We start from the raw sequence: 52,695 nt of genomic DNA, 5'->3' as shown, positions 1-52,695 counted from the left end.
ACCTTGGGGTTTAATTTTTGGTTCTGAGGCTGAGGAAATGAATCAAACCTCCCCACCCCCTACCCCTTGTTCCCCCAAAGAAGCATCTATGTGAGCTGAGCCAAGGGAGATTTTTAACTGATCAGGACAAGCTTGATTAAAGTGAGACTGAAGTTTTCTAACCCCTATTTCTCCAATCTTCTGTCACCCCAATTTCTCCAAGGAAGAGACACCTTGCAAATCTGGGGACTGAAGCAATAAGGTGGAAGCACTTAACCTGAGAGGTTAAGTCAAACTGCACTGTGGGGAGTGCTGGAAGAAAATTATGTCAGTTCATGGGAAAGAGTCAGGAGCAGTCACAGAACCGCAAGAGAATTTAGGATTGGAGGGATGGGCATATAAACAGTGTTGCTATGGCTTATGAATAGAGTCTCCTTGAATGTGATATTTTGTACTTTATTTTGAATTATTTGTTGCTTTTTGTTGTATATTTGTTTACTTCATCTCTCTGCAGAGAAGGAACCATGTAGGGCCATAGGATTTTAAATTAGACAATATAGTGTGAAGTATGCCAGATTTGCACATGGTTTTGCCTCCTTTCTTCATTCACTTCTTTTTGATAGTTCAGAATTCACAGAGCATCCTGGTTAGGTAAGTATTATTTCTCCCACTTTCCCTCTGATCCTAGATGTAAGGGCACTGATCTAAAGTCCAGGCCTCTTCCTACTTTTTCACTACATGGAAACATCACCCTACCAGACCTGACACCAATAAAGCCCTACATTCAGCTGTGTTAATAATGGATTAAGTCATATACATATATTCTAGGTAATGCTGTAGCTAATGATCTGTACCCTTTCTGGATAAAACATATATTCAGGGCAGCCCCGGTGGCTCAGCAGTTTAGCGCTGCCTTCAGCCCAGGACGTGATCCTGGGGACCCAGGATTGAGTCCCACATCGGGCTCCTTGCATGGAGCCTGCTTCTCCCTCTGCCTGTGTCTCTGCCTCTCTCTCTCTCTCTCTCTCTGCATTTCTCATGAATGGATAGGTGAAATCTTAGAAAAAAAACCCAAAAGATTGAAAAAATATATTCAATTTAGGTAAATACAGGTCTTCAGTCTCTCATTTGCTCAATCATTTAAATAAGCATGTATTGGGCACCTGGGTGGTTCGGTCAGTTACGCAACTGATACTTGGTTTCCGCTCAGGTCATGATCTCAGGGAGATTGAGGTCCATGTCAGATTTGCTGCAGAGCAGGAGTCCGTTTGAGATTCTTTCCATCCCCCTCTGCTTGTGTACAAGCTCAGGCTCAGGATCCTGTACTCGGGCTAGCTCATATACTTGGGCTTGCTCTCTCTTTAAATAAATAAATAAATAAATAAATAAATAAATAAATAAATATTTTAAAAAGCATTTATTGAGAAACTTGAGGTAGCCCTGAAGGAGCAGCTGGAAGATTGTCAGCGGACAAAATTTGGAGCAGTGAGGAATTTATTTTTTAAAAGATTTCATTTATTTTAGAGATAGCACAAGTAGGGGGAGGAGCAGAGGGAGAGGGAAAAGCAGATCTTGGCTGACTTGGGGCTTGATCTCAAGATCTAACGATCATGACCTGAGCTGAAATCTAGAGTCTGATGCTAAGCCAACTGAGGTGCTCCACAAGCAGTGAGGAATTTAAATGCCTAACAAATAATATTATATAAGTGATAAGCTCTATTGTCTATGCTTAGTGCTCACCTTAAGCACTACTACTGTACCTCAGTTTCTCTGTTAAATCAGAGTATGTGATATTTGTCATCATTTTTATAATTCTTACAGAAAACACAAAATTATTCATCAGTATAGGCTCTGTTGCCTTCTCAGAAATATAACTCAAATCACAGTCACAATGTTGACTCAGCCATCTTAACTGTCATACTTTGAAGTGAGAGGCTATAAAAATGTATATCCAAAAAACAAGGCATCTCCACCACCCATGCTAGTCCTTTAGGACTGGATGTTTTTATTATCTAAGAAAGTTATATTATCCTACAACATCTGGTATATCATCACTTAACTCATGCAAGTATATAGGAGCATTCTTATCAAAATTACCAGTCTTGAGAGCTTTAGCACTAAGGTTAGGTTTTAGAACTGTGGCCACACTTAAGGGCTATGGGTTTAGAAAGATTGGTTACTTCATGAATCTTTGGTTTCATAATTAACATCTAGTATCTAAGCTGATTCACTCAAAAAAAAAAACAAAACCTTATAAGGTTTAGAAGAGCATGATTCCAGACCCATTTTACAGGTGAGCAAATTGAGGCTCAGAAAGGTTAAGAGATTTGCATAAGGTCAAAACTTTGTAAGAGTACAAATGCCCCAGCTTGAACCAGATGTCTGTAACAATTGATGATATTAACTACCTCGTTCTTGAAATCTCCTCCTGTGGTTTCTGTGGATGTTTGGTTCTCGTGGATCCTCTCCAACTTTGAGGCTTGTGTGCCTTAGCCTTACACACCTTAAGTTGGAGTCCTTAGCCCTCCGCTGGTTTTCTGTCTGTCCCAGAGACTCTCAAAGTGTAGTGTGCACACAATCCCAAGGACACTATCAAAACACAGATTGCTGGGCCCCCTCCCCAGTTTCTGATTCAATAGCTCTGGGATGGCTTGGATGGCTTGAAAATAGGCTTTTCCTTCTTCCTTTTTTTTTTCTTTTTTTAAGATTTTATTTATTTATTTATTTATTTATTTATTTATTTATTTATTTATTCATTCATTCATTCATGAGAGAGAGAGAGAGGCAGAGACACAGGCAGAGGGAGAAGCAGGCTCCATGCAGGGAGCCTGATGTGGGACTCGATCCCAGGACTCCAGGATCACGCCCTGGGCCAGAGGCAGGCACTAAACCGCCGAGCCACCCAGGGATCCCAAAAATAGGCTTTTCTAACAAGTTTTCATCTGCTGCTGCTGGTCTGGGGACTACACTGTGAGAAATACTGCTCTGTCCTTGTTCCTCAGGCTCTATCCTCTTTCCCTAGGTAAACTCAACTCTTGCTTTGGCATCAAATTTTATCATGGTGTGGATTACTTCTGGTACATTTCCAACAGCATAAATGGTTTCTTACACCTCAAAGTCAACATGCCACAGAGATTTCTTTTTCACTTTCTTTTCTTTCTTTCCATTCCTTTCTTCCTTTTCCTCTTCTTGTTTTGGGTCCTTCCCTCCATTCTATCTAATTTCTATGGCTAGAACTAGAGTGGCTAAGAGTTGGCTACTCAGCTTCTAATTCAGTCCAATCAAATCAGTTAAAAGTAAGCTTTGGACATTATTCAGCTAGGAAATCAATTGTTTCTCCCTTCATGCACATTTCTCTTATGATAGTGATCATTAACATTATAGTTTTAGAATTATTGCAGCATTTATCTTATTACTTCTTATGGAATATAAGCTATGGGATGAATGGGACCATGTCTAATACATTTCTGTCTTCCATGACTTCCTTTGTAGTCCTAAACCACAATGCATAATTTCTGGGGAAAAAAAAAAAACAAATGAAATGGCAACAGGAAAGGTGACAAGAGCTTCCCATAACATGCTATACAGTGAAGACTTTCTGAGTAGTGATCCCAAAACCAAACAAAAACCTACTCAGTAACACCATGGAGAGACTCCAAGGTAACTCTCCTGTACGAGTGTTAGAGATCTCCTCTGTAGATTAATGAAACCAAAATATTGATGAAATTTAAAGTTAACTGCAGTGTCTCAAAGTGCAGTATTAGTGGATTACAACAAATTTCATCATGTAGAGCAAATCAGGAAAACTCTAATCTTCCAATGGCCATGAGACTAAAGCCTATTTGAAAACTTTCTAAATATTGTCAGTTAACTAAGTAGGCAAATGTGTGCTTTTGTGAAATAGGATTTTATCTATTGAAATTTATGTTTGAAAAACAGCTGTGTAGGGGCACTTTGGGTGTCTCAGTCAGTTGAGTGACTGACTCTAGATTTTGGCTCAGGTCATGATCTCAGGGTTGTGGAATTGAGCCTTGTATCCAACTCTGGGCTCAGTGAGGAGTTTGCTTGAGATCCGCTCTCTTTATCTCCCTCTGTCCCTGCCCCGCTCACATGTGTTCTCTCTCTCTCTCTTTCTAAAAAAAATAAATAAATCTTTAAAAAAAGTTAAAAATCATTGTACATATAAAGTTTCCTATAAATCAAAACATGCAAACCCAATAAAACTAGAACTTGACACCTCAAAAGCTAATCTACTTCCTAAAGTAACCATTGCAAAATCAAGTAACACTTCTACAAATTCAAATTTTTCTAGTTTTATTGATATATAATTGAGATATAACAGTGCATAAGATATTTTTAAAGATTTTATTTATCTGTTGCAGAGAGAGTGTGTGTACTAGCAGAGGGGAGGGGGAAAAGGGACAAGCAGACTCTCCACTGAGCTCAGTTCCAGGACCTTGAGATCATAACCTGAGCAGAAGGCAGATGCTTAATTAATTAATTAATTAATGTGTATGCCATAATGATTTGATTAAGGTACAAATTGTGAATCATCACCAGAGTAAATTTAGTTAAGATCCATCACCTCACACAGTTACAGAATATTTCCTCCTGTAATAAGAACGTTTAAGATTTCCTATAACATTATCAATAACACCATTTTGAATAATCCCCAAACCATGAAAGATACCAAACTAAAAACTATAAGTTTCATGGCAATCAATAAAAAGGAAAAAACCTATGATTTTAGATGATAGAAAATAAACATTTGACTTGTAAAGAAAAAGAACCCCTCCAAAATGAATGAAAGTATAGAGGATTAGTCAAAATAAAAGCTATAATAAAAGGGATCCCTGGGTGGCGCAGCGGTTTAGCGCCTGCCTTTGGCCCAGGGCGTGATCCTGGAGACCCGGAATCGAATCCCACGTTGGGCTCCCGGTGCATGGAGCCTGCTTCTCCCTCTCCCTCTGCCTATGTCTCTGCCTCTCTCTCTTTCTCTCTCTCTCTCTGTGTGACTATCATAAAAAAAAAAAGCTATAATAAAAGAAATGGAGAAGAAAACCAGAAGAGTGGATTAATATAAAACCAAAAGCTGGTTATTAGAAAGAGTCAACTCATAGATTAAGGAAAAAATATTTAAATCTGTTAGGAATGAGACAGAAAACAGAAACAGATCTAGAAGAAAGTAAAAAAGATTACAAAAAAAATTTCAAGTTCTATTACAATGCATTAGACAGCTATAGAAATTGATGTTTTTTTGATAAAACATAAAGGATCATTTAAAAGTGAAACATACCAATTACTGAGGAAATTGGAAATTTGCCATTAAGAAGGACTAGGCTCAGGACGCCTGGGTGGCTCAGCGGTTGAGTGCCTGCCTTTGGCCTAGGGCTTAGGGCGTAGTCCTGAGGTCCTGAAATGGAGTCCCACATCGGGCTCCCTGCTTGGAGCCTGCTTCTCTCTCTCTCTCTTTGTCTCTCTCATGAATAAATAAAATCTTTAAAAAGAAGAAAAAGAAAGACTAGGCTCTTGGCTGTGATATAGGGGAAAAATTCATCCTGAGTCAAGCCAGAACTAATTTTCCAAACTCCAGTGAAAAACTATAGTCTTTCTAGCAACAGCAGGGTGAGTAGATTGGGCAAGGTTTAACAAAAGCGGAAATAAGATATATTTTACTTATTTCTCAACATCCATCACAGCACAAGCTCCCTTTACAAAGGATAGTAGAAAAAAGGAGTAGAAAATAGGATGTGAAGAGAAAGGATAAAGTATCCCTTTGACAGATACTTTATGGTCTTACACTTCTTATCTAAAAGAATTAACCTCTACTTAGCACATCCACAGAAAAACCAAATTTATTTAAAATCTAAAATAAGTTTCCGGGTGCACCTGGGTGGCTCAGTTGGTTAAGCATCTGCCTTCAGTTCAGGTCATGATCTCAGGGTCCTAGGATCATGCCCTGTGTCAAACCCTGCATTGGGCTCTCTGCTCACTGGGGAGTCTGCTTCTCCCTCTCCCCCTTGCTCATGCTCTCTCAAAATGAATAAGATCTTTTTAAAAATGCTAAAATAATGCTGAGATAAAGAAAACCGTTTTATACTTTCCCGATCTCAGCAGCCTGTCATTCACTTTGTTCTAGCCAAGACAAGCACTGACTCCTGTAATGATGCTGTTAAATTTCCTTATACTTGTACTCTACCTGTAACCAGACCAAGGTTAAACAGTTGTTTCCTGGGGTGCCTGGCTGGCTCAGTTGATTGAGTGTCTGACTCTAGATTTCAGCTGAGGTCTTGATCTCAGGGTCGTGAGTTCAAGCCCCGCATTAGCCTACTTAAAAAGAAACAGAAGAAAAGAGTATGTGTTTCCTATACCCTCATCCCCATACAAAATTTTGTTTCTCCTCTATTAGGTTCTTTTTGGGGACTATTATATAGGTAGTTTTACTGTACCTTAAAGAAATTTGCCATTTCATGAATATCAGAGCCTTTTCCTTCTGACTGCATGGTCATAGGGCTTATACTAACTTCTTTTGCTAGTTGTATGAAGGCTTCTGGAAGCATTTGCATTCTTAAGGCCTGTCCTTTATGAGGACAGAGTGCAAAGCTTCTTACTGTCTATATATATTGGTATCTGTCAAAAAAAGAATCATTTTCTGTGTAACCCCAGAATTGATGCCCAGGGAAAAATTAGAAGTCTAAGAAGGATTGGAGACTAGAGCACTGATGAGAAAACGAAGGAAATTTGAAAACAAATGTAAATGCATAAGTTGGTATTAGAAACAGGATCTAGCATTTGTAGAACTCCTTTAGACACAACTTTTTTTTTTTTTTTTTTTTACAATATAGGTTGTTACAGTACCAAGGGCATCAGCCAAGCACATCAAGTACTTTATAGTATGTGTGTGTATATAAATATCAATATCAGGCCAGATTCCTGGTCCTGATATCAGGCAACTATGGCTCATAGAACCAGTTAAGAACCTGGTTCTGATCAGAATAGAATTCCTTAAAATACTGTCTTTCTTTTGATCACAATTGCCCTTTTGGATGTGAGTGATGGTCTCAAAAGATCTGCTTATAGATCAAAGAGAAACAGAAAAAGGGGCTTCTTTCAGGATAGTAGCCAACTCTAAACCTATTATATGTAAGAGGTTGAGAGCTTTGTAACTTATCTTCTAGATGGTGTTAGCAAAATACTTTACATCGAGAACACTAATAAACCTCCACATTCAGATAATGAGCTATTTCAGCTTAGTGACTAGAGCTTATTCATCTCTGTATCTTCAGCAACTAGTACATAGTAGGCACTCATGCACTGAAGGAAAAATTTTACCCTCATCTGTCCAAAGATAAATGGACTAAAATGGACTAGAATAAAATCTTTATTGGCTCCACATGAAATTACATGAATGCCACTTCCCCTCACCGCCCATACTTGACAGCCTGTTTATGTTGTTCCATTTCTTTAAAAATACTGTTTAAATTGCTGTTTCCACAATAAAAACAATGTCCAACATCAAAAAATACACTTCTCTAGAACTAGTCACAGAACTCATGTGATTGAATTTTACATTAGGGCTTTCGGAGGTTATTCTGTGGAATCTCCCAGTTCTGCATGAGTTTGCAATCCCCAGTCATTATTCAAGGCCCAAAGAGAAAATATAGAAGTGAATGGAGATAAAAAGGATAACTTCATCTATGTTCATGTAGTGGATACATTCATGATATAAATAGGAGACAGAAAGGGCACCTCTGTAACAGACTGAGTCTTTGATAATAGTTTACCTCTTTGAGCTTTGACTTTTCATCTCTAAGATAGACTTAGACCAGAATCTTTCTCATTCCCTTTTAGCTCCAATATTTTTTTAAAGATTTTATTTACTTATTCATGAGACATACAAAGAGAGGCAGAGACACAGGCAGAGGGGAGAAGCATGCTTCCATGCAGGAGCCCGATGCAGGACTCGATCCTGGAATTCCAGAGGCAAAGGCAGATACTCAACTGCTAAGCCACCTAGGCGTCCCTAGCTCCAATGTTCTTTGATTGGGTTCTAATTTAATAGATGTACAAACTGAAAAACTAATACATTTTGCTGGCCAGTCCTTAGCAAATAAGCCGTAGAATGCTCCACTTCTTATTCCACATCTATACTTGGGCAGAAGCTCAGAGAGCTGGGCTCTTAAAAGGCCCACGTGAAATTCTCATTTTACCTTGGAGGGCATGCCTGTATATGATTTGATAATTTATTTTTTAAAGTTTTTATTTAGTAATTTAAATGCCACAGGGCATTGTTTGGTGACATTGCATAGTGGAATCACATGATGAACTTGATTTCACTGCTGCCTGAGTCCCATCCCCAGAGATTTTATTTGAATGGTCTATGTGCTGTCTGGCAACCAGAATTTTATAAGCTATTCAGATGATTCTAACCTGAGAAAAAGGGGACAACTATTGGCATAGAGCAGTGATTCCCAAACTTTACCGTGAATCAGTCACCTGGAGGTATTGCTAAAACAGACTGCTGGGTGCTGTACGCAGTGTGATTCAGTAGGTCTGGGGTGAAGCCCAAGAATTTGCTTTTCTAACAAGTTCCTCAGTGATGCTGATGCTTTTGTTGAGAGCTGCTGCCAGTGAGAAATATCATTGACTGTGGCACCTGAAGTCCTAAGTTATATCCTGATTCTATCATTAACCTATCTGTAATCTTAGGGAAAGTAATTTATTCTCTTTTCTTTAGTGTCTTTTTAACAATACTTAGATCTCAGAGTGGTGAGTCATGAACAAATAGTGTACCCACTGTGATTAGTAGACTACCTGCCACAAAATGCAGTATCAAATATTAATTTCCTTTTTCCATCACACATGGCTAGATGGCATGAGTAATTAAGTTAAATCAATAACACATATTAAAACTTGGAAGGAAAAGAGAGACAACTGAAGCAAACAATGTCTTATCAAAATCATAGGTATCATAGAAGATGATAAATACAGAGAAGTGTTTTCAGCATATTGTCTTAAAATTACTTTCAATCTTCAAAACTTTGAACATAGTAATTTAGGTAGCAGGAATATTTGATAAAATCTATAAAGTGAAAGAAACTTAGATTCAATCTATAAAGATCATGAATCTTTTTAATGACCTACAATGGACTCTGATATCTCATCTAGGACAATAGTTTCTTAAAGAATCAGAAATAAAAACTGAATAGCATACTTGCCTAAAAACTTTAATCATAGATCTTTAAATGCTATTTAATTCCAAAGAAAATCTAAATTATTAAAGTGCATAAGAATCCCTATTATTAAACAAAGTAAAACTTCTACCAACAAAGAGATAAGGGTACGTTCTATTTACATCTACCAACAAATAAAAAAACTAGATAGCTTTCCCCCCTGCTTGCCATTTGCTTCATTCTGAGTATCTCAAGGTCCTCTCAGGAGTTAATGTCCAAACCCTGAGATGAATCCTGGGAGGGAAACAAGTACACTGCAGAAACTGCTGCACAAGTCTCCAGATGCAGGGAGGGGCAGGGCTTGTGTCCCCACAGCAGCGCTGAGGTGAGACCTGGAATACTGTGTGTCGCTGACCTACAGGGGCAGCTAAGTGAGGCTGGAAGATACTGAATACTTGGGGTCTAAGGCCTCAGTCCTATCAGGATTGTTTAAAGCAAGTTTCTCCCTGTACCAGTCTTACGAGGGTTATTTTTATAAGCCTTCCCTTTCTGCTCTGGCCTGATCCCATATGTGACAGCTTTCTTTTTTGGAATTCCTGAATAGAAAAATAGGATGGCTGTCTGCTCTCTGTTGCTACGTCGTATTCTGATTTTTTCCCATTTCTTATTGTTTTTGACTGTCACTCAACCTGATAATATTCTTTTACTCATCTATTAATGAAATCTCTTAACTAGACCCTGAGCTCCTCTAGGGTCCTTAATTTGTCCTCTTCCTCCATGGAATTTTCTCATGTGTCTTGAATCTCAGTAACCATTCCCTTTTGCTATTCACAATATAAATGTGATCTTCTTTGTAAAAGTGCCTTAACAAAGCTGGTGTCCAAGCAGCAGCTCTAAAACTTACTGGATTATCCATGCTGAAAATTGGACACAAATGATTGCCTCAGGGAAAGTTTTCATACTCTTGCCAGGATTATGTAAGGGCTATAGTCTGGCCAGTATGCTTGGAGGACGGAAATTATTTTTTTAAAGCCAGAGAATTAGCCTTGGTTTAGCTCTCCTTAGTGCTTTAAAACCAATGTTTGATATCACATGAACAAAATGTGGTTCCCACCTCATTAATATCCGTGGGCATCCTGAGCATCCATTCAAACATATCCTTCTCTCAAGGTTTCCCCACGAAACATCCACCAAACTTCCCTACCCACAAAAACAATAAAACCTCTTTTCTTCTTCCCTGCAAAAACGGTTTACTCATTAGAAGCCAAAGCCGGTGTTTAGAGCCATTCAACAAACCCCTGCAATCCAAACTCTCTCAACTGAATCAGAAGCAGAGCTGATTTCATGTGCATCCTGCCAGAGAGCAGCTCCTGCTCTCAATTTGCCTATTACTAGAAACCAAAAAGTCTGTTAGATGGCCTGAGAGGGTTCAGGGGCTACCCTGGAATTACTTTTGTCTTCTAGTTTTTTTTTCACTGGGTTGGTTTGGCCGCATCACCAAAGCTCTGACCACAGTTTTCTAGCTGATCCTTTACTAGGACTATGAGGTATCAGAAAAGTGACTAGGAAGCCCCAGAAAACCGGTAAGATTTATCTCTCTAAATTTCAAAGTTTGGGGAACAGATGGACTTCACAAAGCTGGATTATGGCATTTTACTTCCACTTCCGAAGCATAGCTAGTATAAGAAATATGTTTCTAAAATTTTTAATTAGTTGCTTCGGTTTTTCTTTTCTTTTTTTAAAATGACTCAGATTGGCCATCCTCTTTCAAGGCTTACTCTCTCACTCCTGCTATATATCAAATTCTTCCATTAAGAACTTCCCTTATATCAGAAACCTGAAACCACAGAGCAGCTTTCCACCTTTTTAATTCTCCATAAGGCATTACTATCATACTGTCATGTATGGATGTATGTGTGCACACGCACTTGCTTTTTTAAAAAAAGTAAAAATGCTGTCATTATCCTGTATTTCATATAGGCACCCAAGTATGTAGATAGAAATTAAATAAAGGCCACAAAAACTTCCCAAAGAAGATCATTAAGAAGAAAAATCCTCTCTTCTCTTGTATCACATAGCTGGCCTTTGAGGCATGCCAGCTAAGAGAAAGGTATCACCCGTGCTGATGGGAAGACTGGACTGTTCCCTCTTTGGGTTGTAGCTGAACTTCTATTGGTGGTCCTAGCAAAATATGTAACTCCCCATTTGTTCTAGGCAGGTCTTTTCTTCAGTCTTCTTTCAAACAATGCCTTCACTCTCCCATGAGATATGAGGATGTGGAGATTTGGGATAGCGAGGTCCTGTTTGGGTAGCAGTCTCTGTCAATGATGTGTTGGCTGTGCAGAGAGAGGGAAGGATATGGGAGAATGGCAGGGGACGAAGGTGAGAGGGAGAGAGAAATGTGTCTTCTATTGGGAGCACTGGAAGAGACTAAGCTTTTCAAAGTTGCTGCCGGTATTTCATGAAGGCCCAGGCTGCTATCACGGTGAGGGCAAACACTGGCACCAGCACCAGAGCTATGGGGATGCCACTTGGCTCCCCTTCACTTCGATGTCCTAGAGGCCCGTTCTGCACTTGTACCTGGAAGGGAGAAAAAAACGTTAACTCTAGTCACCAATGTGTATTTACCCCAACCAAGGGGTCCAGCTTGACCCATTACCTGGGTCTAGACCACCCAAAGCTGTCACCTCCAAGCACTACCTGGCAGGAGTCCTCTCGGTTTGTTCTAAATTGATGCATCAGTGTCAATTCTTTGGAAAGAAGTCTGATGGGGAAGCATTTAACCTTGCTGTGCGATACTGACCCAAAGGGACCCAAGGGAGAGCAGATAACCTCTTTCTGTTTTTCTGCCTCAACCAAGCTCTCTGTGTATCATATTAGGAAAATGAAGATACAAGATGAAACCTATTGATCCTGTAGGGAACCCTGAAATTAGTGGGTGGGGGCAAGGGGTGCCGACCTTCCTAGAAATGTTTACTTAGAAAGACTGCCAGTCATCGGAAAGCAATAAGGGCATATCTGAACAATGTTAACACAGGTACAGTGCCATTTCTGGAAATACTTTGCAATTCCCAAAAGGCACCCACTCCCTCCTGATATAGGGTCATGTCCTTCATCTCTATTTTCTAACACTGCACACAGATAAAGAGGAAACATCATTTTCCATTGCCTAAGCATTCCCTTTTGAAGCTGGTGGCATTTCTTCATATTAACTTTTTTTTTCTTTAGTGAGTAAGTGAATGGGGTGGGGGGTAGAAGGAGAGAGAGAATCCTAAGCAGGCTTCCTGCCCAGCGTGGATCCCGATGCAGGAATCAATTCCATGACCTTGATCATGACCTGAGCTAAAACCAAGAGTCAGATGCTTAACTAACTGAGCCCCCCAGGCGCTACTCTTCATATTAACTTCTAATAGCTAACTTGCAACAGTTATGGTACCATCTTGTTTCAGTTCAATATAACCTCTTTACAACCCATGTTCCTTCCATCTAAAAGACGATGCTGTAGACTTAGCTTTTCTATCCTCTAGCCTACCGTTGTATTTTTCACTTACTGTTCAGATGTCCCGAGGGCATGCTCAATAGTAAGATGTGGTTTTTAGGGCTAGGCCAATTTTCTGACCAGAGTTTTATTAGGAGTTACTATGTTTTATTAGGAGTTATTTGTGGATGTTTCCAAAAAATGTGAACTTTGGAAATCATTTTCCACATTTCTTCAAAAAGAACTCTCATCATACCTAAAGTGTATACCTACATTCATTACTTGCCTTTACCTATTGCATAAAGTCTTCCATGCTTTAGAAACAGAAGAGCTAAGGCAGAAGCAGCTGATTACCAATATTGTTTCCTATCGACCTGTTTTCTAATTCATCACACAGATTCTGCTTGCAACCCTGGTATCTTTCATGCCTACCCCCTTCCACTTTGTAACCTCTCCTGTCAAACTCTTCCTCAGCCTTTGAAGCCTCACTCAAGAGCTGAGTGGGGCAAAGACAGCATCATTTAAGACAGCACATTGAGCATGTGTGGTAAATGTACCCTGAAGTCCTTAGTGCCATGGGAGGAATTAGTTCTCCCTGGCTTCTCTCCCCATCATCCAAATTATTTAACACTAGGAACTAAGAAGTGGATGCAGGGAGAGGTGCGACTATGACTCAATTCTGAATTCAATTTTCTTTTTCCTGGAGCTCCTCTTTGAGCACTAGAGCTTTGGTCAAGAGGGTCACCAAGTTGACAAGAAAAGGGTTCCTGGTGGTGATCAGGAAAAGCACACAGAGGCTATCAGAAAACCCACCACCTCCACACTTCAAGCTTCATTAGTATGTTCAAGGGCATACAGGTTGCCTTCCCTGCTGAAAAATGAAATTGATTCTGGTTGTATTTTCTCCCCATTTATTTTAATTTGGTTGTCAAGCTTTACGCTTAAAGCATATTGTCTGGAAGCTAGGATCTAGGCTGCAAGCAGACTGTTTGAATTTCCTTTCATGATAAGCAGAAGTCCCTGAAGACCCAGGCCAGTGCCAGACAAGTTCCCCAAGAATGAGAATAAAATAAGAAAAAAAAAAAAAAAAAAAGCAAATGCACTACTGAACATTATACTATATGCTTTATTCCCAAGAATGACACAAAAGCTTGGTGCCAGCTTGCTGGCTGCAAATAACACCTACCCTGTGCTGCACTCTTAGGGACACAGCATAGCCTGCATTACGAAAGAGGTCTACAGCATCCTGGTGCAGCAAGTTCCTTAGGTCTTGGCCATTTACCTGTCAAAAACAGCAAGTAGTTGAGAGGTAGAATCGTAAGTCAAAGATTTACATTCATGTGACTAAACATTTAAAAACTAGAGAGCTAATTCCAAGGGCTAGGAGAATGGGTCAGGTTATGTAGAGCTGAGTAACTTTTTCACTTTCAAAGCGGTTTTCCTAGAGCTGAGGTTCCCTGGGCCCTCTGAAAAACACCAAGGTTAAAAAAAAATAGTTTCTCCTTCACCTTAGCTCCTGCTGCCTGTCTCATTTTGACATTTGGGTCTCTGTTACTGTACTTGTGTGTCTTCCATGAGCATCAGCCTGCTTCCCTATAGCTAACATGGTCTTCTGGGTTACCATCCGATCCTTTACATTCCTAATCCTTGGCATTGCCAGCTTCAACTCTAGAAATATAACTTTATGAAACTCTAGTAATATAACTATGAAACAATTTTCTTGATGAGGTGTAAACCTACTGGCCCATTCTGTTGGTCTTGTCCCATTGTGGACAACTTCCCTTGATTCCATGGATACTCCCATTCTCTTCCAATTTACTAATCATACAAAATTTCTTTGATGAAACAAACTCCTAAAAAATTTTTAAGGGTAGGTCAGTTCTACCATTTAGAGGGGAGAGATGACCAGTGATGTTAATACTCTTTAGTGTTAGGAGTGACTGTCCATAAGTGATATCTACTCTATGCTGTACTGACACAGCATAGCCCACCTTATGCAAGATCTACACATCAATGTCATCAACAGCAGCAAGAACACCTAATGGTTTTACTTGTTAGGTTCTGTGCTGAATGCTTTATATATACTGTTTAATGTAGTTCTCACAATAATCCTATGAGGTAGACACCATTTTTTTTTTTTTTTGTTAGGTAGACACCATTTTTATCTTGTTTTCACATATGAAGAAACTGAAGCTTAGCAAGGTAGATAATTCACCCAAAGTCATAGTAAGTGTAGGAGCTAGGCCTAGTGTTTTTAAATACCAGAAGTAAAGGTACAGTGCCCCTGCAATTTACTGTTCCTTCTGCACTATTATTCTTCAACCTTGACTCACAAACTATTCTTAGCTGAAACTCAAGCCATTGACTAATTCAAGCCTCTGATCTTCCTTGTTACTGTTTTCCTTCTCCAAGAGGTTCATATTGTTCCTCCAATCTCCTGCCAATGTCCTTGGTGAATTAATCTAACAACACTTTGGCATTATAGATTGTCTAACTTCCCAAATTAATAGTTTCCTGTCCCATTCCACTTTAGTTACCAACTGGCATAAGCCTTTGACTTCAACATTAGGCATGCTTCAGCTCCAATATCTCAAACTCTTAGAAAACTGATCAGAATTTCTATGCACTTCATACTTTCTATTTCTCTACTGAATCTGCTCATTATCCTCATCAAAATCTTTAACCGTTTTAGACTTTACTTGCATGCATCCTTACCCATCTAAGAGTTCTTGCTGTTATTTCAACAAAGCACTTGGTTAACTATTATAATCCCTTGTCCCTATGATTTTCTTCCATCTTTCCAGTCCTGCACAACACACTGCATTTGTTTTCCTTATCATCACTGAGTTTAATATTCCTGGGGAAAAATACACACACACACACACACACACCTTCCAGCACAGATCCATCCATGCTGGCTGACACTTCCATCTTTATGCCCTCTCTACTCACCTGGTGAACTGTCTAATGAATTCCCAGCAGCAGCTATTCCAGACCTTTCCAGTCATTAAACCCTAACTCTGATCCTATCTCCTCTCTCCAGATTCCTTTGCCTTATCTTTTTTTTTTTAATTTTTATTTATTTATGATAATCACAGAGAGAGAGAGAGAGAGAGAGAGAGAGAGAGGCAGAGGGAGAAGCAGGCTCCATGCACCGGGAGCCCAACGTGGGATTCGATCCCGGGTCTTCAGGATCACGCCCTGGGCCAAAGGCAGGCGCCAAACTGCTGCGCCACCCAGGGATCCCTGCCTTATCTTTTTTTTTTTTTTTAAGATTTCATTTACTTATTCATGACACACATAGAGGCAGAGAGAAAGGCAGAGAAAGAAGAAGCAGGCTCCATGCAAGGAGCCCAATATGGGACTCGATCCCAGGACTCCAGGATCATGCCCTAAGCTGAAGGCAGATGCTCAACTGCCACCTGAGTGTGAGCCACCCAGGTGCCCCTGCTTTATCTTTTTTTGAGAATACTGTTAACTTCTCACACTCTCTCCATGTTTTCTCCTTCCCTTTCAAAGTTTCTTGAGAGCTTCTCACTGCTGCTTTGTCCTTGTTTCTGAATTAGGATCCATTTCCTTTACAGAGGCTAAACCACCCACTAGTACACATTCCTTCCAGCCTTCTAAAGAACTTAAGTGATCACTTGCTTCTCTTGATTCCTTCATTATTATTGCCCTCTGCTCCTTCTCAACTAAAACTATTCTCGTCTGTAAAGAAGAAATACAGATGTTTCTTGGAACCCACGATCACCTTCTTCCCATCTTCTGTCTTCTTCCTTTCATTGCAAAACTTGTTCAAAGAGCTATTTGAAAGCATTGGCCTCTACTTCCTCCGCAGTTCATTCACTCTATTCCCTGGTACTGCTGTGATATATGAGGTGGCAGGAAAGAATATTCTGTCCTGTGGGTCAGCATTGACTTCCAATCACTAAATCCTACAGCCCTTTCCCAGTCTTCAGACCTCCTGCCTTTTGCAATTCTCTCTGGTCTCAGCTTTTTAATATTTAGCTCTCTTAGTTCTTGAGGGATTCCTTTCTTGATTCCTCTTCCTCTTCTTCCTTAAGTAAGCATTCCTCAATGTCTGTAGTCTCTCTGTCCCCTTATCTTCTCTCCCACGGTGATATTTCACAATTACAACTGTACTCTGTAAGACAGCTCCCACATTTTTATCCTTATTTCTACTGCTGGACTTGCCAGGTTCCTGCTGGGTTCCTGTACTGGAATGTTCTGTTACACCTCAATTCAACATATCCAAAGCCTTTTACTTCCCACAAAATCAGACTGTCCCCTATTCCCTCTTATTGCCACTACCATTACTTCAGACTAAAATGCTGGTATTTTAAAATTCCATTCCCTAGCAGTGTTCGCATACAAATACCTTGTCAAATCCCATAGCTTAACGTAACACCATCCCTCACATGCTATTTTCTTTCAATTGCCTCTCTTTTTAGATGGTGGATACTTTTAGATGAACTGTTGTGATCACCTTCTTTCTGATTCACTTTTCTCTAGGCCCTCCCCCACTCTTATCCTATTCAGACATTGTCTCCAGATCAAGCCTCCTAAAGTAAGATTTTGTTTATACAAAACTGGAAGCAGGGGAAAAGGGAGTATATGCCTGATTTCTCATTCTGCTGTGCAAAGTTCTCCAGGAAGTGGCTCCAACCTACTTCCCCAGTTTAATTTTGCATTATTCCCTTTCATAAATCCTGTGCTTTAAATCACATAATCCAGTGTCTCTAGGACATAAAACATATCCTTACCTTCATACCTGTGCTCTAGCTATTTCTACCACCTAAATACGCTTCCTTTTTTAAAAAATTCTATGTATCTTCCAAGATTAATCTTAAAAAGGTTCAGTCCTGCTATCTATAGTGTAGAAATGAATAGTTTCCTAGTTGATGGACTTTGATTTCATGCTACCAAGCCACCTTCTGATTATGCCTTCCGTTTGTTTGTTGGTAGACATGCCACAGGTAAAGAATTTCAGGAGTCCTAGAATCATCACAATGAATTCTCAACGTCTCAACTTTCTAGTTAATTCCTGGGGGACAGAATCGGTGTGAGACTGCTGACTGTAGCGGGAAGACTTGTGTAACTAACTAATCTAGCCCATGTGATAACTGTATTTCTCATTGTAAGAAAACAGGTATTTTCTCTTAGAGACAAATTAAGTTAATGATGTGGTCGTGTCAACAAATGCCAAAGATATCAGAGCTCAGAAAAAAGAGCCAAGATTCATAGTGATATGAATGCAAGTTGGAGAACTGAGTCACTACATGCCATTCAATGGCAGGAGTACTGAGTTCAAAATCTTCTTTGCAATCACAGTCAATTAATAATTGCCAGCAATCACCACATATTTATTATCATGCCTGGAGCTGTCTCTTCATTCTATATGTACTAACTTATTTAGTCTTCACAATAATCCTATGAGTTAAGAACTTCCATTTTATAGATGATAAAACTTAGAAGGGTATGCAAATTGTTCATGGGCATATAGAATGGAAGTAGTAAAGCCAGGATCCAAATCACCTGGCTGCAAAACCTCCACTTTAAAACACTAACCCACAGAAATTTATATTATAAGCAAGGATTTTATTTTAGCAACATACCACTATCCATCATATTAATATTTTAAATTGAATTGTTACTGGTTTTGCAGTTTCATTAATATCTAATATGTTATACTTTTAAATTTTTAAAGTTTTATATAACAATATAAGCTGCTTATTTTTTTAAATTTTTAAAAAATTTTAAATAGGGATCCCTGGGTGGCGCAGCGGTTTGGCGCCTGCCTTTGGCCCAGGGCGCGATCCTGGAGACTCGGGATCGAATCCCACGTCGGGCTCCCATTGCATGGAGCCTGCTTCTCCCTCTGCCTGTGTCTCTGCCTCTCTCTCTCTCTCTCTCTCTCTCTCTCTGTGTGACTATCATAAATAAATTAAAAAAAAATTAAAAAAAATTTTTTAAGTATTTTATTTATTTATTCATGAGAAACAGAGAGAGAGAGAGAGAGAGAGAGAAAGGCAGAGACACAGGCAGAGGGAGAAGCAGTCTCCATGCAGGGAGCCCAATGTGGGACTTGATTCTGAGTCTCCAGGATCACGCCCTGGGCTGAAGGTGGCGCTAAACCGCTGAGCCGCCCAGGCTGCCCCCAATATAAGGTGTTTCTATATTAATATTTTTATTCATTTGCATATTTTGAAGCAGCATTAAAATTTAGGAAGCTAAAATTTAGTAAAGTGCCAAGTTGTTGACAAGACCTTTCCAGATAATTCTGCTGATGTGACTGATTTACTTTGAATCTCCATATTATATAATGATCATAAAGCTCAAAGTGGACTCTGCCCTATATTGTATCACTTTACATTCTTCTGTAAATAACTTGGAGAGGTTGTATTGCAAAACTCATCATTACAACTCCTATATCTGAAGAGTACTTTGAACAACACTTGAATATAATGAGTATAATAAATGTCACATGAGGGTGCCTGGGTGGCTCAGTCCGTCAAGCAGCTGCCTTCAGCTCGGGTTATGAGCCCAGAGGCCTGGGATTGAGCCCTGCATCAGGCTCCCTGCTCACCGGGGAGTCTGCTTCTCCTTCTCCCTCACCCCTCCTGTTTGTGCTCTCTTGCTCACTTGCTCTCTCTCTCTCAAATAAATAAAATCTTTAAATAAATGTCACATGATTTTCTGAGGCTTGCTTGCAGATTGCGCCCTGCAAATATAACTGACATATTCTCAATATTATACAAAGCCAAAAGGCCTGGAATCTGACCGCCAGTGACTCACTGTATAACTATGGTCCTTACCTGAGTCTCCTTCTGCTAACGGGGAAGAAAGACATTAGTGGTATCAGGCAAAAGAAGGTGTCATACAGAGCATAGGCCAATTAGACTAATTATGCCTTTCAACCCTCCTAGTTAGGCCTAAAGGTATTCTAATATAAAAGAACTGTTATTCTAATTACTTAAAAAAAAAAAAGACTAACCACCAAGTTCCCTAAATATATGTGGAATTCACTCTCTTGGTCCCATCCATACTAATATAGACCAAGGGTTCTCAAAGTGCAATGCTAGAACCAGGAGCATTAACATTCACTGGGGAATTTGAAAGTTAATAGCAATCCCTCCAAGTGATTCTGAGTTTGAGTTATTTCTAACCTAAACTGCCCAAACAATCTTTATCTGGTCTCTATACTCAGCCCACTTGCCTATTTAATACAAATTCTGTGAATACACAGATTTCATCAGTGATTTTCCATTTACCAAAGTAGTGATTTTTCAAATGAGTCTATGGACCCACCACAGAAGATAGTGAAGTTAATCCAGTGGGTCAAGGCCAGTATTTAATTTTAAAACTGACATTAGGGATCCCTGGGTGGCGCAGCGGTTTGGCGCCTGCCTTTGGCCCAGGGCGCGATCCTGGAGACCCCGGATTGAATCCCACATCAGGCTCCCGGTGCATGGAGCCTGCTTCTTCCTCCGCCTGTGTCTCTGCCTCTCTCTCTCTCTGTGACTATCATAAATTAAAAAAAAACAAAAAACAAAAACAAAACCTGACATTAGAAGAAAACACAACACAGAATGCGTTACATATAGAAGAGCTAAATATTATTTTCTTAAACTTTGCTTCAATTATATGTATGTATGTATGTGCACACTGTGTATTACCTATTATAGATCATAATTTAAAACACTTGCCTATAGCAGTGCCTCTTACAATTTATTCAGACTTTATTCACACTCAGGATCTTGCTATAATGCAGATTTTGATTCTAATAGGTCTGGGAGGGTTCCTGAGACTGCATTACTAATAAGCTCCCAGATGGTCCTTGGACCTCACTTTTAGTACCAAGAGGTACTCAAAGGAGAAATCTTAAAACGTTGCCAAATTTGCTACTTCAGCTTCCTTAATTCATGGCACAGTTTCACTGAACCTGAGATATGGCAGATTTGCAACATGCTAGAAAATTTTGCTGACTGAATATTCAGAGAATAGGAATGGTGGTGTTCTGCTAACCAGATGGGGAAAAGTACTGTTTTTTTTTTTTCTTTGCTATGGTTGTTAGCAATCTTTAAAATGAGTCTCTGATTTTCTGCCTTTGGAAATGGATAAATGGAGTTAAAATTAGTTTTCTTCTTCTTTTTTTAAAGTTTAACTTTTGGGGCACCTGAGTGGCTCAGTCGGTTAAGTGTCTGCCTTTGGTTGAGGTCATGGTCCCAGGGTCCTGGGACTGAGTCCTATATTGGTCTGTTTCTCCCTCTCCCTCTGTGCTCTTTCTTTTCTCTCCCTCAAGTAAATAAGTAAAATCTTTAAAAAATAAAATTAAGGGGCACCTGGGTGGCTCGGTGGTTGAGCGTCTGCCTTTGGCTCAGGTTGAGATCCCGGGGTCCTGGGATTGAGTCCTACATTGGGCTCCCCCACAGGGAGCCTGCTTTTCCCTCTGCCTGTGTCTCTGCCTCTCTCTCTCTCTCTCTCTGTCTCTGTCTCTCATGAATAAATAAAATATTTTTAAAAAATTAAATTAAAATTAAAAAAATTTTAATTAAAAAAGTTTCTCACCTGTGTGACATTTACTTATTTATTTATATATTTGTTTGTTTGTTTATTTATTTATTTTAGAGAGGCAGAGAGAGACAGAGGGCAAGGAAGAATCTCAAGCAATTTCCACAGCCAGTGTGGAGCCCAATACAGGGCTCAGTCTCACAACTCTGAGATCATGACCTGAGCCAAAATCAAGAGTCAGATGCCTAACCAACTGAGCCACCCAGGTTATCCCAAACTCATTTTCTTTGATGATTAATAATTTTGAATTGCCTCAAGAGCTCTAACTATAGAATAACATCGATATCGATATAAATGCATAAGATGTAAAAAAGGAATGGACTTAATTTAATAAGCATTGACTACTCTGGATATTTTAATTTTTTGCCAAGATGCTGAAATGAATCACAATGAGGGAAGGGGGGCTCTTTTATCATCAGAGTTGAAGAGGAAAAAAAATAGATTATCTAGTTCTAATTAATCAGACCAAACCAAAAAAGTCCGTTATGCTATGACGCATTCACAGAGCAACTAACCTACTGCATACATACTCTGTGCCAGCTACAAGCCTATAGGCGGCGGGGGGCAGGGGGTGGGTGGTGGTGGTGGGGATCCTAAGCTGGGGATACTGAGCTAGGAGGACAAAGAGCCTCTAGGCATCCTTTGTCTAAAGGATTCCGCATATTCCAATGTCTTTGCAGCCAAGCAGATGAGGGGTTCTGGTGGGTCTTTCCCACTGATTTCTAAGCTATGTGTGAAGGTGAGTGTTTCATTTTTCAAATCATTCCAGAGCACCTGGCATGGTGCTCTGCAGGCTGTCAAGTATAGCAGCTATAAATGCTGAGGACTACTCAGCTCTTTCATTCACCAAGTTAAGAATTACACTTGATGAAAACATGAAATGTGGCTGACTAGTGGCCTGATCTGTGCCATTTTGTTATATAAAGGATTTGGTCAAAAGGGAATATTCATCTATTCAGTGTAATAATTAGCTCACATCACCCTGAACTTCATAAAAATGCAGCATTCACTGAGCATGGACTGTTCTTAACTATCCACCTCCCATCATTTAGGCAGGCACACAACGGAAATGACAAACCTAAACAGTTTACATTTTTTTCCCCTCAAAAATAAAATCTTTCCCTTGTAACCTATACAAATATTAAATTGCCCTAACCATCACACACAAAATAAACTCTGGGTGAGGAATCTCCATCTCCAGCCCTCATCTCAACTTCAGGTCCTTCTATTAGTAATACCTGTTTTTGTTCTATGGTTGTCAGATGCAATAGGGCCTTAAAAATAATTTATGTTAAAGAAATTTCTTTTCTTCCTTCCCCTCCCATTTTTTTAAGTTTAAACATTCCACAGAGGTCACAAAAAAATGTAATTTAACTTTTAATGAGCAAGAGGGAATTACGTAAATCATGCAATTATTTAGTTTTACTTGAAATTAAGACAAAACATGGGCATCATTTCAAGAGAAATGGAAAGATTAATTTATTAGTCAATACTAACTCATAGGAAATCTAGATCACTAAATAAGATTTGTATTAGTTATCCAAAATGGATGTGCCATTCTTAGTTTGATTATTTAGCAAAAGTTAAAAGAAAGAGCTGGGGCATATTTTACAATGTGGAAAAATAGCCTATGTGAAGAGAACAGAAAAACCCATAAAGAATCAAGGAGAATATAAGCTAATAAACAGTTCAGCACCATCATTTTACAGAGACTCTAAAGCCAGTATTAGAGCACTTAGTTAAATCAGAGGGAGAGTGAGTTACAAAGGAGACATAACCATTTAATGGTTAATGCCCAATGAGTTCACTTAAGGAGAGAGTGGAAAAGACAGTGAGAAGGTGAGAGTGGCAGTTATTCTTAGGAAAAGGGTCTAGAAAGAATTATGTTGGAGCAAACTCTTGATAGGGAGACTGGAGTCATAAATAAGATAGCCCTAGAAAGAAAGAAGAGAATATGCTGGCCTTCTCCTCTTGTATATGCTCCATCTTTTTCTCTTCAGTCTTCTTTCTTTCTCTTCCTATCTGTTTTATATTTTTGCCTTTTCTTTGTCAGGCATTTCCTCCCTCTCTTCTTTCCCATACCTTAATTGTCCAAAACATAAACTTGAATCATTCTTTGTTATATGTCCTATATATATTTGTAATATTTAATATATTGTATAGGTCCTTGTAATATTTCTCATATTTGTTTTACTTTAATAAAGTAAAATCCTGCTTGGTGTAAATTTCAAGGTGAAGAGAGCAGATTTTTTTGACATTTACTTTTCGCTCCATGGACATCCATCTCCTACCATACCCTCTAAAAACAAAAACAAAAACAAAAAAAAACCTTGAGTGCCTTCCAATAATTTCTTTTCTCTATGAGGCAATGGTCCACATAAGAAAGGCTGCTCATCTTAGCTTATGTCTAATAAATTCTCTCATACTGAGCTAAATGACATTTTCCCTCCAATTATACCCTTAAAGACTGATTTGTTTTTATATAAAACCATACAAAATATCTATTAATTAACCATGCAACCTTCTGTTTAGACACCTAGTCCTAGCTCCTCATTTACTTCTTAGGAGGCAGTACAGCATACTGATTAAGAGTAGGGGCTCCAAATTCAGACAGATCAGTTTTAGTCCTCTGCCACCTACCAGTTCTGTGACCTTGGGCAAGCTGTTTGACCTCACCAAGACTCAGCTTCCTTAGCAGCAAAGTAGTTATAATAATTGTACTCACCTCATAGGGTTACCACAATATTAAACAAACGTAAAGTTCTCAGCATATTGCTTAGCATATGGTGCTTAAAAACTTCTAACCATTCTCATATAATCTACCCTTTACCAAACCTTTTTCAATAATATGGCTGTCCTCTGAACCCCTATACTTTTCAAATGTAACCCAGGCCCCAGTATTCTGGAGAGAATGTGGTATATGTCACTATAAACTGCATAATTTCTGCCTACATGCTATACCATTAACAACCCACTCTTAAATTTTCCTTAATGTCCCACTCAAGTTGATTTCACGTTTTTAGGAGGTCTTTCTCCAGGGAGCTAATATGAAATAATCTACTTGTAAACCTCACAGTATCATTTTGAGATAAAAGGTATTTATCACTGTTTGTATCTTTCAAATTAATAAACAGGATCTAGGAGAAGGTTAATGGTCTGAAAAGAGGCAAAATAGTTGGTGAGAAGGACAAAAATAGGCTATTACTATCCAAGACACTATATTTATATTCTGGATCAGCCAACCTTTATGGGCTTGCCTGAATTTCTTAACTTGTTCATTTGTTAAATATATATTGAGCATTGCAAGGATGTAAAAGGTTAAAAAAAGATCTAGTCCCTGCCCTTGAGGAACTTTTAGAAAAGAATCAAATCAAAGCTCACCATATAGTAAGTGTCTTATTACAAACATTAGCTGAATGAAATGGGAGCACAGTGGACAGATACCCAAATGAGAATGCATTCAAATTTTTCATCTTCATGATGGGTGAGAAGGGATTTGAGTCCAAAAAGAAAGCTTAATTTCTACCTTCCTTTTTTGTCTCTTTGGAGTAAAGGAAGACACACATTAATCTTTCAATGAAAGGGAGGTGATAAAGTTTAACTGCAAAATGACAACAATTGTGGGTTTTAAGTCTCTTTCCCCTACATCAGCCCCTCAACCGTTCCTATCCCCTGTTTTTTTTAACTTGGTTAAGTAGCTTCACATTCTGGACTGAAGATGCCTTGTCTATCAAGTAAGGAATTATCCTCTTTGCTCTATGTTCGGGCAGGAAAAGGTGACTGATCAAGGTCCCTCCCACCATATTCTACAATCCAGATATTTCCAGATCCAAAAAGGCAGGCAGAAATCTTCCCAAGGAAAGGGCTAAGGGTAAGAACTGGGGTCTAGGGAGCAAGAAACAGTGAAGGAGGCCGAAGCCAGTTCTCACCGAGAGGATCTTATCACCCTCCTGGAGCCGCCCATCCAGGGCCGCAGCCCCATTCTCTTTGATGCGGCTGACGTAGATGCCACTGTCGTTGGAGACATACTGCTGATCTGTCCCACCGACGATGTTGAAGCCCAGCCCTGAGAAAATCATGGAGGAGTTGTGAAGGAGATAGTGATGAAGTAGAAAGGGATTAGAGAAGAAAGAGAAAGAGGAGAGGCCTAGTGAGGAGGGGAGGCTGGTGAGTCAAACTGTGATGTAACTGGTCAATAGACACAGGCAAGGTTAGTGAAGAGGATCATCAACAGAGGTCAAGAGTACCCAGAGTTGCCCACTTAGGCCAGGCAAGATTAAAAATACAAACACAGAGATCAACATAGTCTGTTTAGTATAAAAAGAAAGATCTATATTCTAAACTCAGTGAAAGAATAACAGTGATTCTTGTAAGATGTACTTCTGTTCATATTCAATTTTGATTCTGCTGGTGGCATTTAAAGGACCCAATTCTTGACTTTCCTGCTATTAATGTAACAGGGTGAGTTCATAAGAAGCAAATGAACTATCTTTAATTTAGTGGAGGAGAGTTTCCTAATCAAAGTTTCCCCTTCATAGTTCCCTTCTCCCAACATTCAGGACAGTTTGCATATGGAGGTGTTTTGGAAAAAAATGGTCTTAGGAGTTTAATTTATTTTTCTTTTGAGTGTAGGTGTTGGCAGGAATCCTGGGAACTAGAAAGGCAACTGAGGCTTCGTGATAGGACTAAACCACCAAATTTACTTTTTCCTTTTCTATGACCAGTGCAAACAACCATGCATTTGGGTAGTCTGTCAAGTTTTATTCACTGTAGGAAACCAGCTACCCACTGATTAGCAACTCTCCATTCCACCCCCACGCCTAAACCCCTGGCAACCACCCTTCTATTCTTTGCTTCTCTAAGTGACTAATTTAAGTGGGTATAAGATTTCAGTTATACACAATGAATAAGTTCTGGAGATCTGGTGTACAACATGGTGCCTATAGATAACAACAGTGTTATTATTGTACACTTAAAAATCTATTAAGAGAGTAGATCTCATTTAAGTGTTCTTACCATAACAACAAATTAAAAAAAAAAAAGATACTAGTAAAGTGTCATTTCTATGGACCAACCAACCAAGTTGTGAAAAGAATTTCACTATTCAAAAACCATTGTTATAAAGGGAATTTATCTATGCATTAAAAAGAAAAGAAAAAAAAAAGGAACTTTCCTAGGGTTTTCTGTCAGACACTGTAGAATTCATAGCCATAATGCCAAGAGAAAAGAAACAGTTTGAAAATAAAAAAACAAAAATCTGGGGGTACAATTAGAAGGAACAGTCATAATCACTAGCTTATTTATTGATTTCAATAGAAAACAGATACTTAAGGAGACATTTGTGGGCTTTCTAAAAAATTCTCCTCATTGATGGGATGAAAGCTTATGTGTGAAGCTCACAGTATTAACATAAGTACTAGTAAATCAATCTGCAATGTAAGGAAGCACATGGCCAAAGGGAGAGAAGCAGTAGGAAACAACTCATTTAGGTAGCATACCTTGTATAAAGACTATCTAAACCAGAGAACTAAAATGGTTTAAGATACAAGATAGCAAGAGCTCCTTCTGTAAGCTTCCTTGAAGGGTGGGACATGAATATTTAAGTTACTAAATGGTTTCTCTTAGAACACTCTTTATTTGTATCATAGTGGGTGGGAAGTACTGGAAAGGGGATGGTAGGTAGTTATGAGATAAGACAGAAAGGTGGGTGAAGCTTGATTACTGAAGGCTTTGAAATCACTTCTAAACTGTGGCAAGTTTGAGCAAGGTGGCAGAGAACATCCAGCCTCACAATACTAGCACAAACTATTTGGAGAAAATCCTTCAAATCTAACATCTTCACCAAATGTTACAGATGACTCTGGGGACTTGGGGAATAGGAGGCACATGGTAAGTAGCTAAATGCAATACAGTAGTTAGAAAGAGGGGATTCGCTACTGGTTAATGAAAGCTACAGAACAGTGTCTAAAAAGGGAGAGTGGAAGAAATCTTACTGAAATTTTCTATAAACATACAAGTATAGTCTACTCACCTAAAAATCAAATCAAATAGGCATGTATATAAGGATTGCTACATCAGTTGTAAATGAACTACACCATTTAACACGAAAACTCTGAGAATGACTTGAAGTCTGTTCAGCCAGAACACTTATAGAACTGAACTTACCTATAATTTGAAGCATTACTGAAATAACCAGAGTCACCAAAGCGCTGAGTAGCAGCACTACTGATTCAAACCTGATAAATTACTATGTGTCAAGTACTGTCTTTTGTTCTAAGGAAGACATAAAGCTAACTGGGACAGTCCCTGTTTTAATCACAGAAATTTATCCTTTTCCCTGTCCCTTTCAGATTTTGGAAAAACAAATTAAAGTCTCAAGACCTAGTCACAAATTCAATTCCATAAATGACCAGATATGTGGACTAAAATAAGTCAGTGTACCTCTGATCCTCGGTCTCTTTTTCTGTAACATAAGGATTACAAGTTCTGCCCTCTCTACCTCAAAAGATAATTGCTAGTGTCCAGTAACGTGAAATCTGAAAAAAAATCCTTTATGACCTACAAAGTATACACTATAAGAGTAGCTGTCAATCAACATTGGTGCCTGCTAATGCCCCAAAATGGATAGTTTGGCAGAGTTCCCTTCAATTTAAAAGGCATCTCATTTTGGAACAATGTGACCATCCTTTCTATAAGGGTAATATAAGAGGCGCCTAGGTGGCTCAGTCGGATAAGGGTTTGCCTTTGGCTCAGGTCATGATACCAGGGTCCTGGGATCGAGCCCTGCATGGGGCTCCCTGCTTAGCAGAAAGTCTGCTTCCCCATTCCCCCTGCTTGTGGTTTCTCTCTAAAATAAATAAATAAAATCTTTAAAAAAAGGGGGGGGGGTAATGTAAGAATGTTAATTGCAGCATGTTTTGTGGCAGGGTGGAACTGATGGCAATTTAGGTATCTATCCATTAGGGAATAGAAAAAATATGGTTAAGAGTTAGAATATCTGAAAAACCATATACAAGGTAATAGTTTTAAAATGTAATGTCAATAATACAACAATATCTTCTTATAAATTAGAAACCCATACACACAAAACAGTATACCTACTTACAAAAGATGCATTAGAATGGGTACTTATGGGAGAAAGATACAGGATGAAGTTTAGGGATGAAGGGCAAAAATAAAGCCAGAGAGAAACCTTGTATGTACTGATGATGACAATGTGTTATGGAGCTAAAGGATATAATTAATTCAGCTATCATTATCTATAATCCAAAAGAGGGGAGAGGGATAAAGAAAAAAAGACTGGGACTCAAATGACTTAAAAAAGTGATTGAATGATGAACGTTGGTTATAATGTGACAATAAGTTTTTTAAATGTAATTAGATTAAAATGGGTGCTTGGTCTTAATTTGGAATTTGCATTTAGAAGTCTAAATGCAAAAAAAGATGGCATAAGAATGACACCACTGTAGGACTGAGAAAGGAAGTTTGTTTTAAGTGCTTTGTAAAGTTAAATAAGAAATGCCTTTTTGTGGACACCCCCCGCCCCCCCGCCCCACTCATCTCCAGGTCTAGAGACTTTGAGCTTCCTTATGCCTAAGAACAGTAACAGCAGAAGAACAGTTAATATTTATTGAGCATTTAATATAGGTACTAGTTTTGTGTTTTACATATGTTATCACATCTAATCTTTTCAATGAACATGTGAAATGATTATTACTCACATTTTACAGATGAATTTGAAGATGAGGCAAGAGATGAAGTAATTGTACAAAAGGTCACACAGCTCTTCAAAAAGCCAAGACAGTTAAGTCAGGATAGTTGATTCCTGAGGTGTGAATTTTAAACCACTTTGCCATACTTTATCTTTGTAGGAAATAGAAACAACTGCTTTAGGAAAAGAAGTCTGGGGGGTGCCTGGGTGGCTAGTCAGTTCAATGTCTGCCTTTGGCTCAGGTCATGATCTCAGGGTCCTGGGACTGAGCCTAGCAGCGGGTTCTGTGCTCTGCTCGGAAGGGAGTCTGCTTCTCCCTCTCCCTCTGCCCCCACTCGTGCTCTCTTTCTCTCTCTCTCTCAAATAAAATCTTAAAAAAGAAGAAAGAGAAAGAAAGAAAGAAAGAAAGAAAGAAAGAAAGAAAGAAAGAAAGAAAGAAAGAAAGAAAGAAAGAAAGACAGCTAAGCAGGCTGCCTATCTTGAGAGTCAACCTGCCTATGTTGGAATAACCATTGTAGAACAGTTTCCAAGAATATGTTATTACAGAGGAAGAAGCGGTCATTCTGGAGGTCTGTCACCTTACTCAGAGTCCCTATTGGTTACTTTCAGGCAAGAGAAGGAAAAACTCTTCATGTATTTTAGATTTTTGTCTATAAAATCTAAAAGTTATAAAGTAAAAAAACAAAAAACAAAAAAACCCAAAAAACCCAAAACCAACAATGTTTAGCCATATTATTCTGGAAACAATTCTAGACATAATTAAAATGAAACAAAACAGTCCATTAACACCAACAATGGTAGCCCCTTGTTGAATTATGAATACCTGACTGACAAACACCCTATTTCCCCCCATCAACCTGCAGGTTTCTCTATCCCAAGAAAATCTCAATTTTCCCTAGGTGTCAATCAAACTCGTTTGTTTGCTTAATGGTAAAATATACGTAACATAAAATTTAACTTTTTAGCCATTTTTAAGTGTATAATTCAGCAGCATTAAGTACATGCACAATGTTGTATAACCATCACCACTAACCAGATCTACACCCTTTTCATCATCCCAAACAAATATTCTGTACACACTGGACTGTAACTCCTCCCTCCTCTTCACCCTTGGTAACTTTATGTCTCTAGGAGTTTGCCTATTCTATATACTGTATATAAGTGGAATCTTACAATATTTGTTCTTTTGTGACTTGCTTTTTTTCACTTAGCATAGTATCTTCCAGGTTCACTTATGTTGTAACATGTATCAGAATTTCATTCCTTTTACAAGTTAAATAATAATCCATTGTATGTACATGCCACATTTTGTGTATCCAGTCATCTATCAATGGACATTTGGTTGTTTCCACATTTTGGCTATTGTGAATAATGCTATGAACACTGGTGTAGAAGTATCTATTTTGAGTCCCTGCTTTCAATTCTTTTGGGCAATTATTAGGAACTGAATTGCTGGATCACATGGCAATTTTTTTGATAATTTAAGGAATTATTCAACTGTTCCCCTGAACAGCTGCATCATTTTACATTCCAACAAGCAATGCCCAGGGTTCCAATTTCTCCATATCCTCACCAATACTATTTATCTTTGCTTGTCTTCTAGAGAAAAGTCATTCTAGTGGATGTGAAGTAGTATGTCGTTATGGTTTTGATTTCACTTCCCTAAGGCCAGTGATATTGAATATATTTTCTTGAGTTTACGGCCATTTGAATATCATCTCTGGAGAAACATCCTCCAAGACCTTCACTTATTTTGAATTGTTTTGTTGTTGTTGAGTTGTTAAGAGTTCTTTATATTCTGGATATTAATCCATTATCACATGTAAGACTTGCGAATATCTCTCATTCTGTGTATCTTTAAATATCTTTAGTGTCTTTGGATGCACAAAATTTTTAATTTTTGGTAAAACCCAAATTATTTTTTTCTTTTGTTGCCTGTGAATTTGATGTTATATTCAAAAAATCAACAAACCAGGACGCCTGGCTGGGTTAATGGTTGAGCGTCTGCCTTTGGCTTGGGGCATGATCCTGGAGTTCCAGGATTGAGATCCTGGGATCACACCCTGAGCCAAAGGCAGACGCTCAACTGCTGAGCCACCCAGGCATCCCTATAAGTGTTATTGTATTTGGTGCTTTTGTATATGGATTTACTTAATTTCCTTTTCATATTGTTTATTGTTAATGTATAGAAACTAAACTGATTTTGTGTGTTGAGTTTGTATCCTGCAACTTTGCTGAATTTGTTATAAATTCTAACAAGTTTTGTTTGTGGAACCTTTAGAGTTTACTACATGTAAGATTATGTTATTTGTGAATAGAGACAATTTTACTTCTTCCTTTTTAATCTGTATACCTTCTCTTGCCTAATCATTTTGGTTAGAACTTTTAATATCATGTTGAACAGAAATGGTGAAAGAAGACACCTTTGTTTTGTTCCTGATCTTAGCTTTCACGCTTACATAAGTAAGTATGATGTTAGCTATGGATTCTGCATACATGGCCTTTATCATATTGAGGAAGTTCCCTCCCATTCCTACTTTGTTTTTAACAAGGAATATCTCCAAATGCTTTTTCTGTATCTGCTGAGATGATCATGTTAGTTTTTCCTTCATTCTATTAATGTAATTACACCGAGTGATTTTCTTTCACTGTATCTTCTGCATTCATGGAGTAAATCCCATTTTGTCATAGCATATATTTCTCTTAATGTGTTGTTGAATTACAACAGTGTAGCTCGATGATCACCCTTAGTAGTCCACATGGAGGCAATTTCTGATCACAACCACAGGAAGTACAACCCAAGCAGAACCTACTAGCTTCACTGAGTTGATGAAATGGGGATTAAAGTTTGAAGAGGGTGAGGTCGCTGAAAGCTGCAGGGCAAAGTTCTGCAAAAGAGGAATGTACGCAGAAAAAGAGATCCAGGTATCAGCATGAGTCTTTACCCAGTACTGGCCCATGTGTATGTTGAGTCAAACTCCACAAAGCCAGAAAAACAAAAACTAGGAATTTGTATGCTGAATAAGTCTCAGAGTTCACAAAGTGTAGGGAGATTTTCAAGTTCTGTCCAGCCAGAACGGAAATCTTCAATGGTTCCCTTAAAAATTCTGTGGACACTAAGAGCATACCTCATTTGTAGAGCTGAAATATACCTAAAGTAAATGCTACTTTAGAGCAAGAAAAGGTTATAAACAGGACTTCAGGAGGTCAAATTCATCTACAAGTTACTTAACTGTCTGCTAAACAAAGTTTAACATTATAACATTAACAATGGTAATATAATAAAACAAAATACAGATATGCAACAATATAATAATATTCACAACATTCAGAATCTAATTAAAAATTAACATGCTAAGAAGCAAGAAAACATGAACCATAATCAAGAGAAAAATCAGTCATTAGAAACAAAGCCAGAAATAATAAAGGATGAAATGGGCAGACAAGGATGTTTAAAAGGCTACTGTAGTGGATAAAGAAGATGTGGTTTATGTATACAATGGAATATTACTCAGCAATTAGAAACGACAAATACCCACCATTTGCTTCAACGTGGATGGAACTGGAGGGTATTATGCTGAGTGAAATAAGTCAATCGGAGAAGGACAGTGTATGTTCTCATTCATTTGGGGAATATGAATAATAGTGAATGGGAATATAAAGGAAGGGAAAAGAAATGTTGGGAAATATCAGGAAGGGAGACAGAACATAGAGACTCCTAACTCGGGGAAACGAACTAGGGGTGGTGGAAGGGGAGGAGGGCGGGTGTTGGAGGGGAATGGGTGACGGGCACTGAGGTGGACACTTGACGGGATGAGCACTGGGTGTTTTTCTGTATGTTGGTAAATTAAATACCAATAAAAGTTAATTAAAAAAAAGAAAAAAGAAAAAAAAAAAAAAAAAAAGGCTACTGTAGCTATGTGAAGATAAAAGTCAGACATAATGACAAAATGGAAGATTTTTTTCAAGTCTTAATCTACTGAGTTGATTTTTGTATATGGTATAAAATAGCAGTTGTTTCATTCTTTTTTTTTTTTTCAGTTGTTTCATTCTTATGCTTGTTTGCATGTCTTTGCATTCTGTCTAGTTTTCCTAACACCATTTTTGAAGAGACTATCCTTTCCCTATTGTATATTCTTAGTCCCTCTGTCATTAACTAATTGACCATACATGCATGGGTTTATTCCTGGGTTCTCTATTCTGTTCCATTGATGTAATGTATGAAAATGGAAGATTAAAAAAAAAAAAAAGAAGAAAGAAACTTACAGGTTTGAAAATTACAATGTCTGAAAGGAAAAATATACTTGATGTGATTAACAGCAGATTTGATACCACAGAGGAAAAGATCAATGAATCTGAAGACTTAGAAGGGAAACCACAGTAACATGTAGGATAACGGCAATACATAACTGGAGTTCCAGAAGAAGAGGAAAAAAGGAAACAAAAAATATTCAAAAACCACAATTGGCTTGGGTGCCTGGGTGCTTCAGTCAGTTAAGTATCTGCCTTTGGCTCAAGTCATGATCCCAGGGTCCTGGGATAGAACCCCACATCAGGCTTCCTAATCAGTGGGAGCCTGCTTTTCCCTCTTTCCACTTGTGTTCTCCGTCATTAGCTCTGCTCTATGAAAAACAAAAAAACAAAAAAACAAAAAAACACAACTGTCTCAAATCTGCAAAAAATATACACAAACAGATCCAAGAAGCTCAACTAACTCCAATTAGAATAAACACACACACACACACACACACAAAACCCCAGCAAAGTATATCATAACCACATTCTTCAAAACCAAATATAAAGAGAATCTTAAAAGGAGTCAAAGTAAAAAAGGACACATGAGTACTAAGTTGCAAAGATGAGAGTGACAATAGTCTTCTCAGAAACTATACATGCCGTAAGGCATGAAACATCATCTTTAAAAAGCTAAAAGAAAAATAAAGATCAACTTAGAATTTTATATCCAATGAATATAGCATTCAAAAAGAACAGCAAAATAAATATTTTTTAGAAAAACAAAAGTTGCGAGAATTTGTCACAAGATCCATACTATGATAAATGTTACATCTTTCAGGCAAAAGAGAAATAATATTGAATAGAAACTGGATCATATAAAGGAATGAATACTACCAGAAATCATGAATACATGGGTAAATACAATTTAAAATGAAAGGGAAGGACATAGATACACTAAACAGCTGGATGGGCCCTTTAAATATAAAAAGCAGACTTCAGAAGACGGAATAGGGATAAGAAGGACAATTCCTAAAGAAAAAGGAGTCAATTTATCAAGATGACATTAAAGCATTAAATCTGAATGAACACAAATAACAGAAATTAAATATTTATGGAGCAAACACAAGGCAAATAAAAAAATGACAGTTCTAAGTTTCAACACTTCTCTCCCTATAATTGATAGAACAAGTAAACAGAAAAATCAGTAAAAATACACTTGAGCAACACTAAGAATCAACCTGACCTAATTTATCTTTTACAGAACAAAACACCCAACAACTATGGAATAAACATTCCTTTCTAATGTATAGGTAATATTCACAAAGATTGACCATAGACTGCTCCATAAGTCTCTGTCTCGATAAATTTCAATAGACTTAAATTAGAAATCAGCAAAAATAATGGTTTCTTTTATTGGGCTGCCGTAAAAATAAATAACATAGACTACATAGTTGAAATTTCTTTTCTGGAAGCTTGGGAAGTCTGAAACCAAAGTACCGGGGATCCCTGGGTGGCTCAGCGGTTTAGCATCTGCCTTGGGCCCACGGCCTGATCCTGGAGTCCCGGGATCAAGTCCCACATCGGGCTCCCTGCATGGAGCCTGCTTCTCCCCCTGCCTGTGTCACTGCCTCTCTCTGTCTCTCATGAATAAATAAATAAAATCTTAAAATAATAATAAAAAAAATAAAATAAATAATAAAACCAAAGTACCAACAAGACAATTTCATGCTTAGGCCTCCTCTTGACTTATAGGTGGCCACCATCTCACTATGTGCTTCTTTGTGCATGTGCAGAGAGAGAGAGGAGTTCTCTGGGTTTCTATAAGGACACTAATTCTACAGGATGGATCAAAGCCCCATCCTTAACTTCTTTTAACTTTAATCACTTCTGTAAAGGCCTTATCTCTAAATATAGTCACACTGAGGGTTAAGGCTTCACATATGAATTTGGGGGTGGGGCAGGGAGACACAAACATTCAGTTCATAACAGTAAGATATTGTGGGATGCCTGGGTGGCTCAGTGGTTGGGCAGCTGCCTTGGCTCAAGGCGTGATCCTGGGATTCGGAATCGAGTTCCCATTGGGCTCCTTGTGGGGAGCCGCTTCTCCCTCTGCCTGTGTCTTTGCCTCTCTCTCTCTGTGTGTGTGTCTCTCATGAATAAATAAATAAAGTCTTAGAAAGAAAAACCCAAACAAGATATTGAAAAAAAAATCCCTCAATGTTTGGTAAACAACCCATGAGTAAAAGATTAAACTATAAGGGAAAATAAAAAACACTGTAGTTGAATGACAAAGACAATGAAATCACAGTGTATTAAAAATTGTGGGATGTAGCCAAAGGAACAGTTAGAGGAAAATTTGTAGCTTTGCATACTCACAGAATTTTAAAAAAAAGTCCAATTTCTAACTTAAGAAGCTAGGAAAAGGGCAGCCCAGGTGGCTCAGTGGTTTAACGCCACCTTCGGCCCAGGGTGTGGTTCTGGAGACCCAGGATGGGTCCCATGTTGGGCTCCCTGCATGGAGCCTGCTTGTCCCTCTGCCAGTGTCTGTGTGTGTCTCTCTCTCTGTGTGTCTCTCGTGAATAAATAAATAAAATATTTATTTTTTAAAAAGCTAGAAAAAGAAGACTAAGATCAATCTTCCTTTTTTCCTCTTCTTCTGGAACTCCAGTTATGTACTGCCATTATCCTACAGGTTACAGTGGTTTCCCTTCTAGGTCTTCAGGTTCATTGATCTTAGTCTTCTAAGGACTAAAGGAAGTAAAAAAAGAAAATAATACAGTGAAAAAAATTTAACAGAGCCAAAGGACAGTTCTTTAAAGGATTAATAAGGTTGATGAACTGTTAGCAAGACTAATCCAGCATATGTAATTTATGAATTACCAATTTCAGGAATACAAAATGGATTATTACTATATATCCTAAAGATATTAAAATAAGAGAATATCATGAATAATAATGGTATTTTCAATAAAATGGGAGAATTCTTTTTTTTTTTTAAAGATTTTATTTATTTATTCATGAGAGACGCACAGAGAGAGAGGGGCAGAGACACAGGCAGAGGGAGAAGCAGGCTCCATGCAGAGAGCCCGACGTGGGACTCGATCCAGGGTCTCCAGGATAATGTCCTGGGCCAAAGGCCACGCTAAACCGCTGAGCCACCCAGTCTGCCCAAATGGGAGAATTCTTAAAAAAAAAAAAAAAAAAAGAAAATCACAAATTATCAAAACTGACTCAAGAAGAAACAGAATATTTGAATATCCTCATATCTATTAAAAATATCTCCAACCATGTTAAAGATACTGAATTTACAATAAAAAATATTCCCACAAAGACTACTTCAGGCCTAGAATATTACACTAGTATATAATAGCAAACATTTAAGGAAGAAATAATTCCCTTATGCAAAAAAAAAAAAAAAAAAAAAAAAAATCCACGATAAGTTTCTCAGCCCATTTTATGAGAATAAGATAACCTTGATACTAAGGAGGTGAGGGGGTGGGGAGTGAAATAGGTGATGGGAATTAAGGAGTGCATCTGTCCTGATGAGCACTGGGTGTTATATAGAATTATTGAATCACTATACTGTACACCTGAAATTAATATTCTATAGTATGTTAACTATACTAGAATTAAAATTAAAAAAATGTTTTTTAAAGATATTATTTGAGAGAGAGTACACATGAGAGCATGAGCAGGGGGAAGAGCTGAGGAAGCTCGACTCAGGGCTCGATCCCAGGACCCTGGGATCATGACTTAAGCTGAAGGCAGCTGCCTAACTGAGTCACCCAGGCACCCCTAAAAATTATTTAATTAATAACTACTACTTCCCTGTTTTTTACCCTTACACACACAGCTGTTCCATATCTCCATGACTGTCTTCTTCCATTTACCTGGAAACATACTTCACTGTAATTACATGTTTAATGATCTCTTCACCCTACTACAATAATTAGTTCCAATTATGAATAAACTGCTATAAACATTTGTGCACAGGTAACTGGCTTTTGTTCATTTTTATGTCTCCTGTGCCCATACAGCACCTCCTAATTATGCAGACCTCAGCCTGTGTCAAGTGACTGTTAATGTCATTGGAAATAACACCCAGGCCAGGAACTCCTAACATTTCTAGTTCTGAGGAAATCTAGCAAGGTTTAAAAATGTCTCTGTAAGACTCTAGTAAGCTTTTTCATAACCCTAAAAAAGGCGGCACAAAAGAAAAAGAAAAATATAGAAGGGAAAGGCCAATGATTTTAAAATTCCTATGGCACAGGTCACTCTGCCTTTCCTGGATGACTTACCTCCTATCTTGCTGAAGTCTATTCTCCACATAGCAGAGGTAATGGTAGGCACCATTTAAGCACTTTAAATGAATTGAGTTATCTTTTGGTAAAATGCTTAGAACAGTGCCTGGTACAGAGTCTGTTATATAAAAGTATTTGTAAAACAAAGAAATTCATTTAAGTCTCTTAACAACTCCAAGAGTAGGTTCGAGTAATACTCTCATCTAAGGAAAATGAGGCATATAGAAAGAAGTGTGGTAACTTACCCAAGGTCACACAGCTAGTAACTCTGCATTCTGGCTCTTAATCACTATGCTCTGCTGCTCACTGAAATTATATTAAAATTCAATTCTCTTCTGTATCCACAGTATCTAGCAAAAAAACCCTTGCCCTATAGTCGCTGCTCAATAAATATGTGTGGATTTAAAGAATGAAAGAATGATTCAAATGTGTGACTCAAGAGATGAAAAGACTAAGTATATTTTCATTCAAAACTATTATATGCTCTACAGAAATCCTCTGGTGCAAAGATAAAATATGTCACTTGTTCTTTGCTACCTCTTCCACAAGACATGAACAAGTAAATATCTATTAACAAATAGAAAGAGGGAAAAATCTTTAACACTGAAGGAACAAAAAGATGGTGTAACAACCCAAAAGCATGCTATGCCCATATCACAATGCTCCACCTCCTGGGAGCAACAAAGAATATGGCTTCCCAAAGATGGTTCAGGCAGTACCTGCCAGGATGTATACGTGGACCTCTTTTTATTACTCTGTAAAAGAAGATTCAAAGTAAAGGAAGCATTGCCAAGTGAGTCACTCAAAACAGAGCGCAAAGGACATTGAGGAAGTAGGCCCTATGCTCCTCTCTGGTTTCAATTCTCAGAATACCATGAATTTTTGACTTTTGTCAATTGGATAAATCCTTCTACTGTGGACAAGAGAGGTAATATGGGCAGCCCGGGTGGCTCAGCGGTTTGGTGCCACCTTCAGCCCAGGGCTGGGTCCTGAAGACCCAGGATCGAGTCCCACATCGGGCTACCTGCACGGAGCCTGCTTCTTCCTCTGCCTGTGTCTCTGCTTTTCTGTCTCTCATTAATAGATAAATAAAATCTTAAAAAAAAAAAAAAAAGCAAGATATAATGTAACACCCGTTAGTTAAATAGCCAATCCTGCACTAATCAGTTTAAATTCTGCCAGCACCATAATTTTTTCAAAACAAGTTATGTGACCTTGTGGTTTTTACCTTTATAAGCCTGTACTCCCGGCTCACAATCCAGGGCACATTATCAATTTCGGTTGACCGTATCTCCCAGTGAAACCCCAAATAAGCATTTTGGTTGCTTTATAGCCCCCTCGTTTTGACTGACAGCTCCCCAACTTTTCTCTGAAATATTTATGTAAATATCTTTAATCTCTCATTCCATTATAAACCTTTGTTCAAACACTGAATGTATAGGCCAGGTCTCTACTGGATGTCTCCATTTGCTCCTTTGCTTTCAAAATGTTTCAATCTCTTCATTTTTACATCATATTACAATCTGTACCCTCCCCCACTGCCCTCTTTTAGACTTTCTCTTACTCTACTGCTTCTTGCCCCAAATATGGTAATCTGCACATTGTAGCAGGCATGGACATACCATAGTTTTGTTAAGGGGAGAATGATATTATCTAATTTATTTCTGAAACATTTCCTAAAGACATTTAATATGGTCTCAAGTCTTCTGTCTGATTCTACAAGGGATAGTAGAACATATCTTATGAAGGATCATCACTATTTTGGTTTTTCTACCTTTTTTTTTTTTAAAGATTTTATTTATTTATTCATGAGAGACATACACACAGAGAGAGGCAGAGACACAAGCAGAGGGAGAAGCAGGCTCCCTGCAGGGAGCTGGATGTGGGACTCTATCCTGGGACTCCAGGATCATACCCTGGGCTGAAGTCAAGCGCTAAACTGCTGAGCCACCCAGGTGTCCCAGTTTTTCTACCTCTTGAAGGTACTTGGCATATGCCTTTCATAATTAATAATTACCCTTCTATTCTCCTAACTGTAAAATTCTTAAAAATAGGGATCTTTTAGTCTTTATTTTAGCATATAATTCCTAATCATAGTGTAGGCACGTAGTAAACACTAAATGAATGTTTTTAAAAACAGCTTCCCTTTATTTCTGAGTCCTGAAACCAAGTTTGTTCCTATTCTATCATCTTGGATCTTTTTCCTCAATAAGCAATTTTGTATTTATTCAGTCTTTGGTGACCTTCCTGCCTAGTCACATGGATTTAAAAAAATGTTTCTATAGTTCAGCATCTATCAGCTTGCCTTTCTACTTCTCCAAAGTAATTTCTAGATGTCTTACTTTACAGTTATTCTTGGAAAAAAAATTTTTTTTATTCTTGGAAAAATATTAACAAGAATGATCCTTGAAGCAATCTTTAGAGACTAGTATAAAACACTCCTCACAATCTCAATCTATCTACATTCTCCTACCAATCTATCCCAGATTTTATAGCTATCCTGTCTCCTTGCTCCTTGAATTTTAGCTTCCTATGCATTATAATACCTTATGTTCAAATTCATTCTTTCTTTCTTAAAGTTAGTGGAGAGCCCTGTTTGACTTTTTGAAAGCTGAAATAGACCATGTTACTAATTCTCTTTACTTACAACATTCTATTATATTTTTCTGACATTTTATCAGTTTTCTTAGTCATTTCATGAACACTGACCCACCACTTTGTGTCATACCAAGCAAGGCATTAGGAAAACAGAAGATGAAGTATGTATCTTTTGAATTAGAAGAGCTCAGAGTGAAGTAGAAGGGGAGAAAACACAAGTAAGGAAGCAAATATAGAAATAAACACTAAGGGATATGCACAGAGTCCAGCTGGAACATAAAGAGAATAAAAACTTTGTATGATGATTCAGAACCTGGGTTTTTAAGTCATACAGACTTGAATCTGATCCTTAGCTCTACCTGTCAAAGAACCGTGTGACCTAAGAGTCAAGGTTTTCCCATTTTTAAAATGGGATAATAACCATTTCATCTGTTCCTTGTTGAGAGTACATGAAACAAAGTGCTTAGTATGACAATACACGATAAGCACTCAATAAATGGTGTATGATATTCATTAACAAGGGGGCAGCTAGCCTATAAGGCTTCCTGGAGGAGGTAACTCTTGAATTCAGTCATAATCAACGAACAGGAAGGGGAAGGAATCAAAACGGAACCTTAGAGAAAAGTTAAGTTTCCACTCTAGCATTAAAACTTTTCATAATCCAGTCTCTAAGTACCTCAGCAACCTCATCTCCCTTAACTCTCCTAAAAGAAGGCTCCTTTCCATCTAGGCTGGTATACTCACTGACCTCAGAATATGCTTTACTAATTTTCCCTTTACTATTACTGCCTAGGCCATACCCTTCTCTATGCCTGGCACTGGTCTACAGACTATCTATAAGACCAACATAAATTCTACCTTTTTTTTTTTTTTAAGATTTATTTACTTATTCATGAGAGACACACAGAGAGAGGCAGAGACATAGGCAGAAGGAGAAGCAGGCTCCTCAAAGGGAGCCCGATAGAGACTCGAACCCAGGACCTCGGGATCATGACCTCAACCACCCAAAAGCCCCAAATTCTACCTTCTTATAATTGAGGAGTCTGGCCCTTATCAATGGCTCCATTCTTTGAACTTTTCCAGCACAAGGTCAGATTAACACACACCCCACCACATTTCTTCTGCCCTCTGACAACATACACACTCATCATAGTCCTTAACCATCCTTTGCACTGAGATTTCACTTTTCACATGTGAATGTAATGTCTCCACTGGAATGTAAATTCCATGAGGGTAAGACTTTATGCAAGCAAGAGAAAACAGGACAAAGATAGCGCACCTTAGTGTCAGATCTATTTGGTACATGAGGGAACAGTTCAGAAAACTCTTAGCAACAGTGTCAAGGTCAAATGCAAAGCACATGACCAATCTGTAGAGACTTAAATGCTTGGACTTAATATGGTTTCTTGTTTTTAGGTTCTTACCTTGATATGCCCTCAGCTCTATCAACAGCTAACTATAAAAACTTTCCACTGTGGACTATGCTAGTCATTTAAGATGCCTCAAATCCTTAAGGCATGATATACGCAAATAAAGGTCAGGAGAAAGGCTGGCAACAACTCCTTAGAAATGGCTACTTTAATGGAAGGTACTATATGGAATAGTAGAATCAACAGATCTATGTTAAACTTACTGGCTTTAAAACTTGGATAGGGACCCCTGGGTGGCGCAGCGGTTTGGCGCCTGCCTTTGGCCAGGGCGCGATCCTGGAGACCCGGGATCGAATCCCACATCAGGCTCCCGGTGCATGGAGCCTGCTTCTTCCTCCGCCTGTGTCTCTGCCTCTCTCTTTCTCTCTGTGACTATCATAAATAAAATAAAATTAAAAAAAAAAAAAACTTGGATAAATCCCTAACGTCTCTGAGAGATCATTTTCTCATCTAATAATGTGGATGAATCACTTAAGCACTCAAGGTTGCTGTGAAAATGAAATGAGTTAATATATAAAGTAACTAGCACAGTACCAGAAATATAATACCCTTCTAATTATTCATTATTAAAACATCAAACTAATCCACAATTCTCTGCAAAAATAAAAAAAAAAAAATAGGGATTCTCTTCCCTCTTTAAAGATATCAGGAGCAACCTGCCGAAACCCATTGAGGCCTCAGTCTTGAACAAGGAATCTTAATTCTAATATCCAGTGGATCAGAGGGTTGTCTTTATGGTCAATCACTACCTGTTATGGGGGAAGGGAGGATAGTAGGAGGGGAGAGGGGAAGGGCTGGAGGGGGGGCTCCTAGGTTAGATTCTTGTGATACTTGTTAGAGTAACCGGGTCTTTTCAAAATTAAGAACACTTAATTTGATAAAGGACAATGTGGGAGGCTGAGAGACTGCAACCAAGCTGAACACCCATAGAAAGTAAAAAGAGCAATGGTGTTCCATAAAGGATAAAAGGTGAATTCTTCAAACCTTTGAAACCATTTAAAATTGTGACCACCACCTCTTCAGATCACCCACTGTTAGTCCAAAATGGCAGGAGTTATAACATAACATGCGAGATGGACCAAAAAAATAATAAATTCTTAGAAGTGGAAGACACTTCCAAAGTCATCCAGCCTAAGTGTTGCCTTAAACAGTTGAGGAGGTAGGAATGGGAGAGATGCCAAGCTACATGCCAAGTCTCTTTCTGCCTCACCAGATACTCACTTCCCCTAAGATTTCGTTTTCTCCCTTGAAGTAAGCATGATCACACAGAACAAGCTAACTTACCTTGCAAAATGGGCCCAAACATTGAAAATACCTCAAGACTCTTGCCCTTGATAGAACACTGGCACAAAAGTGCAGAATATGCATTTTTTGCTGTTACCTGATTAAACTATCAGGTCTCTGCATAGGAAGTTGTACATACAGAGTGACAATGTTGCCTACAAACAGAAATACATATTTATAACTAGTGGCTTTTCATAGTTCTTCTACAGGACAAAAGATCTCTATGAGCCTACCAAAGTTACTAGAAGTTTCTGGTGGTGATAAATGACTTCTTTCCTCTGTGTGTTCATGATGACACAGTAAAGAAAAGCTGAATTAGAATGTGAGACTTCTTACAACATACCAAATAACTAGCTCTGAGAGGTGACAGAAACTTGAAACATTCTCTTGATAACTGAAGCAACCAAACATCAAATGACTGTTTTAACCCAGTTCAATCCTAAATTTGTGACTCTATTCTCCTAAACTCTTAAATTTATCAACTTATATGAGTAAGACATGAAAATACTTAGGAAAATTAAAGGAGTCACCTGGTAAATAAATATTCATTGTGAATAAACATACATATACTATAGAAACTAAACTACTTTTGAGGGAAATATATTAACTAGACGTAATTACTCTTTTTAATTAGTCCCTTGAAGTTTGTCCTAACTCAAATGATTCAGAAAAATGTCAACACTAAGAACTTTAGGTTTCAAATATCAGCAGGATCAGAAATTTTGGAGAATAGTGAGCTGAACATTAGTCAACCCTACTATGCAAACTCCAGAAAAGGTGAAGTGATATTACACTGAACTTTAAAAATATATTCAGTGACTTGAACACCCAAGATAATATCAGAGTTCTGCTCTGCTGTGGATGCCACAGCAAAAGAACTATGTCAAAGTACATTAAATTCTTAGGAGACACGAATCAAATCCCAAATCACATCAAGGCAGCTAATATAATAATTAGGGATACTGAGGCTATAGAGGAAAAAGATAAAACAGGAGCAGAACAACTAGATGTCTTTAAATACTTGCAGGATAATCAGAAAAGGAACTAGCATTGTTTTAACTGGCCCTAGGAACAAGAATCAGTGGATGAACAGTACAAGAATGCAGATTTGGCTTAACAATACTTTTCCATATTAGCCTCAGAAGTCAATAAATATGAAGAGTGAGAGGAGAGGGGCACCTGGGTGGCTCAGTCGGTTGAGCGTCTGCCTTTAGCTCAGGGCATGATCCCAGGGTCCTGGGATTGACCCGTCTGTCGAGCTCCCTGCTCATCAAAGTCTTTTTCTCCTTTTGGTTCTGCCTGCTTGTGCTCTTTCTTTCAAATAAATAAATAAAATCTTTAAAAAAAAAAAAAAGAGGAGAAATTCACATAAAGTAGGAAAAAGGAATCAAAAAAACTGGGCATACTGAATGAGCATTCAACAAACATTTAGGTGCTCCTCTGAAGCAGGACATTAAGTCATGCAGATTAGAATGAATTACATCCATAAGTGAAGCTGACTTCCAATCTTCTATGACAAGAAAAAAGGCAAAGTATGGATGATTCTGAAAGGTATATTTTATGAAGAACAGTCTCTAAGTGGTATTCAAGATATTGCACAATTATACATGAGACAAGATGATGGACCGTTCTAGTAAACGGTAATGGAGCCAAAAGGAGCAGAGATTTATGGAAACAATTCAGAACTAGAGCTCATGGTACTTGATGACTCTTGGAATAACAGTATTTAGCAGGATTTTTGCGCTAATCTAGCAGCTATTCATCTATTAATAACAACAACAATGGAAGCAAACACACAGTGCCATCTAGGGTGTCAGGCAATGTTCTGAATGTTTTACATAGATTAACTCATTTCATTCTCATAACCCTATGAAATATATTCTATTATCACGCACATTTTAACGGATGAGAAACTAAGGCTTAGGTTCTATCAGAAGAGTTAGGCAGACAACCGATGTCAAAGTTCTATTAAGAGGTTAGATACCGGATGGATCTACATAATCCCGGAGCCAAAGCTCTTAATCAGTAGACAGCTGTAAGGGGAGGCAACAAAACCCAAGGCAGGCTGCATATAATGCGTTAAGAGCCCAGTGGAGTGAGAGCGTTGGCGGAAACACAGGGGTTTGAGGAGAAAGATGACTGAAACCTAAGTAAGGATTTAGCGGTATCAGAATCACAGGACGTGCTTGTTTTGAAAAAAAAAAAAGAAGAAAAAAAGAAAAGAGAAGAAACAACTCAAAAAAAACCTCCATTGAATCCAATTTCCTAAGAGATGGGACCTAGGAAATTTTTTTTTTTTAAAGCAAAAGCATAACCGAGAAACCTTGGGTAATTTTGAAGCCCAAGTAAGCTTTAAAAAGTGCTGTGGCAGATCTCTAAGGTTTCTTAGCGTTTTAGCATTCCAGTCGACACTCTAAATGAATTTCCCAAAAAATGAAAAGAAGGAGGGGAGAGATTCCACAGTTAAAACAAAAAACAAAACAAAACAAAAAAACGGCCATGCGTTTACAGTCAACACCGTGTACGCTCCCATTTTTTTTTTACTAAACAGGTCCTCACGGGAACAGGGATAAAAAACAAGCAACGGAAGGAGGGGTGTGGTGTTAAAAAGCAGGCTTGGGGCAGAACTTTCTGGTACAATTTGCCCGCCAAGGAAAACCTCCCTGACTATAAATACATGTGACAATCCGACTGAAAAATGAGGTGGATTCCTCAGATCCGGGTCCGGCTAACGAAGGATGCCAATATGGTCTTGTACGTGCTCAAAGCGTCGCAGGGAACCTCCAGGCTGGGGCCTGTCCGCTCCAAGGCCAAACCAACGGGGGCTCAGCAGAGGAGGTTGTCTGCTCTGCAATTACAACCTCAAGCACCCTGCTCCCGGAGACCACCTGTGCGCACGTACCCGAGGGTCCCCTCGTAAGATTGATTTCCTCCTCAGTGACCAAGTAATCCACTCTTCCGTTCATGTCTCACCGCTCCGCCGGCTCCGCGCCCGGGTCGGCTGGGACTCGCGCAGGTGAAGGTGAACCAATCTCTGCGCGCCACCCGAGGCACAACGCTTTCGGTTTCAGCAGCCCGCGGACCGGAAGAGGAAGGCGGGCGCGCTGGGAGCGCGGGGCATGCTGGGAGTCGTGGTTCGGGCGGCCAGCCCGCCATCTTTACCTCGCCCGGGTCCGCGCCGCCAGCTCTGAGGTGAGCGAAGAGCCGCTTGCCGTCCTCCTGTACCGTCGGGAGTGGGCGTCGTCGAGGTCACTCAGTTGATATTGGCGAGGAGAAATTAAACATAAAATCTCCTGACATCTTAGAAAATCGCTACAAACCTGGGTGTGGGGGGTGGGAAATAAGTTCTGTTACTCAGTCATCCTGAGACCCCAGTGGGAGGGGCGTGCCAGGCGTTGCCGCTAATGCGACTGCCGAGAACGAAGTAGCCGGGCAGGCACCGTCCGTGCGATGCGCGTTCTCGTGTAAGAGTTTGCTGTATTCGTTCTTCGGTAAGTCACCCCTGTAGTGGCCACCCGCTTTGTTAGTGAATTGCCGTGATCCAAAAGAAAAATAAAACTATGACAAGCAGGTACTTAAAAGCTTGGAGCAAGACGCTGAGGCGGTTAACTCCTACGGGTGAGGGGAGACGGGCACTATCTTCCTTGATATTTACATTTCAGAGACTTATACCTCACAAGAGGCTTTTGGGCTTTTAGAAAATTGTATGTATATATAAAAGAGACAAAGGAGGGGTACCTAGGTGGCTCAGTCCTTTAATCCTCCAACTCTTGATATCTGGCCGGGCCTTGAGCTCAGGTGGGTGGGGTCTGCGGAGGCCGAGAATATTAAGGCCGTTCCACTCTAAGTTCAGTGTTAGCACAAGTACAGCCATCCCAGGCCCCTGTGAATAAGAGCTGAACTTTACCTTACTTCAGTTACAGGAAAAAAACAAAAAACAAAAAAAACAGCTTACAGCTTAACGTCCTAGAAAGCCCCATATTAGAATAAGAACAGAGCTCAATGCCCTTGAAAGCCCCATATCAGAATGTAAACAGAACTTGAGAAATGGTGCAGCCACTCTGGAAAACTGTGTGGAGGTTCCTCAAAGAGTTAAAAATAGACCTGCCCTACGACCCAGCAATTGCACTGTTGGGGATTTACCCCAAAGATTCAGATGCAATGAAACGCCGGGACACCTGCACCCCGATGTTTCTAGCAGCAATGTCCACAATAGCCAAACTGTGGAAGGAGCCTCGGTATCCATCGAAAGATGAATGGATAAAGAAGATGTGGTCTATGTATACAATGGAATATTACTCAGCCATTAGAAACGACAAATACCCACCGTTTGCTTCAACGTGGATGGAACTGGAAGGTATTATGCTGAGTGAAATGAGTCAATGGGAGAAGGACAAACTTTATATGGTCTCATTCATTTGGGGAATATAAATAATAGTGAAAGGGAATAGAAGGGAAGGGAGAAGAAATGGGTAGGAAATATCAGAAAGGGAGACAGAACATGAAGACTCCTAACTCTGGGAAACGAACTAGGGGTGGCGGAAGGGGAGGAGGGCGGGGGGGTGGGGGTGAATGGGTGATGGGCACTGAGGGGGACACTTGACGGGATGAGCACTGGGTGTTATTCTGTATGGTGGTAAATTGAACACCAATAAAAAATAAATTTATTATTTAAAAAAAAAAAGAACTTGAGAAATCCTCCACCCCTTCTGGAGGTCCCCTAGACCAGCCCATAAAACTAAGCTGAAACCCACCTCAGGGTCCAAGTCCCTGCTCCGCTATGTCGGGTACATTTGGACCCAAGCTCGAGCTTGTAAATAAACCCTCGTGTGTTTGCATCGGTGTCGGCTCCTTGGTGGTTTCTCAGATTCGCAATCTTGGGCACAACAGGGTCCAGCCCACCTCAGGCTCCAGGCTGAGCAGGGAGTCTGCTTGTCCCTCTCCCTCTGCTTTTTCTCCTCCTTGTGCTCTTGCTCTCTCCCTCAAATAGGTAAATAAAATCTTAAAAAAAAAAGAGACAAAGGAAGGATTTATTAATTACAAATTTGCTCAAGAAAAGTCCTCTGAGAAAAGGAAAGAGGGGTAGAGGTTTCTTCTTTTTGGTAACGGAAAATTCAGTTTTTATTTGTTGGTTTAATTCTTACAGTAAGACTAGTGGATGCACTGTGACTTCAGCAGCCTTCCTGACTTTTGAAGTAGGATTCCAAAACAGAGTTCTAAGGAACGATTTCAAATAAAAAATTCAAGAGCCTTAAAGGGCAAGAAGGACACTTAAATATGGGAGACAACCCCAAATTAGATCACAGGGAGTGGTGGGGTACCTTGGAGGGCTGAAAAGTGCAGTTCCAATTAAGGCATTCAAATTCTGATTAAATAATCAAACCAGAACCTACTGGGTTTACAAAGAAAACAAGAGGCAGGGCAGCCCGGGTGGCTCAGCAGTTTAGCACCTGCCTTCCGCCCAGGGTGTGATCCTGGAGTCCTGGGATTGAATCCCATGTCTGGCTCCCTGCATGGAGCCTGCTTCTCCCTCTGCCTGTGTCTCTGCCTCTCTCTCTCTCTCTCTCTCTCTCTCTCTCTCTCTCAAGAATAAGTAAATAAAATCTTAAAAAAAGAAAAACAAGAGGATTCAGCAGGAATGCCTCTTGCTAATCCTGCAAGAAGTTAATGTAGAATAATGGAAAGAATGCAAGAGATGATGTCAGAAGATCTGGTCTCGAGTTTCAGTTCCATCTTCTTGGAGTTGTCTGACTTTGAGCGAATAATCTTAACATACATTTCTTAACTGATTCCCCATCTGAAAAAGGGCATGATAATAGGTCTTTAAAAATGTCGAAAGGATTAAATGAGATGACATTTTAAAAATTACTTATCATTTTCAGGGGTGCCTGGGCTGCTCAGGCCTTTGACCATCTGACTCTTGGTTTCGGCTCAGGTCATGATCTCATGGGTCCTGGGACTGAGCCCTCTGTCGGGCTTTGCACTTAGCAGGGCGTCTGAGATTCTCTCTCCCTCTGCTTACCACCCCCCCCCCATCATGTGCTCACACACATGCTCTCTCTCAAATAAGTAAACCTTACAAGAAAGTAACTTCTCACCTTCAAACTTAGATTCATGCCACCCTCACTTATAAGCCGCCTCAACATGTTGACTGAGTGGATAAAATGATCATACTAAAAAGCAGAATACGGTAAGCGAAAAAAAGTACAAATAAATATGAGATTGGACTATCGAGAGAGAAAAGGGGAAACATGCGAAAAGCAAATCATCAATGAAGAAATATGCAACAAATCCATAAACAGAAAGGAGAAATAGACTCCTAGATGAAAAAAACTTGGTTAACAAAGTGGGGAGGTATTAGGAGGTGGGCAAAATAGGTAAAGTGGATAAAAGAGGTACAAAATTCCAGTTATAAAATAAGTCATGGGGATGTAATGTACAGCATAGGAAATATAGCCAATATTGTAGTAACAAATCCTAGTGAGGTGCATGTGAGCACCAAGTCAGGGAGAGGAAGACAGGAGTGAGGCCAAGAGAAGGTGGGAAAGGGACCCATAGGCCCCCTAGGGATCACCCTCACGGTTGTACCTCTACTTTTCCAGTGACAGTGAAGACCTTCTAGGCCCTGACCTTTTGATCCCACCCATCCCTGGCCAGGGCTTTGAATACCAGTCCCAAATGCTTCTACCCTCGCTTGTTCCATCCTTACTTGCTCAGGCTTTCAGCCTTGTCCTCTTCCACACTCTTATCTGTGATTAAGTAGCAGGTTAGGGTACTGTGTAAGCCAGAGAGGCTGAGGGTTGGGGGAGGCAGGATGGAGGTAGGATAAAGCGAGAAGAGGACCTGTTCAAGGATCTTTCTCTTCAAGGAGCCCCAAACTGTACAACCAGCTCCTTTTTTGCATCCACTTGGATCTGAGAAAGTGCATTGTAGGCATAAACAGCTGTCTCGGAGACCTGCTGCAAGTTATCTTGCATCTTGCACCATTTGGTGGGGCTGGCTGGTGAGAGATTGTGGCAGCAGCAGCTTCTTCCGGTGGCGCAGACTGCTGCTCAGCATAGCCAAGTGGGTGCTGTGCTGCCTTCCTTGCTTAGTCCATGTACTCATGCTGCTCCATGCTCTGGGAGTCCACAGCAGATGTGTCAACAATGTTGGGGGCTATCTTAGCAAGGAGGAGGAGAGCAGGCCCTGCTCATCTGTGTGAGTGGAAAGTAGGCTGTGGTAGTCAACTCCTTTGAGGGCTTTGGCAGAGGAGCTTCTAGGGTCCAGCAGTAGCTTCTGCTCGTCTTGGTCCTAGGCCTGGTCCAAGTCCTCATTCTTGCTGCTTGTAGCAGCACTCCATGGCTGGGTTCGGGTTAGGCACCCAGGCCAGGCCAGGAGGGCCAGTGGGCGTCCTTTAGGAGCCCTTCGGTCTCATGACCTGTGGCTGCATCCAACAAGCAGCCACCGCCTCCCCACCTAGCCCTTCTCAGAGCCTCACAGCTGCCCTTGTTACTGTGTTTTAATGTCTATTTTGTCTGGTATAAGTACTGCTACCTTGCTTTTGTTTTTTCCACTTCCATTTGCATGCAATATCTTTTTCTATCACTTTAAATCTGTGTGTTTTTAAGTCTGAAGTGAGTCTCTTGTAGGCAGCATATAGGTAGGTCTTTTTTATTTTTTAAGGCATTCAGTCACTTTATGTCTTTTGATTGCAACATTAGACCATTTACATTTAAAGTAATTAATTGGCAAGCATGTACTTACTGCCATTTTGTTAATTGTTTTTTGTAGTTCTCTGCTCCTTTTTTCTTCTCTTCTTCTCTTCCCTTGTGATAGACGACTTTAGTGTTACGCATGAATTCCTTTTTATTTTTTATATATCTATCATAGGTTCTCAGTTTATTACCATGAGGTTAATGTATAAAATCCTAAGTATGTAACAGTTTGTATTAAGCTGATGGTTATTTAAGTTTAAACACATTCTAAAAGCACTACATTTATACTTTGCTCCTCCATGTTTTATATATATCATATTTTATATTTCTTTATGAATTCCTTTACTAATTTTTTTATGTAATAGATTTTACTTTTGTCTTTCAGCTTTCATAGTAGCTTTATAAGTGATCAATCTTTTATATAAAATCTTTTATATAAAAAGTGATCACTTTTTATAAGTGATCAAACCTTTATTATACGTTTGCTTTTACTAGTTATATGTTTTTATTTCATAATTTTCTTATGAAAATTTCTTTCTTTCTTTTAAGACCAGTTTAATGCTGGTGGACTCCTTTAACTTTTGTTTGTCTAGAAAATTGTTATGTCTTCTTCAATTAATGATTAATTTTTCATTTCAGTTGTATTCCTCAGCTCTGTTTCTTTTATATTTTCTCTCTCTTTATTGAAGTTCTCACTGGATTCATTGTCTTCTCTCATGTGGTGGGCATCTTTATGAATATTACTTTGAATTCTTTATCAGGTAGATTACTTATCTCTATTACATTTAGTTCTTTTTCTGAAGTTTTGTCCTTTCATTTTGAGTATATTCTTCTATCTCTTCATTTTGTCTGACTTTGTGTTTGTTTTTGTGGGTTAGGTGAAATATACCTCTGCCAGTCTTGAAGGAGTAGGTTTGTGTGGGAATGTACACTGTGTAGACTACATGTGCCTTTTGGCTTTGACTGGCTGGTTGAAACTGTGGTGAGCTCAGGCTAGGTGGTTCTAGAGACTCCACAGAGTCCACCCTGGTGAGACAGCTGGAGCTAAAGTGGGCATGAGCCAGCAGATCCCAAGGTGCTTTGCATGATGGCTGCCCTTGCAGGACAGCTGGAATTGGAACAAGTATGGCACTCCATGCAGGGGGCACTCTGGGGAATGGCTGAAGCTGAAGCATGCTTGGGGTTTGGGGTGTTCTGAGGTGCTTTGTGCTTGGGCAGCCTTAATCAGTTGGAGCTGTAGTGGACAGAAACCAGGGGTGTCCTAGTATGCTATGCCAGGGCAGCTTTGGTGGAAAGGCTGGAGCCAGGGTAGGCATAATTGGGGAGCCACTTTTGTGAAACAGCTATCACTAAGCTGGGAGCCTGGCTGGAGCATCCATCTGCACTATCAGAATGGAGGGGCAACATAGATAATGGTGCTCGCCAGCAGCTCCAGCCTCAGAGTTCTAAAAGTTTCCCAACTGTTTGGTGTACATTGGAGGGCTCATCAATTAGACTAATAGTCTAATTGCCCTTTAAACCACTATGGTATTTTTTGCTGTGTCCCAGATTAGGTAAATCTCTGCACAGACCATTCAATGACATCCCACCACCCACACCCCAGCCCCCCTGTTCTGCCTCACAGTTCATAGCACCAGGTTGGGGTTTTGGTCATTACTGTGTCTGTCTCTTCTCTGTGTGGCTCCCTACCCTTTGTTGTGCAGAGCTGTTTCATCAGCCTTCAGTTGTTTTTCAGGAGGAATGACTCTGTATGTAGGTGTAGATTCTGTGTGTCTGTGGGAAGAGGTGAGTTCAGAGTCTTCCTACACCACCATCGTGAATCCTTCCTACGTTAAATTTTAGATGTACAAATTGTGTATTTCTTATTCATATCCCCTGTACAGTGACAGCGATTGTAATATCCTTAGTAATTACTCACTAAATACTTGTTGAATGAATAAATAAGTTAATTGTCCTGGAATTGGGCCAGAGAACATTTGAGTAACAAGATCAGTTTCTCACAGACCACTATGAACTGTTTTTTTTTTTTTAATTTCTTTTATTCATGAGAGGTACAGGGGTGGGGGCAGAGACACAGGCAGAGGGAGAAGCAGGCTCCATGCAGGGAGCCTGACATGGGACTCCATCCCGGGACTCCAGGACCACACCCTGGGCCGAAGGCAGGCGCTAAACCGCTGAGCCACCCAGGGATCCCTACCACTATGAACTGTTACCCTTGACTAGACTATAAGATCCCT

At 39.3% G+C, this 52,695-nt stretch overlaps 1 protein-coding gene and 1 pseudogene across 1 annotated transcript; both read right to left on the bottom strand.

Moving 5' to 3' along the window:
* Positions 1-7,342: 7,342 nt before the first annotated feature.
* Positions 7,343-45,836, bottom strand: LOC121492911 (synaptojanin 2 binding protein). The gene is made up of 4 exons (XM_041758218.1): positions 45,664-45,836; positions 25,131-25,267; positions 13,817-13,912; positions 7,343-11,732 (listed from the first exon to the last, which is right to left on the bottom strand). The coding sequence occupies exons 1-4, from the start codon at positions 45,725-45,727 to the stop codon at positions 11,592-11,594; spliced, it is 438 nt and encodes a 145-aa protein (XP_041614152.1). The 5' UTR covers positions 45,728-45,836; the 3' UTR covers positions 7,343-11,591.
* Positions 45,837-49,230: 3,394 nt separating this feature from the next.
* Positions 49,231-50,513, bottom strand: LOC121492518 (annotated as a pseudogene).
* Between the last annotated feature and the right edge of the window lie 2,182 nt (positions 50,514-52,695).

Source organism: Vulpes lagopus, chromosome 6, assembly GCF_018345385.1.
Source record: "Vulpes lagopus strain Blue_001 chromosome 6, ASM1834538v1, whole genome shotgun sequence".
Classification (NCBI taxonomy): Eukaryota; Metazoa; Chordata; class Mammalia; order Carnivora; family Canidae; genus Vulpes; species Vulpes lagopus.
This window is presented reverse-complemented; position numbering and strand designations above follow the sequence as displayed.

What these genes read in the sequence shown, in the direction of transcription:
- LOC121492911 (XM_041758218.1), bottom strand. Translation starts at nt 45,727, where the DNA reads ATGAACGGAAGAGTGGATTACTTGGTCACTGAGGAGGAAATCAATCTT. An exon ending in TCTTACGAGGGGACCCTCGG is followed by an intron (nt 25,268 to 45,663) that starts GTACGTGCGCAC and finishes TGATTTTCTCAG; the next exon opens with GGCTGGGCTTCAACATCGTC. An exon ending in CCCTAAGAGTGCAGCACAGG is followed by an intron (nt 11,733 to 13,816) that starts GTAGGTGTTATT and finishes TCTCCCTTCCAG; the next exon opens with GTACAAGTGCAGAACGGGCC.